The sequence below is a fragment of the Alosa pseudoharengus genome, unplaced genomic scaffold (assembly GCF_046254945.1).
Source record: "Alosa pseudoharengus isolate Yale_2024_CS ecotype anadromous, Long Island Sound unplaced genomic scaffold, YU_APseudo_1.1 YU_APseudo_1.1_scf_7, whole genome shotgun sequence".
In the NCBI taxonomy this organism is placed as follows: Eukaryota; Metazoa; Chordata; class Actinopteri; order Clupeiformes; family Clupeidae; genus Alosa; species Alosa pseudoharengus.
In genome coordinates, this window is record NW_027468859.1 from 39,053,800 (window position 1) to 39,125,888 (window position 72,089).

Consider the following 72,089-nt stretch of genomic DNA (forward strand, 5'->3'; position numbering starts at 1 on the left):
ATAAACTTAGCCTTGCCAGACTTATAAACGCTTTAACTTCAAGTAGTAGCATGAACTATACAGGATGAAACCATTTGGCTTAGCTAGCTGCTAATGTGGCATCCAAAAGCCCATGTCTGGTTGCCCAGTTGGCAAGTAGCTGCTACTTCAGAAAGTTAATGTTGAGCCCTGAACACAACATTTTGCTGGCGCAGAAATTAGGTGGAAGCGTGTTACACATATATGCAAATTGTGCCACATAGCTGGCGATGCCAAAAGTACACGTCCAAATCAATGTAAATAAACCAACAGCAGAGTTCCGAATTAGCTAATCTATCTAGCTAGCAGAGGCTCTGGCTAAATACGTTGCATTTTATTTGATGCAACAAAGAATTGTATTATGTCAGTCTCTTTCAAATACAGCTCTTACAGTGGAGTTCGAAATAAACAAATAGGAGGACATAATTGTTTTGGCCAAAACTCAATTTTAGACATGTTAAATGCCTATGCATTTCTCTTGCTTATTAGACCCTTGTACTTACCGCTCGGAATCTCGCCCAGGCAATGGTTTCTGGGATCGTCGCACACAGTGACGCGATGCACAAAATTGCGGCAAAATATCAATAGCAATGAAAAAGTACAGTCTTAATATTTTATATCCTTGCTCAAATTTGTAAAATAATGAGCATAAATCTCCGAATGAAAGAAACTTGGGTATATGTAGCCATTACATTTAAACACATCACTTCCCAGAATGCATCTCTTTGCCAAAGAACTTTATTTCCACCTTAAGCAATATAAACATTTCTGCAGTAGTGTATTACATTTATAACAACTTCATAATCAGTATTGAGACGAAAGAACTAGTACTATCAGTAAGCTATTCTTTTTAAGTTGACATTCTCTGGGGATACGCTTCTGACATGGGCTTTGTTTACCTAGCAACGGTTACTATGCCTCGCTGAAATGAGAAGTGAGAACGTTTTTATTAAATATCCCACTTAAATGAGGGCATAATTTAAGCCAACGGCAAATATGCAGTCCTGAAACGACTGTAATTATTCAATATCCATGTATCCCAAAGTTATAAAAGTCAGTTGACCGAAATCTGTACTCAGTTGTTGAAACGGGGGATCCGTGTGTGGGCCACGGAATATATTGTCATTAACTTGCATTGGAACGAAATCCGTGTGTGTTTCACGGAAATGTCAACTTCCGTTGAGCGAAATCTGCACTCAGTTGTTGAAACAGGGATGGAATGCAACGCCTGACAGGCTAACATTACATAAAAATCGAACCGAATGTATCAAAAGTGTGTTTCCCAATAAGATAACAACATCCTTTGAGCGAAATCTGCACTCAGTTGTTAAACGGGGATCCGTGAAATAGCCACGGAATATATTGTCATTAACTTGCATTGGAACGAAATCCGTGTGTGTTTCACGGAAATGTAACTTCCGTTGAGCGAAATCTGCACTCAGTTGTTGAAACAGGGATGGAATGCAACGCCTGACAGGCTAACATTACACAGACACTAAAAAAGGCAATACAAATCGAACTGAATGTATCAAAAGTGTGTTTCCCAATAAGATAACAACGTCCGTTGAGCGAAATCTGCACTCAGTTGTTTAAACGGGGATCCGTGAAATAGCCACGGGATATGAGTGTCATTAACTTGCATTGAATCGAAATCCGTGTGAGTTTCACGGAAATTTCAGTGATTCCGTGGGCCCACCACGGATTTTGAGTTAAGTGTCCGTGGCTATTTCACGGATTCCCGTGAGACCAGGTTGTTGAGGAAATGCAGAAATGATTTAGAAACGTACAACAGTAGCTACATACACCAAATATATTATTATTTTTATTATTATTATTTTTACCATCGCTTTGGTGCCCACATGGTTCTGCGCCCCTATGCGCCGCATATAGCGCATACCCACTTTTTGCGCCACTGACTGCATATCAATGTAAATATACAGCACACACAAGCACAAGTTTAAACTTCATGTAAATGTTATCAATGTTATTTATCACTCTGCCACAATGCTGCTGCTACTACTACTCTGTCAGAAGGTTACGCTAGGACTATGTAAATATACAACACAACTACCTCTTTTTTTAGATATATGTTCTATATTTCTATATTTTGATATATGTTCTATATTTCAGTCTCGCACTTTAATGTATGTATGTGGTATGTCTGTATATTTTTATTTTTTATTGTCTATGGCTATGTCTATGTCTAAAGTATGTAAAGTATGTCTATGTCTGCATGGGAAAGTAAGAAACGAAATTTAAATTCTTTGTGACCAGTGCATGTAAAGAAATTGACAATAAAGCCGACTTGACTTGACTTGACTTGACTCCTGTCCCTCCTGTTCCTTTTTCTCCTGGTCTCTCCTTAAAGTGCTTTCCAAGGGCCCTGAATAGCGGTGGAGCCAGATGTGGAGGTTTGGGGGGCTATAGGAAAAAATGTTAGATTGGGCAATGCACTTGGTGGTGGTTGGTGTGACATCTAAACTAAGGTTTTGTAGTGGTGTCTTGGGTTTAATGTCATGGTGGAGTAATGATTGATGTTATGCCTAGAAATAGTTTATTGTTTTATAGTTTAAATTCTTGGTGTTATTGACCAGTGCAGAGTCCCACTTAGGTGGGCCCCTGTTTCGAGGGGGGGGGGGGGGGGGGACTGTTACGACCCTGTTGACTGTTCTTGGGGTTTCCGCCCCTTTATTCGATGTGTTGCCTGTCTGTCTCCTGCAGGGTGCTGAGTGCAGGGGTGGCGCCCAGTAGTTAATGTGGCTGGACTATAAGAAGGCCGGGTTTACCATGGACGCTCTCTTGGCCTAGCGCTCATTTGTGGCTTGCTCTGATGGGGAGAGCCTGGAGAGAGCCCTCGCCGTCCTGTAGCCCTTTGCTGGGAGCTCCCTACGTCTTCGTTTTGTTTTGTTTATTCATTTCCCCTAGACACACTTTGCATGACACTTTGCTTTTATACATTAGACTGACTTTTATATTTATGTAAATAAATTATGTATTTATATTGAACGCTACGGTGTGGTCTCCCCTATTTTATGTCAGGTCTGCTTTGAGCCAAGCAGCCTTGACATTCATCTTTCCAAAAACAGCGGCACCCATCAAAGAGGCAGCCAGGAAGGAAATCCCCTCATAGAAGCCCATGAAAAGTTCATGCTGCTGTCATGTAGTGTTTACGTAAGCCTCGTGTATAATTCACACTATTTGTGCCTCTGCTTCTGTTGGCTCAAAGTGCAACCCTTTTCCATTTATTACAGCAGTTGAACAGGAATAAAATACACTAGTGGGGTAGGTAAGGAAAAGCAATTTACCCATCAAAAACAAGATTATGCACCCCACTTTAGCTAGGATTATTTTACATTCCAAATGTTGATTCAGCTTATCTACTGATTTATGTTGAAAAATGACATAATTTCTCCATTCATAGCCAAAACAACCAATTATGGAGGCCTGAGATCTCCACCTCAGAGAGATGGGCGCAGCGTGCCCTGCCATGCGTAGGAGGGGGAGCAGGAGCGGCGGCGGCAGCAGCAGCAGCAGCAGAAGAGGGCGAGTGATCCAGTGATCCAGTGATCCAGTGAGTGCTTAGTGCTTTTATTGCTTTTCCCTCGCAGGGCTCCTTGGCCCACAGATGGAGCGCCCTGTTGCACCTGCTGCTCTGCGTTTGTTCACTGCGACCACCGACAGCCTCACACCCAGCATGCACTGCGACACACCTTCCTCACATGAGGGGTGGGGTTTGTGTGTGTGTGTGTGTGTGTGTGTGTGTGCCGTCACGTCAGTCCGAAGAAGAAAAGAGTGTAAATTTCAGGAAAGGCAGAGACCATTCAGTCACAGGTCAATGCCTTGCAGACGGAAGGAAAAAAAACTGTCTGCTTGAATAACTGCCAGTTAATCCCCCGTTGGAGACATGCAATAAATCACTACATTTTATTCAAACTTGTTAGTATTGCCTCACTATTATGTGACTGAAATAATTAATACACAATGGTACATTGTCAAGTCATGAGTAAAGTCCATCGAACACAAATGAACACAAAGAAACACACACACTGATAGATCACCAGAGAGGATATAGATAGATAGATAGATAGATATATACTTTATTGATCCGCAAGGGGAAATTCACTAAACTTTAATGTAGAAATCTGAGGAGGATGGAGAGGATGATACCATACCAAAGGCCTTTGAGGTGTTATGCTTTGATATATTCATACAGATATATGTTATGCTTTGTTTGCATGCCTCACTTCATAGAGATATATGTTATGCTTTCTCTGCCTCAGTCCCTCTGTGTTCACTGGTAGGGGGGTGGGAATTACACTAAATATTTGATACACAATATGTATTATAAAGCTAAACCCATCCTTTATATGGCCACTGGCTGCTTTATGAGGATAAATGAAACAGATATCCTGTGTAGAAGGGTTTGGTGCATTTGCATTCTGGGGACAATTTCACAGTGTATGTGTGTGTGTATGCATCAGTCTCCATCTCTGTCTCCCGCTCACTCCTCTCCCTCATATGTATGTATGTGTGTGTGTGTGGGTGGGTGTTTTGTGTGTGTGTGTGGGTGGGTGTTTTGTGTGTGTGTGTGGGTGGGTGTTTTGTGTGTGTGTGTGGGTGTTTTGTGTGTGTGTGTGGGTTTTGGGGGGAGGGGGGAAGGGGGGGGGGGCGGGAGGGCTGGGGGTCCATACGTGTACACTTGTCTGTACGTGCTTCAGATCAGCTTTTCTTATGCTATAATCAAGCTTTCAGCAACCTGGGGAATGGAGGAGAGAGTGCTGGAACTATTTGAACTGTTGAGGGACGAAGAGGAGTGAGCTTCATTAAAAGCCTGAGTTGTTCTTGCGGTGGATTACAGGGTAAGTGCTGAGCGGTGGCTGGCCTGTGGGGGCTTACAGAGGGAGGAGGCAGGCCAGCAGATTGGGATAGTGTCAACGGCATTAATTACTTCTGGGTCCCAGTCCAGAAACTCGGCTCTCCTGTGTCCTCTCCTCTCCCTTCTAAAGGCTAATTTGTGGTCAAAAATCAATGCTTGCTATTGTTATACTCTGAAGGCAAACTGTAGTGCAACAACAGAGTTTGACAAAGTTTATCCCTTTTCAAACCATAAAGCTCCCAATTAAAAAAAGGTACAACAAAATTCTTGTGAAAGATTTCTGTGTAATTGATTCCCACTGAATGATTTAGAACTCTTGCCCAAGTTTTGTTCAGAACAACCATAAAACATTTGGGTGAGACCATTTTGAAACAGCTCGGCTGTCCCTTGGAATGGCTGCCTTGGCCTCCAGCTCGCGGCCTGATCGTCAGCACTCACCCCTGGAGATTAACGTATCATTGGCCACTCCTGCTAAGTAATGCAGGCCAAAGCAAAACAGATGTGCGTGTCACCGCGTTATCTCCCTGCCACAAGCACATGACGAGGGCTCTTGTCTGGGGAGGAAACAGCCGCAATTTTGAGAAAAGTCAAATGATTCATCTCGGCCCGCTGTGCCATTCGTCTGTGTCACCGCTTATGCGATGCACCCAAACACTTTGCCTAGCCCCCCAACTTCCCTGTCGCCTGGCTTAGAAAGCCAAATCAATCAAGCTTCCCCATGCAGGAAAGTGCAGAAATAAAGAGACAATGAAGTGGAATGGAGGAAAGCAGGATGGATGGCATAAGAGGGATTTGGGACAGGCCATGAGGAATCTCATGTGTGTGGACAAACACGCGTGCTGAGGCACTGCTGAATACTGAACACACAGAGGTGCTGGCTGAGGAGCCCACGTTTGAGAGCTGACTGCTTCAAAATATATTAATATATGATCTAATTACCATCCATGGGTCGTGAAGAATATGCCTAATAAGGTGAGCAGAATTATTTGTTTGTTGTGAATTTAAATGAAGAGAGAGAGACAATGCATTCAGCAGTATTTTATGGGCAAGGTTTCAGAGTGTATTTTGGACCATTAGCTTTTCATTTCCCGCCCCGAGCATGTCATATACACACGGATGTCAGCTCCGTTAGGTGGCCTAGCGTATCTCTGGAAGCGAAGCACCTAATCCTGTTTTATGTCCACGTGTATTTTTCATCGAGGTACTTTTCTGTTTTGTTTTTCTGAATGTAAGCACTCTGTATAATACTGTATACAGCATCCATGACAGAGTGAATGCAACTTTAACACAAAACACAAAATTGCATGAATACCTTGAGCTTCCACAACATATGTACTAACTTTCTTTCAATCACACTGAAACCCTTTGAGAAATGCTTTCATTTTGATAAACACTTGAGCAAATAGTATGTCAGACAAACTGAGTGAAAACGTTCTTTTAAACCATTTTTCTGTGCCAGGTTATTAATTTTGGAAACGGATGGTACTGTAGGTAATCTAACGAAGTGACAGGACCTTCCAGCAGCATCTGTTCCGGGCTCTTTTACTGTGCTGCATTGAGCCCATTCTCACAAATGAAAAATGAAAGGACATCCAACTTGAAGGGCATTATCCTTTTTTAGAGGCAGAACAGCGTCTCACTGATCAGAATATGCAAGTGCTTTCTTGGCCAGCTTTGTCAACGATCACGACAGTCCTTGAACATCATTTGATAGACTTGGACATCTGTGACAATGTCACAGAGTGCCTGGCAAGGAGCATTCTTTATTGTCTGAGGGTGAAAGGGGACGCTTTTGGCTTAAGTACAGATTTCTCATTTGTAAAGGAAACACTTACTGTTGATCAACATCTGTTAAGTTCATTTTGTAAATGGCTTGAATCTGATCACAAGTTTATGGACTCATGCACTTCACTGGCATCTCCTGGAAGTGTGAGAGGACTTGAAGAAAAAGGATCCTTTTCGCCACCAGATGCTCTACACTGATGTTCAAGATCAAAGTCGCTCACTCCAGTTTACCAGTTTCACTCTGAAATGAAAATACATAAATTACTTTAAGTTTCTTTCATGATCTTGTGGATATTCATTCAATCATACTAACAACCATAAAGACCATAAGAATAAGGTATTTTCTTTATGTTGCGTAGGTTATATACTTTCACTTGTATGTATACGTGTTTAGGTGTGTATCCTACATTCATGTTTAATATTCATACTGTTGGACTTAATAATGCAATGCACATACAGGCATGTGTTGAATCTATTAGAAGATTCTGCTGTTTGATGTTGATGTATACAGTATGTTCAAGTTTCATTCAGTGAGATGATTTCAATTCTGTTGCACAGGTGTGCAATGATGACAATAAAGACACGCTATGCTATTCCATTGAAATTATTTGAACGTGTACAGTGTACTTTACGTCTTAGCAGCAGATTTAAAGAAGCAGAGAACCAACTGCTGAATGCCTTTAAATAAATTGACCCTGACTGATCCCTGTTCAACCCAGACAGGGGCTGACTTCATTAGCCAGTGCTAACGAAACTTTGCCAGCAGCAGCAGGCCTCCTCCTCAATCTCTCACTTTATCAATTCAGCATTGGTCAGAGGGTTTGGACCTCACAGAGTCCACACAGTCTACCCTTTAAAAGCAGGCTACTGTCTAAATCAGTCTCCATATCTCCACTGGAAGCTGTGCTGAAGGACCTAGGCCAGCAGTAGGCAGTGGTATCAATGATACAAACAGTTATTTGACACTGTACGAGTGTATGTTTTTATTATTAGCATTATTATTATTTGACTGTCTACTATTGTCTCATATTCAACATGAGATTTTAAAGATATGTTATATTAGTTTGAATGTAAGATCATGTTTGTTGTGTTGAGTGTTCTTGTGTGAAGAGGCTTGGAGTTTCCCCGTGGGTCAATAAAGTATAGCTCACCTTCTTATCTTATCTGACCTCGCCTTATCTTACATGACTTGGCCATGACATGATGCTCACTTACCCGTCTTCATAGTGTGGGAACAAACACTAAATGAACATAGTCAATTTTCCATCTCATAATTATATGAAGCGTTTCCTGATAAGCTCTTTAATGGAAAAAAAACGGCAATCTTTATCTGGACAGGAAAACATATATTGCAGCCTTTTATTCCAGGAAAGTGGATAAGCTCATTATGAATACCAAATGTGATTAGTGTTGTAATATCACACCATAATACTCTCAAACAAACAGACTGAAAACCAGTTAATAATAATAATTATAATAATAATAATAATAAAAAAAACTTCAAATGAGCTAAACCGCATCCCTTGTTGGTTGTCTTGGGTCTATTCTTTTGCATCCTCCTATATCTTATCCTGCAAATGTGTTTTTTGTACTCTTTGCTTTTATTATGACCATTCTAGCACAGTGATTTTTGGTTGACACCAGGGCACATGAAACTTGGTGGGCATGTAATCCCACTGTCAGTCCATAAGGAATTGAAGATTTTGGCCCCTGGGTTTTGCAAAGAGAACATGCAGAAAGATGCGATCATATTATGTACCACTACTGTATGTGATACATCTAGTTTGAGAAGGCTTTCAATGAAGATTAAATTGAACCTCTCGCTCTCTTTAAAAGATAAAACTGGGCCAAGGAATGTCCTTAAACTGAATTTGGTAAATGGCACAACACACGTTCAAACTTTGGAGGCTAATTGTATCGATGAAATTCCAGAGACATTAAATATTAAGATGGTAGGAAATAAGCCTTTTTAGTATTCATACAGAATAGATCTTTAATTGATGATGTGGCGGGTGTCTGGATGACGAGGGGAGAGAGGGAGGAGGAGAACTGCAGTGGTGGAAAGAAGAGAGAAAGAAAAGAAAAGCAGAGATCACACAAGTGCAGACAGCACTGCAATAAACCCACTTTATTAACAGACGGCCTCTTTTGTTCAATTATTCATATTTTATATAATCAACTGATGTGTAAGCTTTAAACAGCACCAACATATAAAAATGGTATGCGCACTGCTCAAGAGCAGCAGGCAGCAACAACATTGAGCTGTTAACTTGGGTTTCATCAGCGTCTCTCTTCTCAGTCAGTCTGAGTACAAAGTCGACTACTAAAACCATAATATTGGAGCGAGCCGAGTCAAGTCTGCTCATCTTAAAATAGGTCAGCGCGACTCCTGGCTTTTAGACAGAGAGACGCGTCTCCCACGCCTACCTGCACTATGAGGCAGGATTGAGAACAGAGGCTCCATCTCCACCCGCTCTTTGATCATACTGGAGCGTCTCTCGGGGGGTGGTGTGTGTATGATGCGGATCCAGATGCTCAAATCATGGCCATGCTGGCGGATGGCGGATGGCTGAGCCGGTGGGAGAGGAGGAGACGGCCCTATCTCAACTTTGTCTCTCACAAGAACCACACGAATAGTCACAGCTCACACTCTGGAGGGGGAAATGCCGTAGTGTGAGCGGCTGAGATGGGGTTTGGGGGGGGTGGTACGGAGTTTGGAGTGGGGGGTGTAGAAGTTTGGCTCAGGTCTCATCTTGGCGTTGCTATGCAGGTCTGGTGACACCCAAACATCATCACCCTCCAACCCGTCCACTCCCACCTCCTCACCTGACTCCTCCCCAGCCAAACACGCTCATTACCTGCTTGATGAAGACGTGGTGCTGAGTCCAGCTGGGTGGTGTGGGATGCTGGGAAGGGGCCATCCGTCTCCGGGAGGACTCTGGCGGCCCCCTCCGAGGACCATTAGGGCTAGGGGGGATCGATGCGACTGGCTGGGGAGGAGTCCATCCGTCATGTCAGGCCCACGGCCCTGTCTCTCTCTCCACTGGAGGCCGGCCCCTAACCCCGCGCTGACCCCTCCCTGCTCATATCATTACACTGACCCTCTGGTCCAGCAAAAGGCTCCCGCGCTCATTAAGTCGGACCAGGTGTGCCGTCCGCAACTGTAACTAACTACAAGTGCATGACCAGCTGCCAGCTGACTGCACTTCTGTCTTCTCAGTGTGGCTGTATATGGGAAGAGAAAAGGACTCATGAGATGCCAGAGAATTATCTGAGTATCAGATTAGATATCGATCCACAAGTCTCCCACCAGAGAGAATTAACCGACAATGTCTGTGGCATTTCTGATTGTGATCGGGGTCATGAAACAATATAAGTGTGATTGGGAAAGGAAATACTTAAAGTGCACCAACAGTCCATTTAGCTTCCCTACTTTAGCCAGTGATGATTGGGGTGGGCTGGGTTTGCTCACGTCCAAATGGAGGAGGCTGTTGAACTGCACGAGTAGAGGGTGCAGCTCTTTGTTGTCTAGTCCTTTCAGTGTAAAAAGACATGCCTATTTTCTCAACTCTGGTTAAAGGCCACTGTGAGTTTTCAGGAAGAAAGTCAGATTGTTTCTTTTCTCTCTGGGTACTTGCATCCGGCGCACGGTGACATTTGCAGATAAGCCTCTTAGTGATTGACTGACAGCAGGAAAATGGCCAGAATGGGATTTCTGAAAGAATCAATCAGCAAATTAACCAACCAGAACAGACAGACAAATCATCTCCAGACTTCCACTTGGCACCACACAAGTTTGTCATTGACCTTCATTGCAGCGTGTATGTTTTCACATGTTACGGAATTATAAAGAGTGTTACTTTCAGGAGAGAATTCGCAGAGGCTGTGCTGGAATGCATATAGCCACACAGTGAGGTTTACACACCCTTTCACTCCAGCTCATATTATCTCTCCTTGCCAGCGTGCCTTTTCAAATGCAAATCACAAACAGCCAAAGATTTACGATAACAATTACAATTTCCATTTTTACACCATGAAAGGGGATTTTCACTTCAATACCATTTTATTGTCTTTAAAATAGATTTCTGAGATGTGGAGGCGTCACGATGCTGCTGACGCTGGAATTGTAACTCCTGTAGCCGAATTAAACTCAGTATTGAACGCTGCGCCAAATGCACCGTCTCAGTCACTGCGTTGTGTAATTCTGTCACAGTCAATCACAGACACCAACACACAGAGACGCACATGCCAGGCAGCTCCGAGCTTGTCCCTGAGAATAACAGTATTAACTGTGCAGACATAAATATGGTTGAGATGGGGTGCGGGGCTGAGGGGGGGATAAATTGCAACAAATCACTAACAGCTCATCCGGGCTGAAACCTCCCTCTCTACACAGAAACGAATCATTTGAATATTTCTCTCCAAACATGTCTCACACTCGCGTTTCCCCTCTTTGAAGTGTAATCACGCCTTGTCTGGGCATCGTTTATAATCACTGTTGAGTCCGCCAGGCCACTGTCGGCCTATGAGGACATACACACACTGCCATAATACCCTTTTTTAGCAAACATGGAAAAATATATAGTTGTGGATGGATGTACGGATGGATGGAATGAAAACAGCGATATTCTCAAGATGCAGAACAGAGTGAAATGTTCTGTTATCAGCAGTAACACTCTCTCCATCATAAACATGGAAATATTGAAGTCTCTTAAAGCAAATGTAATGTGAACACCAATCAAATTATGTTGATCTTTGCAGATTCTTCTAGCAGACACTGATGCAATGTCGTCACAGACTTGCAATCTCTGTGTGGCTGTTCTGCAAATTTCATCCAGGACAACTTACATTCAAACAAACTAAACCAATACAGTATATACATAAGCATGCATGATTTGAGTCTGATATAAAGTGATAATTAACATACATGTACATCATTCATGCTTGTGGAAAATGTTAATTTCGCTCATACCTGACAGTGCAACACCACCAAGTGCTGCCCTGATAAGAGATATTGTGACATTTCGGCTAATATAAGTGGAAGAAAAGTTCCTTCAAATATTCATTTGAGGCGCTGAATAATCCATGCATCAGCTAAACTGGCTCCTCCAGCTGGGGCTCTGAATAGGGGGGTGTGAGAGGCCGAGGTGGCGCGCTGAGAGTGCCAGGGACAGGGCCCGGGCAAACTCCCATGGGAGACAGGGGACAGGGCCCGGGCAAACTCCCATGGGAGACAGGGGACAGGGCCCGGGCAAACTCCCATGGGAGGCGACGAGGTGTCTCCTGAGGAGCGCACAGCCCACAGGTTCACAGAGGCACAGACTGCATTTGAAGCCCATTCCATCACTCAACAACCATGTCCTGGCCAACGAGGCTACTCAGACACGTTGTAGGCTACAGTGCCCAGGGGCGTCTCCAGAGCTGAGAAGCAGGAACGGCAGAGAGCTTTCGTGGTTAGCCACCACTGAGCATCCAGTGAAGAGCAAGATGAGGTACGGGGCAAATGGCAAAGCATGAATTATTCCTCTGTGCATCTGCACATTTTCCTCTCCAGATTGCTGACTTGTCTTAAGTTTAATAGAATGTAATAGCTAAATTACATTTGCAGTGATACTTAAATTAAAAGTATTGTGTTAACATGCGAGTTAAAATGGACACACAAAAACTCAGCAATACTGACATACAGTGCAATGTATTTTAGCAGCCTGACTGACATAACCATGTCTAATGGAGGAAATAGGGGTGGCCCATTTTCTTCTGTCCTTTGAGGGTTACTCCAAGTACATGGTTTAGTGACTAACCAGGTTAAGGTAACCTCCTACTAGAAATCTTCAATCTCAAATCCCAACAGCAGTGCTCTTCTCTTAGGCAGGCTTCACTGATTACTCAGAGTTCTTTTATCACTAAAACACATACTCAGAATACCTCTGTACGCTTGGTTCACCAGCTCCCCCCTGTGGCATCTATAGAGTATTACATTCTCAGAGTTAAACCGAAACAGAATATTTACAGAAATATTTTCATTTTAATATATTTTATTTTTGACAGAGAAATATTTTGTATTATTAAAAATGTATACTTCAAAAGGACAATCAAAGGCAACTGAAACACAGGTCACAAAAATTCTACCATGGTTAAGTCAATTGTGTACCTCCAAACAAATAAATTACATGTGACACATTAAATCTCTTATTTATTTCATGCTGTGCAACTGTAACTGCCTGTTCATTACACACATTAAGGGAAACCCATTCCAAATCTTTCAGTCATTAAAAAGTAGATCAAGGAAAACAAATAAAATCACTGAACTGTCTACCCTTAGCAAGGATAAAAACAGCAAAAAAACACAATACCTTCATGTTAACTGCTTATTTGGTCAGATCACTGTGATTTGTCCTTCATAAGAGCACTCTCAGGTGTGTAATGTACATGATCATGGCAAAGATATGTTATGTCAAACCATACTGTTATGATTGTTGTTATTATTTAGTAAACTTTAGTTTCTCTACAGTTCAACTACAGTTTCTCTTTGTGTAATAGCTTTTAAATTGAGGTGAGGTGAGGTGAGGATGATTCTTCAACGGAGAGTATGTGACTGAACTGGCCATACGAATGAACATAATGACCCTACGTTATGGAACAAGGATTTAATGAAGCAAAGCTGTTCCTCTTTTTCAAAGAGGTGTCAGACTCTGACAAAGGCATTTACAGAACAGCATTCTGATCACGACCCATAAACAGGTGGACCATGCCTGTCCCCGCATAGACAAACAAGTTGAGCAGGTTTATCAGGTCAGGCAGCAATCCTTCCATCCAAACACTTACATGACGTTAAAAGACTGCATTATAGTCACTAACCAAGCCTAAACAGGGCTACCCTCATGTTCACAGTGCTGCCGATACGACTGCCAGACACTAGGGTACACTGGCAGGTCTATAAAAAGTGCTTTCAGTTGACAAAACAACAATTGTTGTGAGAGAGTCTCAAACTCTGTTGTGAGAGTTTCTCCTCTCAACACATCCTGACACAATACTACAACAGATACTTCCACGCCATGGTCCAAATGACATCAGTGAAATGTCATGATAGGGTTTTTATCTGAAGTCATTCTTTCTAATAATAGATGACTTATTGGAGTGTATTGGAGACGTGATCGCATTTGGCTTTTTGCAAGTGTTACAGGACTAGTACAAAAGGTTGCAGGATTAGTAGCAACCCTTACTAGTAGTGGTTGGCATCGTCATAAGATGTCAAGTCCATGTCAAAGAAATCTTCCAGCTTCCACTGAAGGGTCTCAAAGGTGGGCCTGGTAGCAGGCTGTTCTGTCCAGCACTCCTGCATGATCTCGTACATGACTTTGGGGCAGTGGGGAGGGCAGGACATGCGGTAGCCGTTGGGTAGTTGCTGCACCACCTGGTAGTTGGTCATGGCTGAGTGACAGAAGAGGTAGATTATTAACATGCCTTTACAGGAATTCTCGGAGACTTCCCGTTGAGGTGTACGAGAAACACCAGCGGGAAATCACTAAAGAGAATGCACTGCATACTTTGACATTGTGTTGCTAACCATAATGACTTGGAGGCAAGTTTGGTTATGATTCAAACAACAGTATGTTTAGGAGAAACCATTGAGGGGCTGACTGATACATATATAAGCTGTGGATAAAAAAAGATTCAGATTTATGGGTGGACTCTTTCTGAAAAAAATAAATAAGAAAAAGGCCGTCTGCTGGACAATTGTGTTCGCTTAGGGCTTGTGAAAATTACAAAAAGAGGCAACTGTTAAAACACATACAAAGATAGACAAGACCTAGACAAAGTAAGCCCAGCCTTACTTGGATATGGCATTTGACCGAAGGTCATAATTTCATAAAGTAGGATGCCAAAGGACCACACGTCAGACTTGATGGTGAACTTGTTGTCATGGATGGCCTCAGGTGCTGTCCATTTCACGGGGAACTTGGTACCCTCTTTGGCTTGATATACATTCTCATCCTGAAAGAAATATATTTCTAGATCAGTCTCATCATGTAATCAGATGAACAACATATCACGACTGAAGATGTCCATGGTCAAATGTGAGAAGTATTAACAGAACTATATCTAAACCAAAAAGTTTAAAAGGTTTGATTCCAAGAGGTTTTACAAAAACATTCTGTGAGGTCTAAAAGGAAGAACCTGTAGATCTAGCTTTGTTGACATTCATTCATGATGTACTACGTTTCTCGTAGTCTCGTAGGATGTTGAAAACAGACAATCCAGATGGTATGTACAAAAAGGGCATTAATATTATCTCTACAATGTCATCAAACAGGCTCAGAAACAAAAGCTATTACTTGAAAGAAAACCAACATTGGTAAGTCAAGGAAAACCTCAGAGACAACTCTTGAAACTTGTGAAGAGAGTCTAAGAGTGACAACAGAATATCAGTAAGATCATACCATGAAGACCCGTGCCAAGCCAAAGTCAGCAACTTTGCAAATATTATTCTCCCCAACGAGAACGTTTCGGGCAGCTAGATCTCTGTGGATGTAATTCTGGAGCTCAAGGTAGGCCATTCCAGCAGCCACTTGAGCTGCCATCTCAATCTGATCAGAGATCCGCAGTTTTGTACCACCATCCTCTGTGAGAAAAGTGGTGGAAAAAGGGTTTTAAAAAGTCAGAAAGTATGTAGACAGGCTTTAAAGGCTGTTAAAGCAATAAATGCTTAAAACACTGTGCCAAAGATGGTGGATATTAATGGGAATGCTATCAGGGCCATACAAACAGATGAAGTGTAGTGGCCAACAATGACATACACCTTTAAAACGAATGCGTTGTCCCTATCTGGACACAGAGATGTGTTAAACAAACAACACACGTTGAGTTGTTTTCAATGCAAGTTGTGTTATTTTCAACACATTTTGTGTAACAAATGAAAAAAGGAAACAACACAAACTTGTGTTGTCCCTATCTGGACACAGAGATGTGTTAAAACAATGCAAGTTGTGTTGTTTTCAACACAGTGTACGATCTATCTTACACTATTAACAGACTACATTTACAGACAAAGAGATGGGTGGAAACTTTGGTTGCAGTCTGTTATTCAAAAGGCACACCTTACTCTATGTAGTTCTAATAATAACCCGGATCATTCCTGTCACTCTAATACATGACAACAAACTTTGAATATAAACTTGCACCCACAGAATCAACATTAACATTATAAGGTTACACTATAGCATAGTATGATTTAATCTCCAGGAAGGCAATCAAGTCTTTCCCTTCAGTGCGCACTCATGTCATAAAACTGAGATAGCGCTAGCTAGTATCTACATGCCTGTCTTAAGACAAACGCCCTCATTCAGTTGATTTCATTTAGACTTTAATCCCTTTCCTGTTTTCTTGCCACAGTAATGAGCAAAAGGTAAACTTCAAACAGGACGCCATGACAAAGCCTGAATGACCGGAGGAATTCACTTCTGAGATAATTTAGAGAAAATTAGCCATCCATCTATCCATTCTTTTGTACATCTCCTCATTTTTAATATTATTGTAAAGGATAAGTGAATAGAGACATAAATATGTGATAAAGTTCTGTGTTACAGCCTTCTTGCTCATGACTGACATGTTATGCAAAGCTATTTTTAGATCTGATTAGATTTGTCTGCATGCCCCAATACACACAGCAGATTTTTGGAGATGGCCTCTTTAAAGAAGAATTCCGGTGTGATATTGACCTAAAGTGTGTTGAAACATGATACCGAGTGTGAACGTATGTCTCATAGCCCATCTCGGCTTGTCCCCTGCACTCCAAAATCTGGCGCTAGTTAGCCGATGCTACCAACAGCTTTTTCAATGGTGGTGCTTCGGCATCGGGCTAGCCATACAAATAAATCACTGTTTTACCCCATTTACGAGGCTCAATGTATCTCCACACTTCATTGGTAGACTTCCGAGGGCCCTGACATTTAAAACGAGACATTGAGAACTTTGAAAAAGCACTGGTAGTTTACTTACAAGACGATTTATACAGACAGTATCTTCACGAAGTTTAGCGTTTGCAGCCATCTTGAATTTAGTCACGATAAGTCGAGCGACGAGTAAGAATGAACAGGTATGATAAGGGATCAGATTCCAAAAATAATTCAGTGGAAATGCATGGATTCCAGTTTCTTCCAGTAGCAGCAACTGGAATCCATGCATTTCCACGGAATTATTTTTGGAATCTGATCCCTTATCATACCTCAATATCACACCGGAATTCTCCTTTAAATATATCCCCTATACGTTTCTTTATTTTACAACTACATTGGGAACATTTCTTTCTGGTAAGAATTCCACAGAACATTTGCTGAATGTACTATATGTGCATTCAATAAAAAAAGTTCCACTGGTTTGAGTGAGCACCAAATCACCTGGTATAATGAAAGTTTGAACTACTGAGGCAGAGTGAAATGGTGTCTTAATAAGTACAGTATACTATACTAAAGGGCATCATGTTTTCAAGGCCAAAGACCAGCATAGGTGCCCATCTTGGCATCAGAAACTCTCAGAGAATCTCGCTATTTGCCCATCTACAATGTTATTATGTACATCTTGCGAAGGAAAAAGCGACCTTGATCACTCAAACTTCTTTGAAGTCTTTAATGAGTTGGTCAACTCCTCAAGGCAAGGTGTGTGTTCATTCCTTGATGTCGAATTCAATGTTCAAAACTGTTAGAAATCTTAAATTCTATGTAATATGTCTTAGCAAAATCTATAGCATTGCTTTTACAAAGGTAATTCTAAAAATACAGTGAGTGATATCAATCCCTACATATCTCCAGCACAAATCACTCAAGTAATCAGTGGCAGCATATAATTGGGGGAGGCGGGGCAGGTGAGTGTGGGACTGTGGGGTGCGCTCTTACTCTGCAGGTATTCCAGCAGACTCCCATTCTTCATCAGCTCCGTGATGATGTAGATGGGCTCCTCCACCGTGCACACGGCATACAGCTGGATCAGCTTGGGGTGCCGCAGCCTCTTCATGATCTGAGCCTCGCCTAGGAAATCCTGAGTGTCCATGGTCCCTGATGGAATGACAATGAGTTGGATACCGGTTAGTCTCGCACTAGTACCTGAGGGGCACTTCACTGAGCTCACAGAGTCTCGATGTTCACCTGGTTTCAGAGTCTTTACAGCAACTGGTGTGGTGTCATTCCAGATTCCCTCGTGCACTTCCCCGAACTGTCCAGCCCCCAGCTTGCGTAAAAGGTGCACTGAGCTGCGGTCAATCTCCCATTGGTCCGCAGTGTTGTAGGACAGTCCATGTGTCTGAGGAGCCTCCATCTGAATAGGGGCAAACACCAGAACATTAGAAGACAAACCTCAACTTAAAGTCATGTTCATCCTCCAGAGTAAGAACATGCAGGCCTAGTGTTGAATAGCCTAGTACATAATCATTAAGGTGTTTGTGTACAACTTGCAGGCCTAGTGTTGAATAGCCTAGTACATCATCATTAAGGTGTTTGTGTACAACTTGCACTTTGGCTTAAAATTCATAGCGGGCATCAACGTGGATAAAGTTCCAAAGAACCTTCCAAGCCAGAAAGGAAACAAGACATCATTGACATCTCACCTTTTTGCATGGTTGCAAGAGACGCAGACACAGGCCATCTTCTTGCTTTGAGTAGTGCTCCACAAGCAGTTTCAGAGTCGGAAAGGCCCGGTTTCTAGAAACATAGTACTCTCCCGTCTCTGTTTTTCTAATTTTGTAGTGTTTCACTTTACCCTTGTCCAGAACTGTGGGAACAGAGAGGGAACCCATGACAAGGTGTATGACAGATTATGTAGATGACGCACATTCATTAAATGACACATGTGAAAGGCGTATAAAACACAGGCATTTGGGTTGTTGAGGAACACATATCTATAGGCAAAAGTATGGTACTATTTGAATAAAAAGCATAACTGCAAACGTGTCCATCAGATTGACTCATGTTCAGTTACATTTCTATGGAATAAGTATGAGCTCAAATGTCACAACTTTACCCAAAGACCATTTTCTAGACCAAATGCTATCAGCTGTTTTATCAGAGGACAATAACTCTGCTTTATCACTTTTCACCTTCATTAACTACAGAGCCTATTGCAAAAGTACAGTACAAGATATACAGCAGGGCTGTTCTGGAATGAGGAAACAGGGATATTGCGTCCAGGTGAACCGTTCCTAGCCAGACTACCAGACTCCTTCTCAAATCTCAATTCAGTTTGAGAATGGGCCTGGGGACTTTTCATTCACTTCTGATTTCCAAGGGGCATAATCATCAGTGAAATTAAACTGAAATTGATGCACTGAACTTTTACCAAAGCTTTCCACAAGAACAGCAAACACATTTGTCTTGTAAACAAAGGTTTTGAATACAGAGTTTGGTTCCAAAACACTATAAAACCATTTTTGAAATCATTAATAAGTCATGTTATTTAATTGTGTATTTCAGGTAATATCAATAATATGAATAATGAAGATAAATCAAATAACAATCAATTACAGTACCACTGACATTACCTGGAAAACAAAATTAAAATAAATGATTTATGAAAATTCATTTAAATTGAGGATATAGCGTTTTGGAGCCAAACTCTTTGAATGCAGTTGTTTACTAATTTCATTGGTTGTGTTGAACAGCACTGTAAACTGTACTCCTCTGTCAATCATCATATAAAGCCCGCCCTGTGCTGGATAAGCGATTATGATCAGGTCTTAGGTTTTTGTTGATTCAGAAATCGGCTTCAACAACAATGTCAATGTCGGACAATGTCTAACAATGTCAAATTTGCTGACAAGTTCACCTGGGTTGACCCAAGCTAAATAGTTAATTTTGGGTTGACCCAGGCTAAATAGTTAATCTGGGTTGACCCAAGATAAATAGTTAATCTGGGTTGACCCAGGCTAAATAGTTAATCTGGGGTTGACCCAAGCTAAATAGTTCATCTGGGGTTGACCCAGGCTAAATAGTTCCCAGTAGGAATAAGGAAGTCAGAACTGTAATTGCAATCACATAAATTCTGTCAGCACAGGAGTAATCAGCACAAATTGTTTTGGGAAACAACAATAAGCCATATTCTGTCAAACATAAATGCGAACTTTGTGCTTCTTGATGACCAAAAGAAAATGGAGAAGCTGTTAGGGTTTCCTCACCTGACAGGGAATACTCTCCTTTCTGGCTCTCACAGTGTCTGATCAGGAAGGCCCCATGCGCATTGCCCTCGCCCTGCAGCAGTTTCTCTGCATCTAGCCTTTTTGTGTCCGCAAAGAACCATCTGCAAATTCACAATGGACATTACTTTGAGAATCTCCTATAAACTATAGTTCATACAAACACATTCCACTTTGTCTTACAGGTGTTACTTTCCATTCATGTTATTTGCCATTGAACAATTATCCAGAGACTGAGACCATTCTTAACAGATCCAGCAGCACCATGAAATGAGAGTGTTCGATGCATCAAAAGTTGTTTTGACATTTTGTTTTATTTGTTTGTTTTGTCTACCTGTAACATGAGCAAGTGGTTTGGTTTAATTTCAGTTGATGAAGTCTGACTGACCTGAGGATTCATTAAGTGTAAGTGCTGACTACACAAATGCCAGATGAAGTAAAATGAGATTGTGATGAGTGGAATTATTTAGTGTGAAACTAACCCTATATTGACTGTAAAATGATGAATAACACCGACTAGCTTATCAAGCATCCAGGCTTTAAAACCTGAGTGTGTGTCTGAGCTGAGTGTCATTGACAAACAATCCTCAGTTGTCAGGCAGATCCTGTCTTGTTTCACTATACTACAAATTCTATGTTTCTTATGCAACGTTGTGTATGTTCACAAAGCTCTATACATGTAATAAAGATGATCTAGTTGCACTGTAAACGTGAACTCTCAGAGATGTGGGTTCCACAAAGTACCCTTTCTATATTGATTGCACTGAGTAATTCAAGTTAATGATTAACCAAACCACAGCATTTCCGTCTTGGTGGGAATGATTAACTGTGGTTTGACCCTGTGTTAAAACGTCAGTAAAACACTTGTTCTTTTGCAGTATAGTAGATTCACAGCACTTAATACACACAAAACACTTTGTGATAAAGAGGAACCATGACACTGAAAGAACCTCAAAACCACCACTCACATATTAACAGCAAATTCCACAAAGTGCAACATGTAGGCCTTGTGTGTTTCAACATTGGGTTTGAACATGAACAATTCCACCTTAGGTTGGTTTTCCTTTGCTACACACAAAAACACATTGTGTTGTGTTGTTGTCTTCATTATTTACTGTAACATAGGAGGAGGTCAGAAAAGGTTCATTTTAGAAGATAATTTTAGAAAACCCTACCCTAGTTCACCATAGCTCCTACCACCAAACCCTACCCTAGTTCACCATAGCTCAAGATTAGGATAACAGGTAGGCCTAACTAACTAACTAGGTGGGCTGTGAGACGAATTATGGCTATAGCACATTGAAGGTGCAGTGATTTTGTCCCCAAATAGGCGTAGGTAGATAGAAAACAGAGAGTCTAAAACTATCACAGCCTTTTTTAAGCTGGGCTGCATGCCCAATATCCTAACGATAGCCACAAATGTGTGCATCCTTAAACTAATTAATGCAAAGTGAACAGAAGAGCCATTCAATAGGTAATTCAGTTTAGTTTTCAAAACTGAACACATGCAGGAAAGGAAGGAAACTGGGTGAAAATACAATTACAGTCAATTGTACTAAGTTATCATAGAGCCAATAATGCTACTTACGGTTCTGCGTCAAGAGTTTCAACTGCAGCCACATAGTTTGCTGGAATGTAACCCTTCTTGTTCGCCGAGACACCGGTGAGAGCCTTTGCATACCACCATTCGCCATGGCTTTTATCCAATGCCTCGAGTTTATCTCCAGCATTAAACGTAAGATCGTCTTCGGTTCGGGCCGTGTAGTCATAGAGAGCTACATAGGCATATCCCGGTCTTTCCTTAGGTAAGGGTGGCAGTTCACGCGCCACAACCTGCGGATTTGTAATAACCACCGATTTGTCAACACCGTTCTTTCCAGGTCCACTGTTCTTGTTAAATCGGTTTTTTAGACATGGTCTAAAGACAGCCTCAAGACAATGCATACAACCTTCTTTAACGCTCATGACGACAAATCCCGCTGTTTAGTTTGAAGAACAGAATAAATCTGACTGAGATTCAATTGATTGCCGCTGCGTTCACCAGCTTGAGCCCCTCACATAATCCAAGTGAAATAGCCTATCAAAGGCACGGGAACTGTTAGTCCATCCAGAAAACACTCTACACACCCGGTGGGATATCCTACAGACTGGCATACCTAGAACTTCATGACACTCGTAAGACTGTGTCTATCGTTATCCGAAGTTCATGTTACTGAGTTTCCTGGTACTTTCCCCTCGAAACTCCTCTCGAAACTTTCAACCCACGGAAATAGTCCAAACCCCAGCTTCACCTGTTCTAATGTTGTAGCGCCACTGCCAGACCAGATTGTCTAGTTGCGGAGCATATGGACCTTTAACCCATAAATTGCCTTGGAACAAATTCAGCTTTTTCATTGAGTGGAGTTGTATGAAATGCGCATTTCATACAACTCCACTCAATTAGCTTTACAGTTCCAAGAACATAAAAATAAGTTAACATAGGTAAATCAGAATATAACTAGATGTATGTGTGTGTGTGTGTGTGTGTGTGTGTGTGTGCGTGCGTGCGTGCGTGCGTTGTGTGTGTGTTGTTACGCCCCTAGCGGTTGCTGTGTTCCTGCTGTGCTGGGCTGGGCCAGCCCTATTAAACATGCTGTTTAACGTTACTCCTGAGCGACGTGCAGGACTAAAGTTGCTCGGGCAAGTGCCCGTCTGCCCTCTTTGACTGCGATGCCTCTTCCAAAAAATAAAAGATATAGGCCTATATATAATTTTCAGTGATTAAAGTTATCCGTTGCTACATCCGCCAACTATTTCCCTAGAGGCCATGGTATCGTAGGCTAGTTCCTGTAATATTCTGTTGTTGCTTATTGACATATAAGTGTCTAAATAAACAAAGAATAACGGAGCGATCACTGATCTGAATCTAACTGATTTATTCACTGGTATAATACACCGGGCCGTTAGGGGCGCACTCCACATAAACATGAATATGTTACATCCCCCTTCTTTTGAAGCAAGAACTGTTACATCAACATGGCAGTTCAATTCTGATATTCAAAATGCATCAGTAAAATAAGTAACTGTAAGAAAAACATTGTTTTTTTTCTTCTTTTGATTTTCTGTTCTTTCTTTTGTTTTGTGATTCATCTTTTCTTTTTTTTCAAAGTGTTATCTTTTTTTTTTTTTTTTTGTCTTTCTTTTCACAGGTCCAGACTAGCTCTTGGTCTCACGACGCGGCATGATCTCGTTGTGCTGGAAAGTGGTGTGCGTGTAGCATCAGTCTCTGGTTGTGAAAGTTCAGGTTGAGTGTCTGTTGGTACAAACCAGGGGGTCAGGATTTGAAGGGTTAGCTTCAGCCACTTAGCATGGCATTTGGCCGCCGACATTTTTGAAAACATGGCGTTACATGGTTGCAACTTCCGGCACCAGTTTTTACATGCTGATTGGTAGATGACAGCTCATGCACGAGTTTAGTGTTGGGCACGAGCGTCCTCGCGCGTCCATGTTGGTTTGCATTTCTGGAAGACGACAAATAAAACAACTAAATACTTGGATTAAGCTACTGATACTTGACTTGATGCCTACATGGTTTAGGCTGTATTACCGGACTTTGTGGTAAATAAAAGAAAAATGTTAATGTTGTCATATTAGGCTATTATTTGCCCTATATGCGGGGTGCCAATTACAAGTAACTGACTATGACCATACACTTTGGCAGATGCATAGCAATGACCTATATCCAATTATTAGCCTACTCATTGCGTTGTGTATGAAGACTATTTTAAAACGCACAGGCTGTAGTTCTGTAGAAGGCAACGTCTGGATCATGTAACCTATGTCTCCCCAAGTGATTTAAAACGAAACAAATGTCAATGACTTATTTCGTTTGCTTTCTTGCAACATTGACATGATTAGGCTATGCATTTGATTTAAATGTTCAGGCTGCCAGTCGAGGCAAAAGCCAAATGTCCAACAACAGTTGCAGACCCTATGCCTGCTCGAACCACAATACCCGAGGGATGTGCGCTTCTATCGGAAGTTTAACTTGCATTGGCTTCATTTCGTCTGCCTGCAAATGTAGCCTAGGCTTAACAAGCTGCAAATTCACACTGGGTGCAGCAAAAATCCCAGCTATCCACACGTTTCCTACATACCACGTCTACTTAATTGTCATTTTCGTTGGATAGCCTATTGCGTAATAGGCCTACAACCTGTCCAAATATAGTATTTAGGGATCATTATTTGTGAAGCCTAAAGTGACACAACATTGATTCGCATAGTTTATTATCACATAATTATGAACATCACATTAAATAACCTAGGACTTCAGAGAGAGGGCCAACTTTACCACCATTCCCAAAATGTTATCACAACCAATTACATTTATTTGCGCTTATAACGAGGTGAAGCGCGTTCCCGAACAACTTCTTTTCCTCTGAGGGAATGTCCAATCTTCATCAACGACATACCGTTGTACCTTACGTTGTCTCCGTCTGTAACGTGGAATCTAATAGGCTAATTCTAGCTGGTGCCGGAAACGAACACCCATGAAACGCCATTTTCGTAAAGATGGCTGCGGTCAATTTCATGCTTTTTTGGCTGAAGTAGCTAGCCTAGCATGGGCCATTGAAATGAATGGGGGCGGGACTTAGTCACTCTCTCCAGTTATATATAATACCTCCATGGTACAAACCTGTGTTGTGGTTGAATCTCCACGCTGGTGCTGTCTTCAGCCGTAGGAAGAAGGTGACGCCTGTTGCGTCGGAGATGCTGTCCTTCACCTGTGATGATGTTGTACGACTGTGGTGTGCCGGCTGGTTGGATGACAGCAGCAGGTTTCCACTTGCCGTCTGGAAGTTGATGACGGATGGTGGCACCGGCAGGAAGCGTAGGCAGTGCTTTGGCGTTCCTGTCGTAGTAGTGCTTTTGTCGCTTTTGACACAGCTCTCTCCTGGTGCGGACTACGTCTCGCCGGGCGAGCTCTGGCTGCAGTTGCTTCGCGGTGGAGGGCAGGACTGAGCGCAGACGCCGGCTCATCAGCAGCTGCGCTGGTGACTTCAGTCCATCCACTGGGGTATTGCGATACTCCAGTAAGCCGAGGTAAGGGTCGGATTTTTGTGCGTGCGCTTTGTCCATGATGGCTTTGACTGTTTGCACAGTCTTCTCGGCCAGCCCATTGCTCTGTGGGTACAGGGGGCTGCTGGTGACGTGCTCAAAGTCCCATGCGTGACTGAAGGCTGAGCACTGTAGCACGGTCCATTGTCACTGACAACGGTCTGGGGTATGCCAAACCTGGCGAATGTGGCTTTCAGCTTCTTGATGACTGCTGAGGCTGTGAGGCTGGTGATTTTTTCTACCTCAAAGAATCGGCTGTAGTAGTCCACTGTTAAGATGTACTTGTCACGCGGGTCTATTGGCTTGGTTTACCCGTGACCAGGCAAACAATTTAATCAACAGCAGGGAATGTGGTGGGCAGGCGAAGGATACCAAGACAAGGATTTAATATTATTTTGTTCAATTTATTAATCAGTTATGTTCTAGGCAGAAGATATTAAAACATCACAAGTGGATTATAATCCCATTCATGTCAGGATGGCAGTCACAAATTCCTAAAACAGTCTTCAAGTAAAACAATCAAGAGTCAAAACCGCGTCTAGCCACTAGGAGCGCTGTACTCCTTCCGGCCACCGCACCAGCACAGTGAAGCGCAGAGCAAACGATCCCGTTTCCCAAACAGCTGACGGTCAGGTTGACCACGGCTAGCAGTTACAAGCTAGCGGCCAAAGTTCAAACACCCACAACTAGCATAGCGTGGCAGCAACAGACACAGCGGCAGGAGTAGTAGTAAGAGGCAAGCAGAGCAAGCAGGAGTTCCGTCCCCCAACGGAGTAGGCAAGCAGGCGGCCAGTAGAGCAAGCAGGAGTTCCGTCCCCCAACGGAGTAGGCAAGCAAGCGGCCAGCAGAGCAGGCGGCAAGCGGAACAGCAGGGTAGCCTACCGTCCTTCCGTATGGTTCGTCCTCCGTCGGTAGAGGTCCCAGCCGCCTAAACCGGGCACAGACATAGTCTGAGGCCCGGAGATGTGACGAACGCTCGACTCTCTAGTACAGCAGCCGGATATTCCGATCGCGGCCTCTCATCCAGGATCAACGTGAAGGGAACGATGCTATCACCCTGGAGTTTCTCTGCCGCTGTTGGTGCTGGGTGACTCTCCAACTATGGTACTTTTCGGACCACAGCTGGAGAATCACCCTGCTACACCCATCAACTCGATGCTGTCGCGTTCCTTGAGCATCCCTGGTCAGGGGATAAAGTAGGAAAGCCCCCTCCCCCAACACACCTGTCCCAAATCTCATTTAACCAGCCACCCGCCAGGATTGGTGGAAAGTTATGGGTCCATTATCCCTCATTATCAGTCAACATTGGGAGCACCAGGGAAGGGTAATACACAGCACACAAGAACACACATGTGAATTGACACAGCACACAACTAAAAGCACAGCAAAATAGTTCCTAAACAACCAAAATATTCACACACGTGACACCCCCCCAGGCTTTTCCGTTGTCAGTCCCTGACAATGCGGTGGTCCCTATTGAAAAAAAAACTCACGGCGAGAGGCGCATTGGTGGCTGTCCCAAGTTCACCCGAGTGGACCGCCGAGGTGGTTCCAGCTCGTCGCCCTCATCAGGTTGTGGCCCTGACTCCCCTTCCCCCGGGTGGTCGAGATCAGGGTTCAGTTGTCCAATGCACGGCGATGGTGGTGCTGGTGCTGGCGCTACCGGAGGTGGCAATGGCCGAGCCCAGAGTCCAAAGAATGGGGCAACAGGTTCCGGGTTGTCTGGTGGAACAAGTATCTACGCACTCAGACACATCAAATTTTTGGACCCAAGGTGTCCCAGCAAAAATTGGCATCATGGTGAACAGTTTATGCAAAGAGAGCTAAGCAACACTAACACACCTTTGTATAGTGGTAAGGTTTTTTTTTTTTTTAGTTTTTTAAAGGCCAATATCTCGGATCGATTCGCCTGCTGTCCACAAACCCTGCTCGCAGCGCCAAAAATGTCACGCGGGTCTATTGGCTTGGTTTACCCGTGACCAGGCAAACAATTTAATCAACAGCAGGGAATGTGGTGGGCAGGCGAAGGATACCAAGACAAGGATTTAATATTATTTTGTTCAATTTATTAATCAGTTATGTTCTAGGCAGAAGATATTAAAACATCACAAGTGGATTATAATCCCATTCATGTCAGGATGGCAGTCACAAATTCCTAAAACAGTCTTCAAGTAAAACAATCAAGAGTCAAAACCGCGTCTAGCCACTAGGAGCGCTGTACTCCTTCCGGCCACCGCACCAGCACAGTGAAGCGCAGAGCAAACGATCCCGTTTCCCAAACAGCTGACGGTCAGGTTGACCACGGCTAGCAGTTACAAGCTAGCGGCCAAAGTTCAAACACCCACAACTAGCATAGCGTGGCAGCAACAGACACAGCGGCAGGAGTAGTAGTAAGAGGCAAGCAGAGCAAGCAGGAGTTCCGTCCCCCAACGGAGTAGGCAAGCAGGCGGCCAGTAGAGCAAGCAGGAGTTCCGTCCCCCAACGGAGTAGGCAAGCAAGCGGCCAGCAGAGCAGGCGGCAAGCGGAACAGCAGGGTAGCCTACCGTCCTTCCGTATGGTTCGTCCTCCGTCGGTAGAGGTCCCAGCCGCCTAAACCGGGCACAGACATAGTCTGAGGCCCGGAGATGTGACGAACGCTCGACTCTCTAGTACAGCAGCCGGATATTCCGATCGCGGCCTCTCATCCAGGATCAACGTGAAGGGAACGATGCTATCACCCTGGAGTTTCTCTGCCGCTGTTGGTGCTGGGTGACTCTCCAACTATGGTACTTTTCGGACCACAGCTGGAGAATCACCCTGCTACACCCATCAACTCGATGCTGTCGCGTTCCTTGAGCATCCCTGGTCAGGGGATAAAGTAGGAAAGCCCCCTCCCCCAACACACCTGTCCCAAATCTCATTTAACCAGCCACCCGCCAGGATTGGTGGAAAGTTATGGGTCCATTATCCCTCATTATCAGTCAACATTGGGAGCACCAGGGAAGGGTAATACACAGCACACAAGAACACACATGTGAATTGACACAGCACACAACTAAAAGCACAGCAAAATAGTTCCTAAACAACCAAAATATTCACACACGTGACATACTCACTGTAATTCCAGGTGAATAGGTCCGTGGCTACCACCTGCCAGGGCCGCTCTGGGATGGGATGCAGGATCATGGGCTCTTTGGTGGCTGAGTTCCGGCGCTCGAGACAGATGCTGCAGGATCCGACCATCGACTCGATGTCTTTCCCCATGCCTGGCCAGAACAGTACATCTCGTGCCCGCTGTTTACATTTCTCCATTCCCAAGTGTCCTGAGTGTATCAGTGTTAACATTTCAGCTCTGAGTGAGTGTGGCACGATGATTTTCTCACCTTTCAGCAGGATGCCGTCAGTCTCTGAGACTTCGTCGTGGTGGTTCCAGTACTCCATGATCTCAGGTAAGCACTTTTTTCTTGTCTCGGGCCACCCTGACTGAATGACCTGTCTCAGTAGCGAGAGCTGTTTGTTGAGGCCATCCTAATTTGTGCCATTTTCCGGTCGCTCACGGGGGCGTTCCGGATGACTGTATGTATCTGAAAGTCCATTCCCTCACTCAGTGACTGGTCATGCCATTCAATTGGCTTCCTGGAAAGTTTGTCGACAACTGGGATTTGTTTTCCAGGCTCGTGTGTGATGTTTATGTCGTACCTTTGTAGTTGTAGAATCATGCGCTGAAGTTGTGGTGGTGCGGCTGTCAGTGGCTTGCGCATAATTGACTCGAGTGGCTTGTGGTCTGACTCGACTGTCACCTGACGTCCGTACAGGTACTGGTGGAATTTCCTGAATCCTAAGAGTACTGCATACAGCTCCTTCTCGATCTGCGCGTAGTTTTGCTCGGTCTCGTTGAGCGCCTTCGATGCATACGCCACTGGCTTCTCGTCTTGCAGCAGCACGGCACCTAATCCACATTTCGATGCGTCCACTTGTAGCTTCACGTCTTTCGTGTGATCGTAGTAGGTGAGGTCTGGTCCAGGCTCTCTCATCAGCGTGTCTTTAACATGTTGGAGTGCTGCGTCGAGGAGTCCCACACAAACTCGTTGCCTTCCTTCAGCAGCTGTCGGAGCGGTTCTGTGGTTTCAGACAGTTTGGGAGCGAAGCGGGAAAGGTAGGTGACCATGCCCAATATGGTCTCGAGCTCTGCTTTGCTGCGCGGTGGCGGCATCTCGTTGATGGCTTTGGTCTTGCTGGGGTCGGGTCTGATCCCATCTCGTGTCAGCTTGTGTCCGAAGTAGCTCACCTCTGGCACGCAGATGATGCTCTTCTCCCTGTTCAGTTTTACGCCCTTATCTCTCGTCCTCTCGAGCAGTGCGCGCAGGTTGGCGTCGTGTTCCTCTCTGGTGCGTCCGTAGACCAAGATGTCATCGACGCCTCGTCCACTCTCCGCTGGAACTCGTCTTGCGCTGAGATGATGCCGAAGGGAAGCCTGTTGAATCGGTATCTCCCGAAGATGGTGTTGAAGGTGGTTAACATGGATGACTCGTGGCTGAGCTTGATTGCCCAGTATCCAGATCTGGCGTCCAGTACGCTGAAGAATTTGGCACCAGCCAGTCGTGGTGTGATGCCGTCCAGTGTGGCAAGTTTTCCTGTTTTGGGCTTCTCTACAACAACTAATGCGTTTACCCACTCGGTCGGTTCAGTCACTTTTTGTATCACTCCCATCCTCTCCAGCTCATGTACCTCGTCTTTCAGACGGGCTCGCAGTGCATGCGGGATGCGGCGGGGTGGACACACCACTGGCATGACGGAGGCGGAGGGTGCACTCACCGGGGAACAGTCCGATGCCGTCGAACACATCTGCGAACTCCTCCGTGATGCTCGTGTGTGGCTTCGCAGTGGCCATGTGTACCAACTTGACCATGTTGAGATCTAGGCAAGCCCGCATTCCGAGAACAGGTGGTGAGCTCTTTGCGTGCACGATGTCGAAGCCTAGCGCGACTGTTTTGTCCTTGTACCTGCAGGTGAGTTTGCACGAATCCTCGATGCTCAGTCTCTGTCCGCCGTACCCAGAGATGGTGCTGTCTGGTGGGCTCAGTCGTGTCTTGCCAAACACTTTGTGAAACGTCTCGGCTGGGATGATGTTGGCCTGTGCACCGGTGTCTATTTTGAATTTTAACTTGTGTCTCTGTCTTCCCAGCTCTACCTCTGCAAGCGCTTGTTCTCTGGTTGTGTCGGGGTGAATTTTGGTGATGGTGTGACGGTGACTCCTCGTCGGTCTCGTTGACGCAGTGGACTTTCTTGGGGTGGTACCTGGGCTTCTTCCGCTGTGGTTGTGATGACCTGCAGACCTTTGCGAAGTGGTTCGGCTTCTTGCATTTGTTTCATACTCGTCCTTTCGCCGGACATTCCCCCGTACGTCCATGGTCTCATCCACACGCATAGCATACTTTTGCTGCACCTGCTGTCCTCTCGCCGTCCGTCCCTGCCGTAGTCGATCTGGCTTGTAGGGCTTCCTGCTAACTGCATGGGCGGAGTGGCTAGCTGCGCTAGTGCTAGCGGTGTGGCTATCCATTGACCGTAGCTGCTGTTGGGATAGCTCGTGCATACGTGCTATGTCGATAGCCTGCTCTAGCTTTAGCCCTGAACAATGGCATAGCAGTTTCTCACGCACTTTTTGGGAGTTTGTGCCAAACACAATCCTGTCCCTGATCATGTCGTCCTCATCGCGAAAGTTACAGTCTTTAATCATGAGTTTCAAATCCGTAATAAATTGATCTATGCCTTCCCCCTCCCCTTGTACTCTCTGATGGAACTTGTAGCGTGCAAAGATGGGGTTAGCTTTTGGCTTTACGTATGTGTCAAATCTGTCATAGAAAGTCTTTAGTTTCTTCCTCTGATCCGCTGTGAGTGTCCAGGTGCTGTAGACATCCCTGCCTTTCTCTCCGATCCACAGGAGCAGATAACTGCACTGTTCCTCCTCCGTTTTCTCACGCAACGGTCCGCTGAACATTAGCTCCACGTGCTGGCGAAACTTTTTCCATGCCTGAGGTAAATTCGTTGATTCCCAATCCATCCGAGGCACAGGTACGCTGAAGTGTTCCATGTTCGTCGACAGAGTATAAAACACTAGCTATTGTCGTGGAAAAATGAACCCACGCTAAACCAATCAACCTCCAATTAGCACTCTGTATCACTATCACTAGCACTCTGATGAACGCGATCCAAGAAGACACTGGAGACTGAAGAGAGCTGCCGTTGACCAAGTTTAATTCACAAGTACTGACAATGGACAAAGTCTGACAAAGTCTGACCAAGTACCACCAAGCAGTAAAGTGAATCAAGGTATCTGCAGATAACCTGTTCCCATGAGAAGGTGCGCACGATCTGAAGTTCGAACGATCGCATCTCGCCTTTTATGCTAGGTGCGCGATCCCAGGCCCTCCCAGTTTCCGCCCGTCACTCACCCAATCAGAAATCAAGGTTCCTCCCCGCGTCTAATGATTGACATAATTTTTGACATTCTTCAATAAAAAATAAGGTGTTCTCATGCTTCAAGCTAATGTGTGTCTTTTACGCTTGGGGTTCTCATATGTCATTTTAATGTGTGGTTGTTGCTGACATAACTATTTTGGACACCTTGGACGGTCATGCTTCGGTGCAATTGTGTCAGGGGACTCGGTTTTGATTAATGACCTGTAGTCTCTTATCACCGCGGAGTCGTCCCCGGCCCCTCATTTAGATGGGCTTCTCATGGTGTCTATGTCCTGGGTTCTTTCACTTTATTGCACTTAGTGTCATTTTCCCTATTGCCTGGCGTCAGTGCTTGTTAATGGGGCGTGAGTGATACCTGGGTTGCGCGCTTATCGGGGCTTCGAAGAGCGTGGGATCAGAGAAGAAACTTGCTGAAATGGGGAATAAGATCCGTATTACGTGCGATCACTGTTTTAGGGTGCGTGCGAACAAAGAGACACCTGGCGAGCGAAACCCGCGTGGGTGGGTGCATGAACTCTCAAGGGAACAGGACATCATGTTCTTTTTCACTGCAGAGTGGTACTCTAGTCTTGTGCACTTTATGTTGGAAAATTACCACACTATTCTGACACCATGTAATATTCTGTTGTTGCTTATTGACATATAAGTGTCTAAATAAACAAAGAATAACGGAGCGATCACTGATCTGAATTAGGGATGTCCGATATTGGCTTTTTTGCCGATATCCGATATTGTCCAACTCTCAAATTTCGATTCCGATATCAGCCGATACCGATGTCGATATGTGGGTTATTTTTCCTCAAAACTAATTTAGGTAACATCACATATCTCCTGTTATGGAATTAACACAACATGCTTAATGTTATTGTGATGCCCCACTGGATGCATTCTTGAATGCAACAAGGCTTTCCAAATGTTAACATTGTCTGTGCAAAATAAGAAAAATACTTCAACTTAATTTAGGGAAAAAGTGCCATGTTTATTTATTTTTTTTTTTTAATTGTCTCAAACAACAGTTTGGATTACACTCTCCCTGAGATAATCTTGACAATGCCCACAACAAATAGGGCAAATTTGACTTCTTCACAAATGATAAAACATTGTACCTGAACAACTATGTGCAACATAGCAGAATGTAAAGCCAACTAAAATAACAGGCATAGTGTATGACAGGCTACCCTTTTTCTGTGTTAAATGAGCCTGCATTTGTAGGATGCTTCATGAACTGTTTCTTTAACTAAAACCAGAGCCCTTCTAAGGAGAGCCTCCCCACTCTCTATAGACCTCTCCAGAATATATCCCGCCTCCTAACTTCCGTATCCATCCAACTTCCGGGCGTGGATTGTCTATGGGAAATAACATGGCGTTTTGAAAGATCGTACCTGTCAAACTCTGTAGGTGACAAAGTAGAAAAAGCTGCTGGGCAGATTGGCCTACACACTTCTGCCATCTAGTTTCCACTGGATTTTTTTATTTTCGGTGCCGTTTAAGTAGTATAGTCTATAGTATACTACTTAAACGGCACCGACAATCAAAAAATCCAGTGGAAACTATATGGCAGAAGTGTGTAGGCCAATCTGCCCAGCAGCTTTTTCAACTTCGCTACCTACAGATGTTTTACCGGTATAATATTTCGAAACGCCATGTTATTTCTCATAGACAATCCACGCCCGGAAGTTGGATGGATACGGAAGTTACGGAGGCGGGACTTATTCTGGAGAGGTCAATTAATCCCATACAAACCGAATTTGGCTGCAGTTCACCAGAGTTCACCTAGATGGCGATCGCGGGCGAGTCCAAAATACATGGGGTCCTATGGAGCTACATGGCTACATTTGTTGTTTTTACCTATTTAACAACTGAAACCCTCAGATTTTATTTTATTTTTCGCAAAATGGATATGGATTTTCAATCAAAAGTGAAATAATCCGGGAGTCATGTCCTTTCGTTTTCTTACAGGTTGGGTCGCTGTTGCCCATAACACGCTAGCATTGATGCTATGCTATGCTATGATCATGCTAATGAATGACGTCATTGGCACGTTTGAAAGGCTTTTTAGAACAATTAAGTGACTTTAAAAAATATAATACTCAACCAAGTGTATTGTCTTTGCCTCCCCTTTCGAATACAATATTCAAATTACTTTTAAAATTTATATCCCGAGAAAAGTGGATTTTGAGGGGTACAGCTCCATAGACCTCCATTCATTCTGGACTCGCCCGTGAGCGCCCCTAGATGCAGTACCACACCGGAAGAGTTCCGAGAGTGAAGGTTCTCCCCTTATTAGACATTCTCTGCTAAAACTCAATCACCTTAATTGAATTAATGCACAAATATGAGTCACGGGTGTCTGTTTTTACAGACAAGACAGACCCTCACTCTAAACCCGTCCTTCCTCATATACAGATATCTAGGCTATATTTAACATTTATTTTATATTTGGCCTGTTATGAAATCATGTATTCATACTTTGCACGTGACGTCACAACCACTAGCTGGCGGGCAAGAACGTCGTTCTCCAGCATCGAAATCCAGTAAATTAGTCTAGTATCTGACCAGGACGTCGCCAGTTTTACTATACAAAAGTTGGTGTTTTGAGGTGTAAATAACATGCCAGATAGTTGTTGTGCGATTGGATGCACTAACCGCCGAGGAGATAAGCCGGGGTTATGTTTTTACCGGATCTAATAAGGAGAATTCAGAGAGAAGACAATATGGATACAGACGTGAAATCGTTTCAGGAATGGGACCTGGCAACCTTCACAGTATAGGCCCTACACTTCTGTGCAGTGATCATTTCATCAAAGGTAATTTCAACATTTGTTTGAATACAATGGGTGTATGATCATGTAATTAATCGTGTCTTAAGTTACCCTGTAGTTTCGTTAATCAACACCACCAGCTGGTTCCGCGAGTCAGCTGTTTGTGTTATGAGTCTAAGCTAGGCTAACAGCTGTCGTCTTTTGCTAACAACAACAAAAGTTGTGTGATACTAGGTTGTTTTGAGGTTTGTGATATCTATGGTTTTCAATGAGAACCAGAGATGACCCAACAACAGTAGAGCTAGATTATTACTGCTCGATTATATATATATATAAAAAAACTTGTCTGCTTCACAATTTAGCTAGTTAATCCTAGTCCCTTATGCAGCTAGCTTGCTAACAGACTTGATAGTTACTAGAAAGACCTGGAACTAACGTTACAGGACTCAATGTTGAAAATACCCAAAACTTTGTGTGGCAATAACGTGTTTTATCTATTATATTATCTTATTTTATTATTTCAGGTGCCAAATCTGATGACCCGCTGTCCCCTGATTGGGTTCCATCTGTCTTCTCTCACACCGCTGCCACCAAAAGGTGGAAGAGGGAGAAAGACATGGAAAGCTTGTCCCATCATTTTTATTTTGGCCACAGAGAGAAGAGCTTCGGCTGTCAATGCCCATGATATTTAGACAAACTTACCCTAGATGTGCCTGCATAATTGATTGTTTCAAAATTTGTATAGAAAAACCCAAAGACTTAGAAGCAAGAGCACAAACATATTCAACCTATAAACATCATCACACCATAAAATACCTAATAGGCATATCCCCACAAGGAACAGTCATATTCATATCTAAGGGATGGGGAGGCCGAACAACAGTTTTAGACAAAGTAGTCCATGTGTGTTGTGCCCTTACAAATGTGGCACCCTCAATCATTCCTTCTGGTTAAATACTACAATAATACAATGTAAATATGCAATGATTTATTTATACAAACACACACTGTAAATAATAATAATAATGAATATATGACATTTTATATATTACAATAATACATGTATTACATTTTCACTTTAAATACCTTTGTGCATTGTACTTATTTGTATTCATCTGTTTTATTTATCTATGTATGTGCATTTTATTTATTTATTGAATAAATCTGTAATTGTCTGTCTAACAGTGCAATTCAAAATTTAGCACTTTTCATTTGTTTTCTTTGTGCAGGCTTTCGTTTTGCTAATTCCTGTTTGCAGACACTGCACCTCCAATTCAAAACACTAAGATCAGTAGTCTGCAAACAACTTCTGTGCATGTACAGTCTCTTACAGATTCCTGATGTACACTACATGTGAGCACACTTCACCTAACCCGGCCATACAGGTGCAGTGGCCAAATCGAATCAGTCCCTCCTTTTCCACAGCAACCCAAGTTGTCAGAGGCGATTCATTCAAGCTGTAGGAATGATGTACCTAACATAGAAAAAGGTTTTAGTTAGATAAAGTATATCATTCACAAGCACAGTAGCCTACAACAGATATTTTTTAAAGCTACACATTTCTTTCCTTTTTTTACATATGTTTACATGTGGCATCAGACGAACTGCAAGCTGTGCGTCCTGCTGGGTTTCACTTCTAAGTGACAGTCATGAAGGATCTGTCGTGGAAATTATCCACTTCCCGAAACCTCCAATCCAACTAGCACTCTGATGTCAAAGACCCGAAGGAGAACACCAAGACGAGAAATGCTGAAGACTGTTGATCCTTTATTCACCGTATTGCAGTGATGATACAATCCAAACAATGTCAGGACTGAACCGTCAGGCAAGAGAGTGATGAGTTGCAGCTGCTACCCCGATGAGATCTGATCTGAATGTGCCTGAGCTCTCTCTTTTATGCTCTCAGGGGCCTGAGAGGCGTTCCTATCATCAGGAGCGTCACCAGGCCCCTTCTAGCCAATCAGAACGTTTTGGGACTTGAGATATTGGTGGAAACTCCTTCTCATATAAACATTAAAAAATGTGTGTTGCTAGGCAGAATACATGTGATCAAGTTCTATGTGTAATCTGTTGCCAGGCAGGGTATGTTTTGATTTGGTTCTATGTGTCATCCCAACTTTGGTTTCACTTCCCCTCCCTGGAAGGTCCCTGCATCTCCTCTTCTGCTAGCCCCTTCTATTTATGCCCTTCTGGTAAGCACCTTTCTCTCCCAGGCCCTGTTTTTACTTTCACTCTTAGCCTTTGACAGCTAAAAAGAATTTTCATGCAACGGCCATCTTCATGGCAACGGCCATTTTCATGCTCCGTGCCAAATCGGAGTTACATAACAACTTCATGATCCCACTCGTCACACCCATCCTTCTTCCAGGTATATGGCTCCTTAAGTAAATTCTTATATAGAGTATGTAAATGGTGTATATATGGCCCTTGTCTGGCCTTTACGCACCACCCCCCTTTGTTACTCGCAACGTCATCCCCTTACTCCTCCGGATTCCTCCGGGCATTCACACTAGCGTGAGAGCGGGTGAGCGCGCCGGCCGCAGGCGCGCCACACCGAGGGGACGGGCCGCCATGCTCTGCCTTAGGTTGCCCCTGCTGGCCATTGGGGTCGTACCCGTCCTCGAGCACTGACCGCGCCACACACCTGCCACACCACTAGGCGGGCCAGGCTCAACGTACGGTAAGTTGGGGTGAGGTGAGCGCTCCTAGTAGCAAGCTTTGGTTATACCTGGCCGGGTTTGGATGGCCTTGCAGTTGAGGGCTAAACCTCATATAGAATTGACTCAAGATTACTTAATGCGACTTATTCGTGTCAGGTCACAGCCCATAACCCTACTTTTTACTCTGTCACCTGGGCGTGCAGGCATGTGTCTTGTGAATTACCTGTCAGTGCTGTGTATGTGAGTGTGAGTCAGTGTGTGTGTGTAGAGATGGGTGACTCGCAGGACCCCACCTCTACTCGTACATGACCGGGAGAGGAAACTCCGGGGGAGGAAACTCCTGTTCCTGCTCCCGCTCCTGCTCCAGCATTCGAGCGAGGAAGTCGCTCTCCATTACATGACCCTCGTTGAACTCGTCTTCCATTATTCGTCCCACACTAGTTTGCACTAAAAGAATTCTCTCACTTTCATCCTCCTCATCCCACGGTATCATTACATTCTGGACCATGAGCTGTCTAGCAACCACCTTTGAGCAAACCTTTCCACAACATTGAGTAATACAGCAGAACATTCCTACCACTAAGGCTGCTCCTAGCAATAACTTCCCCAGAAATGCTACAATCTTACCCCCCCATGACCCAAAGGTGTCCGTCAGCCACCGGGTTACAGGGGCAAAGATTCCTGAGATATCCGGGATTCCATCAAACGTCAGTCCTTTTCCAGAGTTCTCGTGGGCTTCCTTGTTTACAGCCTTGAGTCTTTTCATTGCGTTTGTGAAGTCGTCCATGTTCTCGCCTTCACCTGGGACGTACGTACAACACGAGTCTGTTCCAACGATCGCGCACACTCCACCTTCCTTTGCTAGTATCCAGTCCACTGCTATTCTGGTTTCCATTGCCATTTTTGTGGTGGCGTTCAACCTCCTGTCAAACGCGTTGAACGCGTCTATAGTGGCATTCATGAACCGCAGGGCGTTGTAGTGGATGTAGTTGATCCATTGAACATTCTTGGCGATGCCTACGGATGCTCCGTAGAAGGGAAGGGCGGCTTCAAATCCGGCGAGTACCTCGTCCCGTGCCTTGAACTGTCTCGGGACGTTGTGGGGTTGTCCGAATACGTCCATATACACTCCATCGTCAGCGTCTCTTCGGCTTCTCCTCAGGTTCTCTTTTATCGGCGTTTGCTGGTTGGCCCCTGGGCTGGTTGAGTTCAATGTTGAGTTGCGTTCTGACCAGGGGACTACGTAGGTCTGCTGTGCCAGGATAACCCTGGCACACTTTCCTCTCCAGTATTTTGGAAGGGTGTTTCGCAGTCCCCATCGTCTTCCACAGGCCCACCATAAGTCTGCCAGCGGAATATCCTGTTCGTACATCCAATTCACGCTCAGCATCGTGGTGTTTACCTCGACTCCAATCCTCCTCCCGTTGTCGCTATTCTCCACCAGGCGGAAGTAGAAGTTGTTGAGTTCGTGGACCCACTTGGCTGCACAGCGTCCTTCGAATGCTCCTACATCCTTCACACCTTCCTTGACCGTGTTTGCCGTGGGGTGTACTTCAAAACACTCGAACTCTACATCCCCTGGAATCTCGTAGAGATGATGGGTTTTCTTTACCACCCTGGTCCCCATGCCTGGGTAGTTCTTTCTGCACCTTGCCTCGTTCTGCTGGAGCGGGTGCGCTTCCCCTGTCTGTTTTCCGGATGACGGGCCTATCTTAGTCCATATTTTCCGTAGCTCCTCGCTTCCCAGTCGCACAAGACATCCAAACGGGGAGAACTTGTCTTCTGTGTACTGCTTCCCTGACTCTTGGTGCACTATATCTTCTTCTCCAGTTCCTGGTGCTGGCAGCACTGTCAGCTTTGGTTTCACCGCCGAACACACGTAACACCCTCCTTCTGGTTTTACTGTCTTTGCTGTGTATTTGGCCCATTGCATCCATGAATTATTCTCCCAGGCGCCCAGAGCGCCCGTGGATCTTTTCCTTCTGTTCTTGGTTTGAGTCCCATTAACCTGTTCCTTTTTCAAGACCTTGGGAAGCATGCTTGTACTATTTACGTTCTTGCTCTCATTTTTGCTTTGAGTCACTGCATTGTCCAGCACCGGGATGTATTCGTTACTTCCCGATGCTTCTGGTTCTGGTGTGTGTGTCTCATCTCCTGATCCTTCTATGTACAACATATTGTCCGTGTCTAGGGCACTGTCTTTGAGCAGCTCCTCTCCATCTCCTCGCAGAGAGTCATTGGGGGTGGCAGTCTGCACCCCCTTCGTCGCTCTCGTCGTCTTCTGGGGAGCCCGGGAGGGGCCAGTCAAGGGCCTCGTCGAAGCCTCCAATCCAATGGGTACCGGGGGAACTGCCCCAGTTGGTCCTTTGGAGAATTCGTCTTGTTTCTTGGCTGGTCCCTGGGTGGTCATCCCCGAAGTGGGGGCCGCCCGTGTCGTGCTCTGAGTCCGTCGGCCTCTCCACAGGCTCCGCAGGAAGTCGCGAGCCTTGCTGAGGAGGTGTCCGGGGGGGAGGCGTAAGGACAGCGGGTAGTCTGAGTGCGTCGAGGGCCTCGGCCATTTCTGCGGCAGATGGCTGTGCTCCACTCTGGTCGTTGGCAGGGGCGTCGGCTGGGTATGGGTAATCCCAGTCGCTGTAGAAGTCCCCAAAGTCGATGGTGTCGTTCCCTTGCTGGTGTGATGGTGGCGATGGCGGTGCTTCTTCTTCCGGCCTCGGTGCTTCTTCGGCGTCGCCTCCTGTGAGGTCGGGTGTGTCCGTGGCATGAGAGTGGGCTGTAGGGTCGGCTGGTGGATCACCGCCGGTTGAAGCTGTGGCAGGTCTGGATACTTGGGATTCGGGAGTGGCTCCCACCTCAGGTGGATATCGCCTTCTCCTCCTCGAGCCTGGCTCGGCCCCAGCATCGCCAGCACCTGTAGGCACAGATAGGGGAGGGAGAACAGCAGGCACCCCAGGTACATTGCGCCCAGGGCCATCAGCAGGAGCCGGCAGTATCCTCCGCCTCGTACTCCTACGCGTACTCGGTCCTCCCCTTTGTTCCCCACCACCATCATCCTCCCCGGGGGAGTCTGGTGGGGGTCCTGGCGGGCTCTGGTCCCCGTCATCGTCCTCCGACTCTTCTGGACCTCTTGCTCCTTCTGGTGGCACCGCCCTGTAACAAGAGTTAAGGTGATACCACAAATCTGATCCTTGCACTCTTACCGCCCGGGGGGTAGCCTGAGTCACTCTGTAGGGCCCTTCTGCCCTGGGGTCGAGACACGACCTCTTAAACACCCTCAGGTACACCCAGTCTCCCACTTGGATTGGTCCTGGCTCAGTCCTCCGCTCCCGCGCTCTCTCTCTTCTCTTCTGCTCGTTGAAAACTGCCCTGTGAACTTGAGAAAGCTGTTTAATATAACTGCTCACCTCTTGTTCTAGAATTTCCAGCGGGGGCCTCTGATCCCCTCTGAACCGTGGCGTGGGCATCGCCCGCCCCGTCACCATTTCGTGCGGGGTCAGATGCGTGGTTCGATTTTTTTCACAACGCATTTTCATCAGCGCGATTGGTAGTGCGTCAACCCAATTTAGGTTTGGCAGGTTTGGATCGTCGTGCGCGCTTCGGACGATCTTCGCTATTTTATTCTTCAGCGTTCCGTTCGCTCTTTCGACCATCCCCTGAGACTGCGGGTGGTAAACACAACCAAACCGAGTCTTGATGCACAGCGCCTGTGCAATCTTTTTCCACGTGTTGGCCGTAAACGCTCGGCCATTGTCGCTGCTGATTATTTCTGGGATCCCAAACCTGGGTATCACCTCCCTTGCTAGGAATCGAATCACCGTTTTCTCGTCCTGCCCTCGGCTTGGACAGGCTTCTACCCATCGTGAGTAGCGGCATATTATTACCAGTACGTGTTTGTACGTGTTCACCGTTCGACCCATGTCGATGTAGTCCATTACCAGGTGTTTGAACGGTCCCTCTGGGAGTGGCACGTGTCCCAGGGGCCGTGGTCCTATGCCTATTGTTACGTTGTTTCTGTAATTGTGTGTGGCACAAGTGTGGCAATTTCTTAACACGTAATTGATGCGATCTTGAAGGTATGGGGCCCAGAACCCTTTGTCAAGTATCTGCCGCTTGACCTCCCCCCTTGCGCAATGATCCACATCATGCGCATCATGAATGAGGAGATCAAGGAGTCCACTTGGGGCCACCACCCTTCCGTCATGACTTCGCCACACCCCATTCCTGCCTTTCGACGCACCCCTCTCTTCCCATAACAATGTCTCGGCCTGCGGAGCTGCATTCTGATGCACTTTAATAGCGCTAAGCGTGAGTAAAGGATCCACAATCCTAAAGGTTCGTCCGTCAGGCAAGGTTCGGACCACTGGGGCTTGTATCACTGTGTCGGTTGCTGTGAAATAGCGATCAATTACGCTTGGTGAGTATCTAGCTTCACAAGGCTTGTCGCAGCACTCAGGGCAACTGGCCCTCTGGCATAGCGCGCAACAGGCGGGATCTACCTGGTGCTCATGGTCGTCATCACACCATTGGGAGCACCACATACACGTATTGTAGGGGTAGGGGCATTTTGTAGGGCAAGGCATACTGTGCATCGCCCTGTTAAGCAGTATTTTGTGCGGCTCATTATCCTGTGGGGATTTAGGGGCTGTATTCAACTTCCTAGCCTCTAACGCCGCTTCCTTTGCTGCCTCATCTGCCTGTGCATTCCCTAGGGTAATGTAATCCTGTCCCTTACAGTGCGCTTTGCATTTGCATATTGCGAGTGTTTTTGGACGCATCATGGCTGCTAACAACAACTGAATTTGCTCTAGATGCTGAATTGGGCTCCCATCCGATTTCTTGAACCCTCTCTGTTTCCACTGGGCGCCATGCACATGGCAAACATTGTGGGCATAGGCGCTATCTGTGTGTACGGTTGCATCCTGCCCTTCTGCTAAAGAACATGCTGCTGTCAGCGCCTTTAATTCAGCTAGTTGCGCTGAACATGGTTGTGTGCACGGTTCGCTCATAACTGTCACAAAGGTTTCTGGACCTTTCATCTGTACTACGCTAAACCCTGCATGCGTCTTGTTGTCATAGTTATGGCTAGAACCATCCACAAAGTAGGTGATTCCTTGTCCTAACGGCTCACTCTGCAGGTCTTCCCTCAGCTTGGAGAAGGCGATTGAGTCCGCCACACAGTCATGTGGCTCGCCCTCATAATCAAGCGGGATGAGATCCGCCGGGTTTCCTGCCGTGTCGCATGCCTTTATAGTGACATCTGGGCAGAGTGACAGATTGTAGTACCTCAACTGCCTCTGAGGCGTCACGCAGAACTTTCCCTGTTCCACTAACTGCGCTATTGCGTGGCTGGTGTGTATCACCACTGGCCATCCCATGGTAATGTTGGAAGCTTTGACGTATGCCGAATATACTGCTTCAAGACCCTGGAAGCATGGTGGGTAGCCTTGGGCCACCGCGTCCAGCTTTGAGCTGTAGTAGGCGATTGCCTGTTTGCCGCATCCATGACACTGTGTCTGTGCCACGATCGCGGTCATGTACGCGTCTTTTCCTGCTTCCTTCCTGACCGACACGTACAGATAGAAGGGTCTTCCGTAATCCGGCAGTGCAAGTGCAGGTGCTTGCTGTAATTCCCCTTTGATGCGGTCAAACGCTTCATTTCCATCTATTGTCCATGTGAGACGGTTCCTCAGGTGGCTGGTTCCAGCTTGCACGATCATGGCTCGTAGTGGGGCTATCTTTTGTTCATAGCATTCCACCCAGTCGCTGCTGAAACCTATGAGTCCAATGAACGACATCATTTGTTTCACTGTGTTTGGCTTCGGTGCCTTGGTAATTGCTTCAATGTGTTCTGGGGCGATGCCCTTGTGTCCATGCGAAATTCGGCGACCTAAGTAGATCACCTGGGGCTGTGCAAATTGTAGCTTCTTCCTTGATGCTTTGTACCCCCCTTCGGCCAGAACGGTCAGCACATGGACTGTATCCTTCTCACACGTTTCCTGGTCCGGTGAGCATACCAAGACATCGTCAACATACTGCAGAATCGTGCTCCGGCACACGATGTGTTTTAAGTCCTCCTTGAGCGCCTGGTTGAAAATGTGTGGTGAGTGCTTGAACCCTTGTGGGAGCCTTGTGTACTGGAACGTCTTGCCTTGATATTTGAATGCAAAGAACTCCCTACTTGCGGGGGCCACTCGTATCGTTAAAAATGCTTGAACCAGATCAATGGCGGAGAACGTTGTCGCACTCGCCGGGATGTTGGTCATCAGTACGTTAGCATGTGGGACGTCCGCTGGATAGTCCTCAATGCGTTCATTAACAGGTCTGAGGTCCTGGACCATTCTCCATCGCACTCCGTCTGCCTTTAGCACAGGAAATATGGGTGTGTTGCACCTCGCACTTGGGACTTCCTCTAAGACTCCTGCTCCCAGGAGATCTTCAATTGTTCCTCTTATTCCTTCAGCTGCTTCTGCTGAAATGGGGTACTGTGGTTGGAAAGGCAGCGTCGCTCCTGGTTTCAGTCTGAACTCCACAGGGCTCGCTGACTTGACCAATCCTATGTCACCATCTCCCTGCGACCATACCACAGGCGGCACTTTTCTCAATACTCTCTCTGTTCGTTCGGTGCCTGTCTCTGTTGCTTCTTGTAGCATCATCATTTTCCAGGGGGTCGGTCCCGGCCTCCCTGTCTTCTTATCCGTCTCATTGTCTATGTAGTACTTCTTGTATTCCTCCCATTCTGGGTCAGATTTGTTGATGGGTACATGGTTCTCCTTATCCCAGCATCGATATCCTGCTCCTCTCAGCAGGCCATACATGCAGTATGGGTTGCCATAGGGGCATCCCTTAACGTAGGGTATGTCATGAACCTCCTCCGAGGCCACCTGTCCGCCCTGATGGCCTTCCGGGGGACGTACTGCTGGTTGTGATACCCTCTTCTTAGGGCACCATGACAGCTGTCGCATGTATGTGCTCCATTCCGCATCCTCTTTGCTGAATGGCACATGTCTCATTTTGTCCCAGCAGCGGCGCCCCGCTCCTGGGAATAGGCGGTAGAGACAGAATTGATTCCCATATGGGCACCCTTTAGCATAGGGTATCTCCTCTTTCTCCTGTGGTTCTGTGTCCATGATCTCGATCACTTGTGGGACTCCCCACACGGTGACTGGTCTGTCCAACTTTATCCTGAACATTGGTTCTCCTTCACAGCTCATGGCCGTTTGTAGTCGGTCATTCCCTGTATCTTTCCATTTGATGCACTTGGCCTCGAGCATTACTAGGCCCATTTCTCTTGCTCTGTGACTTCTGGCCACTCTCAGGGTGATGTGTGGCATTGTTCCGGGCATGTTGAAGATTACGCCTAGATCCCATCCTTCCACAAATTTCACCTCAGCGGCTACTCCTTCTTTGGCCACCACTAGTGCGCGTATGTCAAGTGGGATGCGTCCCCACTTGCCCACTTCCCTGTTCCATTTTTCTTCTCTCTCTTTGTTTGGCGTTTGGTCGAATTTTATCGTGCAGTGAAAAGGGCATCTTGGCGTCCTCAACTGAGCATGAAGGCTGTTTATTTGAAAGGCATGCTCGTTGTAGACCACTCGCTCTATGTTTGGTTCCAATCGTCCAATCCAGTAGACCTGGTGAGTTTCAGTTTGAGACGGGGCACTTATTCTTAGGGCCATTTGGGTTGCCAGTCCTGTTATCTGTACTCCTGTTGGGGAACACTCAATTTGGAGTCTTAGGTTGCACAGCGCATCTCGTCCCAATAGGTTGACGGGCGTGTGTTCTGCTATTAAGACTGGTATCCTGATTTCCTTGTCTTCTATTTGGATTGATACTGGGGCTGTCATTGGAATTAGCTGCGTTTTCCCCGAAAAACCCACTGTCTTCATAAACTTTCCTGAAGACCTGGGGAGGTGTTGGGCATCTTTTGGGTGAAGACAAGTATACGTTGCCCCTGTATCCACTAAACATTCTACCTCCATGCCCTCGATTAGAACCTGCAGCATTGGTTCTGCGTCAGCTCCCCTTGTCAGGGCGGGGAACTGACCCTCCCCTGGGTTTTCTGGGCCTCGTCAATTCCAGCTTCCCCCGTAAGGGGAGACTGGACCAGAGGGTGCCTGCATCTGCTGTGGAGCTCTCCCTTGTTGGGGAGCATAATTTCCCCCTTGCATTTGTCCTTGGTTTGCCTGTCCTCCTTGGTTGTTCTGGCCTCTGGCTTTTGTTGGGCAATTCCTGGAGATGTGGCCTATTCCTCCGCATATCCAACATTCAATGTTGTTCCCTTGGTTTTGTTGGCCTTGGTATTGTCCTCTTCCATAGCCTCCTCTGCCTTGTCCTCCTCTTCCCTGGCGGGATCCTCCTCTGCCTCTTGGCTGGTACCATTGTTGTCCCTGTTGCTGTTGTTGTGGGGGTCCATATGGCGCTTGCTGCCATGCCTGCATCATGGGCTGCACAGGCTGTGGTTGCATCATTACTGGCTGCTGCATCATGGGTTGTTGTACCACTGGTTGTTGTGCCACTGGTTGTTGTGGCTGTGGGGCAGGGGCTGTAGTGGGCATCACTGGAGCTTGGGTGGCTGCCTTCTTTGCCCCCTTTGCCTCCTGGAGCTGTACATGGGTCAGCTTCCTTATGGTCTCCTTTTCTTGTTGTTCCTCCCTGTCTTTCCCTTGCCTGTACAGAGTTACATGGTGCACTACTGCCAGCCTGAATTCCTCTTTGGGCATGGCTGCCACGCGCCAGTCATTTTCCAACTGTGTTCTCACTTCCTTGGGCAGAGCGTCCATGACTGCTCTCCTGAACTGCATGGTGAGGGGTCCTGAATCTTCCGGCCTTTGTTCCATCCTTATCGTCCATTCCTGCGCTGCCTTTTCCACGAAGGCTGCGGGATTGTCACTATCTTTGAGCTTCTCTATCCAGACGGCTGAGGGGCTGTACTGGTTGGGGTATGCCGCCCTCAAGGCTTTCCATACATCATTTCGGACACTGTCGAAACACAGGGCATCCCTGTTGGCATTCATCAACCGCCCTAGGTTCTCTCTCTCCAGTACAGCCTCTGTGTCCGCCTTTCCCAATATCAGGCCGAGTAGATACTTTATGTCTCCCACGGCCAGATTTCGGCCTTGAGTTTCCGATTCTAGCCGACTTATCCATCGGCCCGCACCCTCATGCAGGACAGGGAGTCGTGAAATGAGGCCATTCACATCTGAGTGGGTCCACGGCTGGTAGTGGGCCGTTTGATTCTTTGTTATCAATGGTGCCATTACCACTGTCTCTTCTTCATCCGATTCTTCTGGGATGGCTTCCTTCCTTTCCTTTTCTCTTCTGGTTCTCTCTCTCTCCTTTTTTCCCTCCTTTTCCAATTTTTCCAGCTCCTTTTTGTTTTCTTTCAGGCCTTTTTTCACTCCCCCTTCAATTTCGTTGAGTCCCTTCCGTACCCCTTTTCTGATCTCGTCCAGGCCTTTCTCCACTCCTTTTTTCATCCTGCTGATTCCGAACAGTCCTGTGGCGAGTACACTTGGCGGGATCATCATTGGGAGCATTCCGGCCTTTCCTCTGCATGCCTCTACTTGTCGCTGGTGGGTCTTCACACCCTTTTCTCCTCTAAATGTTCTTCCGCAGCCGAGGCATACTGCGGGGTCCGCTTCTTGCGGGACCTGTGGCAGTTCTCTCTGAACTTGCTCTACAAGGAACTGTTCCAAGATACCCAGTCCTTCCCCTTCATCTTCCGCTGACTCATAGTCTTCTCCTGAGCCAACCTGGCTGTCTGCTCCGTCCATGTCTTCCTCTTCGTCTTCCACTATCGTGCTTGGACCGCAGGTCAATTTGAAGGTTAGTCGGCGGGCCCCCTTTTGGTCGGAGGACTCTCGTCTGGGTTCTTGATAGCTTTCCCTTTTCTTACTCTCCTGTTTTCTTTTCAGTTCCTCGTCCTTCTTCATTTCTTCCTCTCTGAGCTTTCCTTCCCTTTCTTCTTGCGCTACCATGGTCTTCATTCTTTTCAGGACTTCTGTCATTTCTCTATTTAGGCTCTCGCAGCATTCCCTGCAGGCCTTTTTATACTTGGCATGCTCTGGCGTGCTCCCTGGGCCTGCCCCTCCGTCTCCCCACCTTTCCACCTCTATTATTTCCTCCATAATCTCCTCGGCCAGCTTTCCTTCTTTTGATCCAATTCTTTTAGCGGCTTTCAACTCCTTCAGACCTTCTTCCATTCTCATCATTTTTCTCTCATACCGTTCTTCACTCCCTTGTTCCTCTCTTCTTTTTCTTCGGTGTCTGTCTTCTGCTTGCCTAACGGCCTCTTCCACTTCCTTCCAGCATGCCTGGATGTATTCCTTGAGCCTCCGCCATAGCTCCTTGCACCCCTCCATCACAGGTTCCTTGTCCACCTGCGACCTCACCCAGGCTAGGGTTTCCAGGGCCTCTCCATCTTGGGCCTCTTTCTCCTCCTCCCCTGTGGCCTTCATCCATTTTTTCATGACTGCCTCCAGGTGGTCCCACAGCTCTTCAAACCACTGTTTCTGTCTTTCTTCTCTCCCCCCAGGGGCCTGCTCCCTCCTTTGGTCTGGGAGGCGTGGGGGCTCGCTCCTTTCAGCTTCCGGGTCACCCGCACCCGCCTTCTGGTTCTCCCAGTAGGGCTTTTGGGGGCTGGTTACCGGAGATCCATTTGTCTCCCAATGTCCTTTTGTGCTTGCGTGGAAATCACTCACCACCTGCTCTTCCGTAGCTTCTTCTCCTCCTGTCCATTCCCTCCTTCCATCCGGCACTGTGCCCTCCAGGAGGTATTCTGGGATGGCCGTCCCGGTGGGGGATGATGGTGGAGATGGTCGTGCAGACGCCGGCTGGGGTGTTGATGGCCTTGACTGGGGGTGAGCCTGCTCTCTTCTTATCCTCTTTATTTCCTTCAGCACCTCCGCGCAGGATCCCTCCAGTGTGATTCCTTTCACTACTAGCGGGGCCTGCACTGCCAGGTGCACCGTTGGGGCCTGTGGTCCATACACTGGTGCTTGTATCGCCAAGGCCCGCGGGTTTCTTTCCTCCAAGCGTCGGAATATCTCCCGCGCGTTATCTTCCTCTCGTGGCACATCCGGGTATAGTTTGTCCTTTTCCCTGTATGGGGGAGGACGTAGCTCCTCCACGGGTGGAGCTCCTGGCTCTGATGTTTGGATCAGAGTGTCCAGCTCTCTTCTTGCGTGCTGTAATTGGGGGCACTTTTCTGTGATGGGCGTTGTGGGCGGAGTGTCGGGCGGTGTGTCACTCTGGTCAGCCCTCTGCCTCTTCTTCCTTTCCGATATTTTTGCGAAGGCCTCCAGAGTGTTCAACTCCTTCTCTCTCTTTTCCTGCCTCCGTGTGCTCTTGTCATAGCCTTTGTAGTTCATAATTTTCTCCCTCATCTGCGCAATTATTGTCGGGTTGAGTGACCCTTCCTTTGGCCATGCTGTGTGGTCCCCTTTATATCTTAGGAACCATTTATGGTTGATGCTCTTTACATCCTTTTCAGCAATGGCATTTTCCTTTACTACTTCCTCCAGGGGTGTCATTACTCTAGTCGCCATCCTTCTTAGAGGTCCAAACCGTAGTCTCTCCTTTCCTGTTCTGCTATGTCCTCACGGTCAGTGCAGAACATAAGATAGTCCTTCTTGTATCGCCTTTCCCTCTCCCTCTTGTACCTGTTTTGGTCTTTTTCTTCCCAGTCCAGCCGTAGGTCGCTCACTAAGTATAGTATAGAATTCCGCACGTCGTCCCACTCCTTGAAGACAGTATTTAGTTTGCCTCTTCTTTCTTCAAATGCCTTCCCTTTATCGTTCACTGCGCTTACGCTCCACCCGTTACTCCCGTGCTCGGAGATTCTTATTATCCACTTTTCTTTTATTTTCAGGTCACCCGATGTAGCTCCTCCTTCACTTCCGGCTGCTTGGGGCTGTGGCTCCTCCTGCTTCCTCACTGGCAGGCTATTAGGGGTTAATTCCCCCAACAAAGAAAGTGTTGCTTTTAGGTCTATGTCGTCTCGATACTTGCACCTATACGGGAATTTGCACTCAAAGGGGACTTTACCCACGTATCCTACGTATTCTTGGCCTTTTCCGTCTCTGACGCTTATCTCCCAGTCGTGTTCGTCGTATTCAACGATATCTATGGCCCAGAGCACGTTCTGCTGTCCCTGTTCCATACACCTCTTAGAATCCTTTCTGTCCTTGTCCACGGAGCTCTTGAGTCTCTGTTAGTCTGATGTGTCACTTTCCTTTTAGATGTCAGCGTCTTCGGAGAAATGGTAGACCTTATTGCCCCATATAAACTTGAAGTAGTCTCCTTCAAACTCCCTGTCTTCTTCTTCCCTTCGGCTGAACTTGAGGGTGTCCTCTCTGTCTTGCCTCTCTCTCTCCCTCTGACACCTGTTCTGGTCCTTTTCCTCCCAGTCCAGTCGAAGGTCGCTTACCGTATATAGTATAGTGTCCCTTACTTCTCCCCAATCTTCAAGGACCGTATTTAGTTCAGCTCTTCCTCCCTCGAGTACCTCCCCTCTATTGTTTATGGCGCTCACGCTCCACCCCCTGTTCCCGCTTTCGGCGACCCTTATTGTCCACGTCTCTTTTATTTCCGAGCCGCCAGATGTGGCCCCTTCCTCACTCCCGGCTGCTTGGGGCTGTGCTCCCTCCGGTTCTTCCTGCGGCAGGGTAAAAGGGGTCAGCTCATACACCAGGGGAAGTGTTGCCTTCTCGTCTATTTCGTCCCGGTATCTGCACCTGAAAGGGAATCTGCACCCAAAGGGGAACCGCCCTACGTACCCCACTTGTTCTTGATCCTCTCGGTCTCGGATGCTTATTTTCCAATCGTGTTCGCCGTACTCAGTGATATCTATGGTCCAGATTACGTTTTGTTGCTGATGTTCCATATACTCTCAAAGTCTTTCCTGGACCTAGCTACTGAGTTTCTGAGCTTTGCTAATCTGATGTATCGCTATCGTCACTCCTTGTGTCCATAGGCGTTCCTAATTCTAATGGGTAAGCTTTCCCTATCAGATGTTCTACTTTCTCTAGTAGCTCTGTGTAACTATGGCACCGATATGCACCGCTCACAAGGCCCTCTCGGTTTCTTGTGAATATGCACCACTTATTGTCCCGCTGTCGAATGAAAGTGATATGCCACTTACTTTCTAAGTTCATTCGCTATTTGTGGGCGTCACTCTGCCTATTCTCTCTAAATTCTTACTTTTATCTATTATTATAACTATCCTTTTTATTTTACCACCGCTATTTCATCAGTGGGGACTTTAAGCCCTTACCTTTTCTTTCAATAATATTTCTTCACTCAAAATTATCCTTTAACCTTTTATTTTATTTTTCACAAAGTACATTTATTGGCTTTATTTCCTCTTTTATTTATTGAAGCAAGTACAAAACTTTTCACTTTAAGCAAAATCAGCAGATTACAAGTTTTTATTAAGCAGCTATTATGGAATTTTATTCAGCTAAGCAGTCGTTATAGAGGTCTTGCAGCAGTACCTCCCCCTTTTTTCTTTCCCCTAGTTATTTGTCCTTCTCCTCCTTGTAGCTGGAGAATCTCTCTCAAACTTGCGCTTTCTGCCCTCAGGTGGGGCAAAGAGCTGGTCAACCACTGGCCTTGTGTTTACCCCCACAAACTTTCCTACCTGCTCTATCACTGTCTGCAGGGCCAATGGCGCTACGCGGGTGCCTAGCCTGGAGTGGGTTCCTCCGTATTTGTCAAACTGATCAATGTGAACTGAATACTTGTCCCTGCTGTTTCCTTCCTTGTTCCAGAATATTGACACTGACAAAGACCCTCTCATAAAACTGGCCAGCCTACCTCTGTCTCGGCCAACTATCTCCCTCACCTCCCGCTCTATATCCTGCACTGACTGGGGCTCAGCCGGGCCGTGAACCTCTCCCTGCTCTCTCTCTTGCTCTGGCTCCTGCTCAGGCTGAGACACAGTGGGGCTTTGGCTTGGGCTATACTGGGGATTAGTTGGGCTGTAGCTTACAGAGGGTGGTGGGTTATATCGGGGAGTGGCTGGGCTATTGACTATACGGAATGGGCTGTGGATCAACTGGTGGGATACGGTGTTACCTGGATAGGGAGTTGGAGCTCTCACTGGACCCCCCTGATCTGACTCCTGGCGCCCCTCTTCTTCTGACCCTAAGCTGCTATAGCCTGTCTCTGGTGGGGCACTGGCTTCCCCCTGTCCAATGTCTGCCTCTATCTCTCCCACACTACTGTTTGGAGTGAACTCCTCTGAGGAGTCTGTGTCGGGCTCTCCCTCACCTGAATCGTCAGAAACTTCAAGGCGGTAAAGGATTTCTCCTAGGGTCTCTGGCCTATGGTCTCTCACAATCCTGAGCTTGGGCACCGCTGCTCTAGCACGGGGCTCGGGGGGGGCATCTGCAAAAACCTCCAATAGCTGCAACAATCTTCTTATGTTCAGACTATGGTTGTTGTGCAACCTTCTTATGAAAATGCCCGCGGCGGCTTCGATTATGTGAGTCTGACGTCCGTCTGTCAGTGTGACGATCCTCCTTCCCTCGCCGAGCTCCTCTACCTCAAATGTGTATGTGTACTTGTCTTGCATCTATTGTGGGCCCATGCCCAGGCCACAAAACAAAACACAACGGCGCACACTCAGCTTTTACAGAAACAACAACAAATTATGATAAAATATGTTTTGTTCATCACCTTTTTTTGTTCAGGACGGTTTTTTACACATTTTAACCCACAGCTAATATTGTAGTTTACCTATTAACCCGTTCTTTTCTCTGAGACACACATATATTTTAGGGCAGCCCGTGCTCCCTTTACACAAGATACTATTTTAGTTTTCTCCTTGAAAACTAGATTTCCTCCTTGGAAATTAAAACACTATTTCAGTTTTCTCCTTGAAAACTAGATTTCCTCCTTGGAAATCATTACATGGCCATTTAACTCAGTTTTCTCCTTGAAAACTATTTTTAACCGGTTTTCACAATCACAAAACGCTTTTAAGATCAACAGTACAACCCAATCTCTGTCTTGTGTCTCCACTATTCTTTTGAGGATTCTGGTAAAACACCCCTTCCCGGCCTACCCACCGACTCCCACAGTACAGCTCTCCTAATAATAAGCAAAACGCTTACCTTGTTTTGGGCCCTGAGAGCTGCACTGGAGAAGTCTGCTTCACCCGGGACGGAACTGCTTCCCCTGTTGAATCCTTTCAAATCTCGGTAGAACCTCCAGATCTGTCGTGGAAATTATCCACTTCCCGAAACCTCCAATCCAACTAGCACTCTGATGTCAAAGACCCGAAGGAGAACACCAAGACGAGAAATGCTGAAGACTGTTGATCCTTTATTCACCGTATTGCAGTGATGATACAATCCAAACAATGTCAGGACTGAGATCTGATCTGAATGTGCCTGAGCTCTCTCTTTTATGCTCTCAGGGGCCTGAGAGGCGTTCCTATCATCAGGAGCGTCACCAGGCCCCTTCTAGCCAATCAGAACGTTTTGGGACTTGAGATATTGGTGGAAACTCCTTCTCATATAAACATTAAAAAATGTGTGTTGCTAGGCAGAATACATGTGATCAAGTTCTATGTGTAATCTGTTGCCAGGCAGGGTATGTTTTGATTTGGTTCTATGTGTCATCCCAACTTTGGTTTCACTTCCCCTCCCTGGAAGGTCCCTGCATCTCCTCTTCTGCTAGCCCCTTCTATTTATGCCCTTCTGGTAAGCACCTTTCTCTCCCAGGCCCTGTTTTTACTTTCACTCTTAGCCTTTGACAGCTCAGTCTCATGACTTCCAGTAAATGTTGCATAACCGTTGCACAAACAACACCTTTATAGTAAATGGAATGTTTCCAATAAACCAGCACACACACACAAGTATTATTATTATGTCTAGATAAAATCACCACATCTCCTATCGTAGAGACAGTTGACATAATTAAATGGATAATTTCAGATTTATGATTCGCTGATGTTATGTTTCATGTCAATCGTGTAATCTTAACTAAACGTGCTTACACATTCGCCAGTAGGTGGCGAGAACGCGTTATCATCTGTACGTGATTTGATATGATATGAGAAGAAGAGTACATGGTGAATGAATGACACGTTACTGTTGTACTGCGTCTACTTATTACTTAGTTACTTTGCATGCACTATCGTACACTTATTACTACTACATTACAACCTAACAGATTGCTAACAGGATTATACGCATTTCGCTGCCCCAACTGCTCTTGTCTGTTATCTGATGCTATGTGGAGTGGATAAGCAAGCAACAATGTTGACATCCTGCTAGTCATATATGATACAGTTGGCATACGTTTTTTTTTTTAAAACTACTTATCAAGCTGTCATTCGCCGGCAGGCAGGGTGTGCATATTCAGATGAAGACTTCATCACACGATGGAACAGATGTCACTTTGTGTAACTTATAGCTACAAACATGCAAACATTAGCAAACGGGTAACGTTAGCTAGCTAACTAGTAACACTCACCTTTTATGAAGATATTCCTGTTTTTCACCTCCCATACGACAGCGTTGTTAACCTATCCACTCTTGATAAAAAGATAGCTATCTGTACTTTTGTAGGCTTTCATTTTTTGTGCGGTGTAAGGTGGCGGATTCTCTATAAGATATGTAAATAGCTCCAAACTCCAAGTCTGGTAGAGACTTTGCCAGCTTCAAAGCAATGAAAACATCAGCGGGTGCTGTGTAACGTTATGGATCACACGTTCCGAGTATGTTAATCTTTTCTTGATATCTATTTGAACCTTTGGTGACATATGGTCTAAATAGTTAATTGATTGTAGTATTGGAAATCTGCAATTCCCCTGGCTGGCCACTGTTCGTCGCCATTTTGTTAGCGTTTCTTGCCCGCCAGGTATCCATGGTAATCACGTGACTGCAAAGTATGAATTGAACAATTTAAGCACAGCTCAGCTTTAAGAAACTCAAATAGCCTAGATGCATGCTTAGCATTTTGTGATCATGAAGGCTACTTTCACAAACTCTTATAGTCAGCTGTCCTCTGATTTACCGATATCTAGGCGACATTTGTAATATTTGTTTTGTATTTGGCCCGTTATGAAATAATGTGGAACAATTTAAACACAGTGTAAAACTTAAATCCCAAATTTGGAGACATCCATGTTGAAATTTACTGAAAATTCAAAACGGGATTAGTCTGGAACGGCTAACTGTACAGGGGACTGCTTTACACCTTTCTGTTCGGTAAGGTCTGCTGTTTATTCTGATATATGGTTTGTCATGTGTTAAACGAAGGGTTCTGAAGTATTCCACCGAGATGAATGGGTAGGGAGATGGACGCAAAACCTTCGGTAGAATTTATGATTAAATTGAATGATATTATTTACTTTTCTCGCGAAAACCACCACAGCAATTAGCGGCTAACATCGATTAAAAGCTGAGAAAAAGCTCTTTCATGTGATACTTGTGATGTCTGTGTGATCAGTAGGATGGGTTAATTTGGACGCACTTTCTTTCTTGCGCTGTCACTTTCTCCACTGCGTAATTTGGCCATAGGCCATAGGCTAAATATATATCGCTATTCACCATATTCACACGGCGGCCATCTTGTTTTGACGTCATGCTCAGGGTGGGAAGTTCGAGTTCTGTACGGTTGTTTGTATCAGTTACGAATATGTCTGCTGTGTGCCTGGGTGTAATTCCTACTACAAAAGACGGGAAAAAGACAAAACACGTTCGTTCCACCGGTTCCTGACAGACACCAGATTGAAGAGAGAGTGGATTTCAAAAATTAGAAGAGACATCGGTACATTTTCCCAGGTAAGTGCATAATTATCTAGCTAGCCAACCGGTTAGCTTAACCTCAGGCTAATGTTAGTTATAAAGATAGCCACTGTGTAACGTTATCATGCTACTTGTTAGATCAAACGCAAACATGATGTCGTTTTGTTTATGTATGGTAACGTTACGATGATGCCTTGATAGAAATGACACGTCTCAAGCAGTAAGCTTGTCTTTTGCTGACTTCAGGGAAAGCCCTGGTCACTGTATGTAGGCTAACTGCAGCTAACGGGCAGGCTGTTTGTTCGTGGAGATTAACGTTACGTCCAACACAAACGTTTGTGCCAAACATTTCACTGAGCAGTGTTTTGTGCACCATGATGAGGCTGGAAAAACGTGCCTCCTGCCAGGAAGTGTCCTGTTCGCTTGGACAAAAACGACTCATAAAAGACCAATGCGAATTAGAGGGAGAGAGGTCAGTTAGTGAAAATTGTTTCACACGTCTCCTAATGTCATGTTTAGCCTAGGTCTGTCACAAAGAGTTGATTTATTCAGTTGTGCAAGAACTAATGTTTTATTATTACATACACAGCAATGAACCTGCTGGAGAGACAGAAGATGCCAGTGTAAGCTTAGACCTGGCTGGAGTTGACACTGGGTAAGACACTTATAAAGTATATTTCCTAGGCATAAAAAAAAAAAAGGTTTGGTTCCTGTTGGTTGTCAGTTGAGGCCATGGGTCGGTAGGGAATTTTTTTTTTTTTTTTTTTTTTTTTTTTTTTTTTTTCCCCAGTGGCAGTAAGGGATAGGTAGAAAATCAATCCCTCCAGGATTTCGCGAGGTTTTTTGAGACTGTTGCGACCTAAAATGCCTGGATGGAAGTTGCGGTGATTTTAGCTGTTTCTTGTGGAGAAATTGCGGGAGGAAGTGAAAATTGCAAAAATAGTTTAAATTTAGGGCAATTAAGGTTAGTAAGACCAAAATCACACTGATAATCTTGATGCTTATTAAATAGGATAATCAAAGGTAAACAGTAAGGATTACAGAAAATCAAAGTAGGCCTACTTTATTTGTGAAAATGCTTTTGACTTTGAATTCACAAAGCAGTATAGTAGAACTGTCCAAAAAAGACAGTCACCTAAAGAGATGGTATCATGTCATATGTTTCAATACATTCATATATTTTGTAATTCATATTAAGTTCATATCTTTTTAATAATTCATAGTCTGTGGCCTGCATAATTACTAATATCCAAGTAAGTATCTAGTAATTTCATATTGATTTAAACTATTTGACTACACTTCTGTTTAATGTCATTACATTGGTGGTGTACGTCTAATTGACTGCCTGCCCCTTTAAGGACGTGCGAGTAGCCTAATTACATTTCTGAGTGGATTGGAAGGCTTGCATCTCACTGTGTTCGGCTACGAGTGTAAATCACTTTTGCATAGTGCATTTGTGGATGCAATTGGGAATGTCTTCCATGTCATTAGTTAAAATAAATGTTAAAAAAAACAACTCGAATGAAATTATTCTTGGATCATAGAAGAGGTAAATGTCTTGCAATTTTATTAATTTCTATGATTTTGGTAGCACTACTCAAACTAAGCCCACAAGCTAGCAAACATAAGCTTGACATAAACATGACATAAGCTAAAAGGACATATCCAGGTAAACGTTTGCCAATGGGTTGCATAGCCTACTCAAATGTCAGTAAACCAAGTAGGCCTTAATTAACTTACTTTCATAGCCTAGGTAGGTTAGCAACACCAGGTTGAGAGATGCAAGTAAGCAGATCGTTAACGTTAGCCTTCTATTTATTGTCATCAAAACTGCAGAGGAACGAACACTTAGGGCAGTCTTTGGCGTCATATGCAGAAGGTGCAGAAGTAAGTGTGCCATCTGGCTCAATATTCTGCGCGAGGGACTGTTGCGGTAGGTGACATTTCACAGTGAAACTACGATGATTGGTCAAATTTGCGAAAAAGTTGCGGTGTTTGGACAAAATTGCGAGTGCCTTGGTAAGTGACGAAAACAATCGTCTTCGTGAACAGCTGTGCATAGGCTACTTTGTAACAGAGAGAATACGCCCATCCCTATACATAACGCAAGGGGTAATTAATGTAATTATAGTTCGCCTTTTATTTGTGGATTTATTTAATGTAGCCTAGACTATTTAGTGTTATTTCTTCCCCAAGCTCATAAAATAAATTTGGGTCGCACATAAATTGACAGGGTCGGTCGGAAACCGGAACCCAAGAAAATTTTTTTTTATGCCCTATGTCCATCTTGCAAAATATCACACAGCTACTGCATAAGACATAGGCTATGTGTAGCAGCAGGATATAACATGTAATCTCCATTAATGAAACAAATTCACTGTAGTAGGTTACATGGTATACTATATAACGTACGTGATACACATGCAGTTGGAACTGAAAGTTTTTGATTTGTCATTATCTCCTATAGTGCAGACCAAGTTGTTAAGCCAGCACCCCACTCTGACCATGACTATGCTGAACTCTCGGTCACTGGAAGAGCAGCTAGAAGCAGCACGGAAGGAGATAGCCTGCCTTACGCAGGAGAATACCATCCTCAAGGCATCCTGTTTCAGCTTGAAGCAAAAATGATTCAAAGTTCTTGACATTCTACACTGGATTTCGGGTGAATAATTATCAAACATGAAGTCTTTTTCTACAGTGTTGTTACTATAGTACTTTCTACAGTATTAGCAATACTTTGGACACACTCATACAGTAATTTATTTTCCTTGTGCATTAACATTGTGCTGATCTCTATTGTACAGTAAAAATAAAAGGCGTCGATTTTTTATTTTCTGTTTTCTTCTATTCTATACTTATATATTTTTTATAGGACTATGAGACACAGATCATTGTTCTTGTCCCTTCAGCCAACGGCAGAGGGCATGTTTTTTAGGCATGGAGTTATGTCAGTCATGACATTTCACATTCTTAACTGGAAATTAAATAAACTGAATAGATTCTAAAGCAACACAATGTAGTTATTTTACTTGTAATGCATTTAAACTTTGGCTTTAAAAATGTTGATGCTACATTAGCTTACAACATGGACATCAATAAGGTGAACACTACAGACTTAATAAGACAGCATCAAAGTGCACTCTCTCCAGATAGTAGGCTAATCCTCCTGGCACATTACAAAAAAAAATTAAACCATTTTGCTCCTGTAAGAGCCATCTGTCCAATGACTTGTGAGTGATATTCATGGCCATGCTTGAAGGAGAAGGTTCTATCCACTGTTCTTCTCAGGTATGAGCAGTTTGACTCTCTTGGTTTGGGCATTTGATTTCAAGTAGGCCATGGCCATAATCTTTTTTACTCAACTGTGACAACTGTAGGTCTTGTTGGATTTGACCTTGTTAATTTTTAAGAGTGACAGGTTTGGGCCCTAGGCCTAATTCTCAAGAAGGGATGTGCCAAGTTTGGGGTAAGGAGGTCTTACATTTGGTTAGGGGGACTGATTTGTATCCTAATTTAGAGTAATGAGCAAGAGTATACAGGAGGCCAACAAGGTGTGAGCAGTGCCCGAGACGTGCTTCACAGGCACAGCTGGTTTGTTGAATCCGCTGATCAATTAAACCTGGAAAAAAAAGAAAATATATTTAAAACTAGTTCATGGCTAAGTATTTATGCAAAGCCTGTTGCTCAGACCACACACAAAGTGTTAAGTTCATCTAGGGAAAAAATATATAGTATGCTAATTTGACAACATTAGCCTGTACCCTGTAAGCTGGCTCATTTTGGGGTATGCCTTCGCCCTGACCCTGACAATATTGGCATTAGTCCCACCCTCCTCAACCCTGACTGAAAGCAGCACATAACTTGCATTAGTAGACAACTTCGCCTTTGTTAAATCTCCGCGAAAATAAGCCAATAAAATGAAAGGATAAACAGGGAGATACGCTACGACGTGGGTTGCACAAAAAAAAAAACATAAACTATAGCCTAGTTTAGTTAGGAAGACAGCCTGACCGGCTAACAGAGTATTCTACTGTGATACAAGAAGAACATCTCGAATCTGTCGGCAGTTTAAGGCTAACGATAACACTTAGAAGCTACGTTACCTAGAGCTCAAAATCCAATAGTATGTGAAACGGTCTCATGGCTACTAAAATCAGGCTGGTTTAAATGCAAGCCTGAGTTGTTCTGAACAGAAGTGATAGACAAGGCCGTGCCTTAATACAGGTTTATCGGTGCAACCCAGTTAATAAAGTGGTATTAAGTTAGCAGTTAGCCATATCGTCTTACCTTCAACATCGTGGATATAACGTTCAATCCAGTTGCTGTATCCTTTTTTCTTAATTCATTTAGAGGTGCTGACCTGTTCATCTGTCCATGTTTCGATTTCTTGGCATGTCAAGACTGGTAGATAGGTTACGTTTTTGGACCATCTTGCCATAATTAGCTAATCACAAACACCTGACAGCTGACAGTTGAGCTATTTGTTTGGACTTCCCCAGAGGATTCCCACCCTGAGCATGACGTCATAGAAAGATGGCCGCCGTGTGAATATGGTGAATTAGTAGGACGCAAAGCAGAATATTTAAAGAAGGGGGCACCAAGGCCACCATGGCCTGTAAACCTCTGATTTTCAAAGGGGCGTCACGGCCAACGCAAGGGGCTACTACGGCCACGAGCAAGTTTGTTACTGCAGCCATCCACGCTTGTTTGTATGCTTCAAGACGCAGATTGATGAGGTCATCATCTGTGCGCCGGTAAACGCTTCAGGAGCGCATAGGCACTATTTGTGTGTAACGCAAGCATCATGTTATCGGTTTTAAGGCAAAAAAAATCCGATAACGATATTAACAGATATTAAATTTTTATGCTAATATCGGGCCGATAATATCGGTTGGCCGATATTATCGGACATCTCTAATCTGAATCTAATAATACACCGGGCCGCTAGGGGCGCACTCCACATAAACATGAATATGTTACAGTTCCCAAAGGGGGAAATTCGTCTTCTAATTACAAAAAAAAACTATTGCTTTAATTTTGAAACTTGTCTTCAAGGTTTTCCTGCCTCTGCCATTTACAAAGCAAAAGTAGCACTAAGACGTCGCTGTGCGAAACACATGAATTGTGCCAGTAGCATCGCCAATTCAAATCCGGCATGATGCAGTGGCCGCAGCTGTCACCCGTTAATTTTACGCTATGCTGTCCGGTGTGTGACGGTCAGCGCAATCACGAGTGCGTGCGCGCGTGCGTGTCAGGGGCACCCGTGATCTCTTATGAAGCCTAGTGCGTGACTGTTTGTAACTGTTGGCTTTCTGTTTGGTGTGCTGTTTACTGAGGGCATTCATATTAATCATTGATATCAATTGCAACAGCCAGAGAAATAAAAATCAATTTTAAGAAAAGGAGGACCTTTGACCTAGGCTACACGCAATAGCTGGCGTCACGAGACTCTAATAATATAGGCTATATAACACCGAGCACTATAAGCAGCGCTTCCGTAGCACTGTGGAGAAGACGTCGCTGTGCGAAACACATGAATTGTGCCAGTAGCATCGCCGGTTCGAATCCGGCATGATGCCGTGAGAAGCCAGAGAAATAAAAATCAATTTAAACCTACACGCAATAGCCAGCGTCACTCACAAGACTCTAATAATGTTTATAACATCGAGCACTAGGTTAAGCAGCGCTTCCGTAGCACTATGGATAGGACGTCGCTGTGTCACAGGTACAGTAGTTGTGGTTATGTGAACTTAGATTTACAACAATTAATTTCTACTTAAATTTTGGCTGTAATGAAGCACTCCCCTAGCCTGGCGGGCCATCCTATATCATTGAAATGTATAGTCTGGAATCGATCCATTCACCTCGCCTAATCCAAGGGGCGGGCAGAGAATTGTCTTTCAAACTGCCTAGGCATGCAATAGGCCAGCGCTACGACCATATCCGTATCCGGTCGGCAAAACGGCAAATACATCCTTCTTCGAAAGGAATGACTTAAGTGCATTGTGTTGCTCAACTTTCAAAGAAAAGCACAAGTCCAACTCCTCCAAAGTTGACGCCAACGCCAATTCAAACAACCGCTCTTCGTTCGCCATAGCCACCTTCCTTGTTGTTCACTGTCGCAGGACTGTCGTTATCCTGTTAAGCCCGCCTTAAGACTCTAACAAAATAGAGCGCTGTGATTGGATGACGTCCACGGCGTCAGCCAATAGAAATCCCTATGGTTTGATACTAGACGTACAGGCTGAGCAAATTAATTTGCCGCCGCTAGGGTGCGTCTAGATTTCTAGGCTAGCACTCCCCTGCACCCACACACAGAAAATACAAAAGTCTTTATTTTACAATTCTTTAATACTCATAGATGATATAATTAAAAAGTCCAATGTCAATTCTTTGGCCCTCCACTCTCCTAATCCACTGTCGACCGTGAAGAAAGTCCAGACCTTTCCTGTCTACCGGAGGCCTAAGCTGGAACACATGACAAACACACATACACTCTTCTGTCATACAGCACTTGGGGAAGTTTAACCCTACACACGAACACCGGGTGGCACTACAGGAATTTGAGAGGCTCACAACCCTAATACAATAGATCCCCATACCCAAATAAATATATTTCTACCGCACACTGTTTTGACATTTACTTGATTTTATTCAGAGCGAACAACGCGTTTCGCATACAGCGTCCTCAGGTTCGCTCAGGTATGGTCTGAGCTCTCAGGTGTGTCTTTAATTACCTTCTAGTCACATGACCAGTTGTTTGTAACGTCCATTTTAAATGCCAATATCCAATATTCCCATAAACAGTTAAATACAATCAACAATTAACAGACAAAGATACAGAACACGTCCGCAAAGATATACAATATACAATATATACACAATTCTTATCAAATATACATATACATAATTATCATCATCAAAAATAGCGTCATCAAAAGTCCAATAAGAGCAAAGAGTTTTGCAGAAAAGTACATATAGGTCACAGGTATCATCAATGTATCACCAATGCCACGAATACAGCTAAACCAGTGGACAATACCCCATTGTCTATACACTTATATTTACAGAAAACAGCTTAAAGGGGTGGTTCAGGATTTTGGACATAAGACCTTATTTCCAAGTAAGCAAGTGTGATATTTATCAGTGGAGACCGTTTTCAACACGTTTCATCCAGTCCTTCTAATTGCAGAGTTCGCAGGTGCTAGGCTAGCGCAAGTCAACGGTATGTGCTAGCTTGCCACTAAAGACAGTCTTACCCACTCCAAAGTACACCCGAGGCAAATTCCAGACAATCGATAAATGTCTGTGTTGATAAAATAGTGTGAGAAATACAACTACCCTCGCATCGCGTTGCAATAGTTATACTTTGGTCCCTGAAGTTGGTAGTAGTCATTTTACATCTCAGCGGAGGACTGATATTACCAAGGCTACTACTAGGTATCCCCATTGGAGTGCGCTTTACTGTTTACTTTTCGGCGCAGTACTACTAACCGGAGCAAGTATAATTCCGCCGCTGCTAAGAAACTAGTCCCTCAAAATGTAATGCGATCGTTGAAATGCAAGGATAGAATAACGTTAGAAATAACACTATCAAAACAGACATTTACATCGATAGTCTGGCGTTATAATTTATTTGCCTCGGGTCTACTTTGGAGTGGGTAAGACTGTTTTTAGTGGCAGGCTAGCACATACCGTTGACTTGCGCTAGCCTAGCACCTGCGAACTCTGCAATTAGAAGGACTGGATGAAACGTGTTGAAAACGGTCTCCACTGATAAATATCACACTTGCTTACTTGGAAATGAGGTCCTATGTCCAAAATCCTGAACCACCCCTTTAAGTCCTGTGATTCATTCATACCAGCGGGTTCAAGAGTGGACAGTTAATTTATCCAAAAGGCCTCTCTTCTTAAGAGCTGTTTGACTATGTTACCACCTCTAGGGTTTGGTAGTACCCTCTCAATGCCAATAAACCTGAGGGAGGCAAAAGAACCATGCTTTTTTTCTATGTAATGTCTAGCAATGGCATAGTCAAGATTATTGTTTCTAATGGCTGCCTTATGTTCTGCTATTCTCAGCTTGAGGTTGCGTTTGGTCTGTCCAACATACATAAGGCCACAAGGGCATATCAGTACATAAATGACATGGGTAGATAGACTTGATAAATTCTTTGATCTTGTACTTTCGTCCAGAGTGGCTGAATGTTTTAGTGTCAAAAGTGTTGGCGCAATGGTCACATCTACCGCATCTATAATTCCCATAGACTTGCTGAGAAAGCCAGTTTGTCTGTGTGGGTTCCTGGTACACGGAACTAACCACCATGTCTCTAACATTCCTGCCTCTTTTGAAACAGAAACGAGGTTTGGAAGAAGACAAATGGTTGAGATTTGGGTCACATTGTAGGATTCTCCAGTGTGTACTTATGATCTTTTTGACTTGTCTCGAAGCAGTAGAATATTCTGACACAAACACAATTCTATTTTCTTGATTATGTTGTCTAGGGCGAGGATGTAATAGCTCTCCTCTATCCTTCTGATTGGCCCTTTCTCGAGCTATATCAATAAGAGCCTGACTGTACCCCCTCTGTTTGAATCTTTCTCCCATCTCATTAGCCTTAATGTTGTAGTCCTCTTCCCTGTTGCAGATTCTTCTCAACCTGATGAATTGTCCATAAGAGATGTTATCAATGAGATGGTCAGGATGGAAGCTGGTGGCATGCAATAAGGTGTTTCTATCCGTTTTCTTATGGTAGATGGAGGTGTCTAATTTTCTTTCACCATTCACCGTAATTAATAAGTCTAAAAAGTGGATCGTCTGTTGACTGAATTCCAGAGTAAATCTCAGATTCGGGTAAGTAGCATTAATATAGTCATTGAAAGCCATGAGTTGATCTTCACTGCCAGAGAAACCCAAGAGGATGTCATCAATAAATCTGTGATAAAATTTTCACAATAAGTATGTTCCTGCAATCTACCTGCACCTAACCAGGCTGTGCGTGGATCTTGGTATCATTCAAAAAAAATATATATTAAGGAGCCCCCGCTAATTATACTCCACCCGCTACCCACGTAAGCTCCAATGCTCTGTTCACTACGTTACACTACCCCCCAATCACGCACAACCAAACCCACACTCAAACTATGATTAATAACTCTAAACGGAAGGGAAAGGCCACTTAGCTCAACATGGTTGGAAAGCTCCACACTTCTCTCCCCCCAAGGCAGTTGCGTAAGGGAGGTGTAATTCCACACTGATCACTGGTCCGGCAGCCTGCAGTCTGTGGCCTGTCGTCATTGAGCGTTATTCCGATGTTCTCCCCAGCGTCATCGTGGCCAGTGGCGTTCCGGATCACGCAGTCTGCTCCCCTTCTCCGGGCTCAACCAGATGCCGTCCTGCGTGAAAACTGCTTGTCTAGCTGGCGGCATAAGCCGTCCGTCGGTCCTTTAGCGATCCACCACTCCAACGCTGCAACACACAAAGACAAGCCAGAGACAAGGCACAAACTCTCCACAGGCACATTCACACTGGCTTATCAACATACCTCTCGCCCCTTCCTACCAATCAAGTGTGATCCAATAACCCAGTGCAATTAGTAATCAGTTGATAAGCTACAGCTAGTTTGTTTACATGAGTGCCGGCTAGTCCGTCACTCAACTATTTCCCCACTTATGGTTCATAGACTCTACCACATGACATTACCCCTCCCAGCTAAATCATGGTCACGTCCTCGTGACCACAACTGCCACCCCATGGCAACAGTCTAACTATACCGTACTGGAGGCTTCGCTCGGTTTGCTCTCTGTGACCTACGCACTCCCTCACTCCATGCGCCTTGCCCCCCAGAGCCCACTTCCTGATCACCTTCACACTGTACCTTGTGCCCCTCTAGATTAGGAGGCTGACCCACTCCAGATGGCTGTGTTGTTCCAATGGCCTACAGTGGCCATTGCTCCTCTGGACTGGGTACCAGCACTGGGGAGGTTGCAGCTACAGGGAATGGCTTTGGTTGAAACAGACATGGTCTCAGGCGGTTCTGATGGATTGTTCGGATGGACCCTTCCCTCTAGCCTGGCCTCGGCCTGCCTACGTACTTCCGGTCGATTTCTTCTCCCTACAGTACTCCGTCTGGAATAGGTTGATTCACGCTCGTTTACTTCGGCAGTTGGGCAGCCGACCAACCAGCGAACAGAGGGCGTCCCTGAGAGCGATTACGTACCCAGGCATGGTGTTTCAATTACTACGTCCCCGCCCATGAAGCAGATCGCTTGGAATACATCAATCATTTCATATCCTTATGAAATCTTTGAGCAAATGTAAATAATAGTTTAGCCTATTAACAGGAGTGTCATGAACAAAGTCACAGTGGAGTAGGATGTTATATCGTCAGCTAAACTTTAGTCATAGATTTTGTCACTTGAAATAGGCTACGAATGTACCCGAGTCAAACTGTAGTTTAGTAGGCTACATGGTCGGGTCAAAATCGCTATTTTTTAAACACTAAGAAGGCTCGACATAACTTGAAACTTTGATCGAAGCATCATCAGTGTCTCTACATATGAACTCGAGCATTAAGAACATTGTTCGTGTACACATAGTTTACTAAAAAGAAAGATTTTGGACAACTCACTCCTTGCAAGATGCCAAGATGGCAGCGAGCAGAAAAAACAAGTGAGTTGTTCAAAACCTCTCTTTTAGTAAACTCTGTGTACACCAACAATGTTCTCAATGCTCGAGTTCATGTGTAGAGACTGATGATACTTCGATCAAAGTTTCATGTTGTGTCGAGCCTTCATAGTATTTGAAAAGTAGCGATTTTGACGCGATTGTATCTAAAAAGTAGTAGCCCTATAGGAATCCCATTCAAAAGGTCATTTCACCCAAAAACGACAACGCATAGGCCTACAAGCTTAAAAGTGGCGCTTTGGACGTACTTAAGCATTTATATGAAAGTTTGATTTGGGTACATTCACAAAACACTATATGATGCATTTTGGCAAGAGTTACGCAGATGAAACGTGTGATTGTTTGCTGATAAGATGCACCCGTGCTTGTTATGGGCGTGCTGCAGAGAAACTTATCTGTATGAAACGCCGGTTGTTAGTGATTGGTTCAAAACGGTTCAAAGGAACTCCAATGATTTTAAACCTCAAACTGTGCCCTCCCACCCGAAAATAAACGAACGCCTATGGATCTAGGCCAGACACTGCGAAGTCAGAGAGTCTGGTTTCCAGGCTACCTTCCCTCCCTTCTGGCATTACTTTGTAAACCGGGATTACTGAGGGCAACTGCTGTACTATTACATGTGGTACTGATTCTCACTGGTCTGCTAATTTGCCCCAATCCCCTCACCTCACCAAGTCCTTACCAAGACCCGTTCCCCAGGGACCAACGAGCAATTCCACACCCCTTTATGATGTTTCCTTCGCCGTACGGTAGCTTGAGCAGCATGCTCAGACACTTTTTGATATGCCCCTAGTACTAACCTCTGATGGTGCCGTTGAACCTTTCACTCTGTGCAAGCCTTTCTCAGCGAGCAGTGCTTGCATGCTGCCACCCACTCTCGACTGCATCTTGCCATTCGGGGACAATAGAACCTCTTCCAAAGAGCAGACAAAGTTCTCTCAGTCCCAAGGTGGCCAAGGCTACTGTGCAGAGTCTCCCACACGGCCTGTCTTTCAGAAGGAGGAAGCACAATCTGTTGATAAGTCTCTTGGGTATTAGAATCCTGTACTCTGCGGATAAGGACCCCCTCCTGCAAACCCAACCGTGGCCACTGCCACAACAACTCACGGACTTCCACAGACTCTTGCTTACTGGCTTGTACAGACAGTCGGTTATCAGCAATTAGGAGCAGTCTCAGACGAACTTGTTTGGGGTCTTTACCCTGGACGTTAGTCCTTCTCTGTGGGTCCCAGCCCCACTGTTGGTCCTGCAATTCCTGCTCTCGAGCATCAGGGGGCACCCTGTTGTTGAATGGGCAATCAGTCACCACACGCACTGCTGGAACTCTTGCAATCACCCGACTCTGAGATAGTGAGGGCACCACGATTGGAGGCCGAGAACCCAAGGGGGCAAATCCAGTCCCCTCCTTCTGGGTCGCGACCACGTGATCACACACCTGGAGGGCACCTCTCACAGGATGGCCTAGAATTCTGCTGCACTTGTGTGGACAGAAAAGACAGTTTAGCATCTGGATCTTTAAACGGTTCTTTCCAGCAACATTCAATAATATTCATACCCAATATCGGTTCCCACGGATGGTTACCCTGCCCGTCCTTAACCACCACTATCCCCCGCTGAGGCAACTCTACTTTCCCTACTTTTATGTCCATGATTGCATAACCCAGAGTCCATTAACTGTCTGAAGAGACAGCCAAGAAGCATCCTTGAATTGCCTGCTCTTCCTACTGGGAACCCTGATATAAATGCTCTTTTGCACTCGTGGGCATGGACCATGGAGGTATTATATATAACTGGACAGAGTGACTAAGTCCCGCCCCCATTCATTTAAATGGCCCATGCTAGGCTAGCTACTTCAGCCAAAAAAGTTTGAAATAGACTGCAGCCATCTTTACGAAAATGGCGTTTCATGGGTGTTCATTTCCGGCACCAGCTAGAATTAGCCTATTAGATTCCACGTTACAGAAGGAGACAACATAAGGTACAAAGGTATGTCGTTGATGAAGATTGGCCATTCCCTCAGAGGAAAAGTTGTTCGGGAACGCGCTTCACTTCACCTCATTATAAGGGCAACTTTATTTCATTGGTTGGGATAACATTTTGGGAATGGTGGTAGAAGTTTGTCCTGTCTCTGAAGTCCTAGGTTATTTAATGTGATGTTCATATGTGATAATAAACAATATACAATATACAATGTGAATCAATATTGAGTCACTTTAGGCTACACAAATAATGATTCCTAAATATATTGGACAGGTTGCAGGTTACGCAATAGGCTATCCAACGAAAATGACTATAATTAAGTAGACATGGGATTTAAGAAACTTTTGGATAGCTGGGATTTTTGCTGCACGCACCCAGTGTGAATTTGCAGTTTGTTAAACCTAGGCTACATTTGCAGGCAGACGAAATGAAGCCAACACAAAAAACTTACCGATAGAAGCGCACATCGCTCGGGTATTGTGGTTCGAGCAGGCATTTCAAGAGTTATTAGATATTGATATAAGAGTTAAGAGATATTTGGCTTTTGCCTCAACTGGCAGCCTGGCCATTTAAATCAAATGCATGTCAATGTTGCAAGAAAGCAAACTAAATAAGTCATTGACATTTGTTTCGTTTTAAATCACTTGGGGAGACATAGGTTACATCATCCCAACGTTGCGTTGTCATGGACAAGGAACTACAGTCTGTGGGTTTTAAAATAGCCTAGTTTTCATACACAACGCAATGAGTATAGGCTAATTGGATATAGGTCATGCATCTGCTAAAATGTATGGTCATACTATAGTCAGTTACCTTGTCAACCCACACATAAGGCAAATAGCCTAATATCCTGATATGACAACATTTACTTTTTCTTTTATTTACCACAAAGTCCCATAATACAGCCTAACCATGTAGGCATTAAGTCAAGTATCAGTAGCTTAATCCAAGTTAGTTGGTTTATTAGTCGTCTTCCAGAAATGCAAACCAACACGGACGCGCGAGGACGCTCGTGCCCAACACTAAACTTGTGCATGAGCTGTCATCTACCAATCAGCATGTGCAAACTGGAGCCGGAAGTTGCAACCATGTAACGCCATGTTTTCAAAAATGTCGGCGGCCAAATGCCATGCTAAGTGGCTGAAGCTAACCCTTCAAATCCTGACCCCCTGGCATGGGCCAACAACTTGACTTAGTTGGGGGCTTACTGGGCCTATACCAGATACTCCGGACACCTGCCCCCTAGTGGCCGGAGAATCTAGTTTAAATTTTCCTCTTCTCTGTGGCAAAAACAGGCAATGTGCCCACTCTGATGACATTTCGTACAAATGGGTCTCCCTTGTTCATCCCACTGAAATCTAAGATGCGAGTACCTTGCCCCTCCCTGCTGCCCCTGTGAGAGTGGCCTACTGCGGATTACCTGAGACTCTTTGGGCTGTGCTGTGAAGTTGTGCGGGTGTCAATTCGATGTTGCTACCTGTTTATCAGAGTGGCTACGGACCGGTTGCAATTCTTTCAACAGGGCCTTTTGCATTTCCTGCTCTGCTTTCCAATCACTCTGGGGCTCCAGCCTTGAGTGAGGTTTTCCACTCCGCACTGCTGCACATGTTGGTGGTTGCCAGATGTTAGTCTGTTTATCACCCTCCACCTTGAGGGCTTCCTCGCGGGCCTGTTCGAATGTCGTTACCTCCCTCCTACGAATCATCCGGTTCAATTCTCGTCTGAGTTCGGCATCTTGCAGGCCCATGATGAACTGATCTCTTAGAACTACCCCCGTCTCCTGGAAAACATCTGGGTCTCTGTCTTTCAAAAGCGCTAAGGGTGTATTATCCCCATATAACCAATTAAGATACTTAATGTACTTAAAAATGTCTCTTGGAGTGGACCGCTCATCTTCAATGAGAATCACTACTTCCCTCCTAGCCTCACCATCCAAAGCTCCAATCACAAAATCACTCTGTTGTAAACTTGACCATGCCGACATTGATGCCAACATAAACTTAATTTGAGCTTTCCATTCTCCATAGGACAACTCAGAATCTACACCTCTAAATCTCGGTACCCATGGGGAGCCAATGAAGTAGGGGGACATACCAATCATATTACCTTGCTGAGCTGCATCTGCTACGTATCCTGTGCTTCTACCCTGTCACCCTATACCTGTCGACGTTCCAGCCTCTTCGGAGTCTGACATGGCTGTTAAAGGGTGCTTCACACAGATCAAAAGTCCTGCCTGCTACGCCAATTTAATGTCACAGGTTCAGTAGTGGTTATGTGAACTTAGATTCCAACAATTAATTTCTACTTAAATTTTGGCTGTAATGAAGCACTCCCCTGCACCCACACACAGACTCAGAGAAATAGGTAAGAAAATACAAAAGTCTTTATTTTACAATTCTTTAATACTCATAGATGATATAATTAAAAAGTCCAATGTCAATTCTTTGGCCCTCCACTCTCCTAATCCACTGTCGACCGTGAAGAAAGTCCAGACCTTTCCTGTCTACCGGAGGCCTAAGCATGACATGACAAACACACACACACTTCTGTCATACAGCACTTGGGGAAGTTTAACCCTACACACCGGGTGTCACTACAGGAATTTGAGAGGCTCACAACCCTAATACAATAGATCCCCATACCAAAATAAATATAAATTAAGGAGCCCCCGCTAGTTATACTCCACCTGCTACCCACGTAAGCTCCAATGCTCTGCTCGCTACGTTACACTAACCCCCAATCACGCACAAGCAAACCCACACTCAAACTACGATTAATAACTCTAAACGGAAGGGAAGGGCCACTTAGCTCAACATGGGGGGAAAGCTCCACACTTCTCTCCCCCCAAGGCAGTTGCGTAAGGGAGTGTAATTCCACACTGATCACTGGTCCGGCAGCCTGCAGTCTGTGGCCTGTCGTCATTGAGCGTTATTCCGATGTACTCCCCAGCGTCGTCGTGGCCAGTGGCGTTCCGGATCACGCAGTCTGCTCCCCTTCTCCGGGCTCAACCAGATGCAGTCCTGCGTGAAAACTGCTTGTCTAGCTGGCGACATAAGCCGTCCGTCGGTCCCTTAGCGATCCACCACTCCAACGCTGCAACACACAAAGACAAGCCAGAGACAAGGCACAAACTCTCCACAGGCACATTCACACTGGCTTATCAACATACCTCTCGCCCCTTCCTACCAATCAAGTGATCCAATAACCCAGTGCAATTAGTAATCAGTTATCAGTTGATAAGCTACAGCTAGTTCGTTTACATGAGTGCCAGCTAGTCCGTCACTCAACTATTTTCCCACTTATGGTTCCTAGACTCTACCACATGACAGCTGTGCGAAGCACATGAACAATTGTGCCAGCATCGCCGGTTCGAATCCGGCATGATGCCGCTGTCGCCCGGTCTCACGTTAATTTTTACCACTGTCCGCAATCGCGAGTCCGTCCGTGCGTGCGTGCGTGAGGGCGGGCACGCGCGATCTCTTATGAAGCCAAGTGCGTGACTGTTTGTAACTGTTTGCTTTCTGTTTGGTGTGCTGAGGGCATTCATATTAATCAATATCAAATACATATCAATTGCAACAGCCAGAGAAATATAAAATAAAAATAAATTTTACGAACACGCAAGCCAGTCAGCCAATTTTACCTACACACAAGCCAGCGTCACTCATGAGACTCTAATAATGTTCATAACAACGAGCACTAGGTTAAGCAGCGGTTCCGTAGCACTATGGAGAGGACGTCGCTGTGCGAAGCACATGAAGAATGAGGCCAGCATCGCCGGTTCGAATCCGACATGATGCCGCTATCTATGCTATCCATGTGACTTAGCTAATTTAGCTAATCATTTGTAGCAGTTATGCTAACAATGTTAACTATGCTAACATGCTAACCATGTTACTTAGCTAACTTAGTTAATGTTTTCTATGAGTTTTGTCAAAAATGCTAACTATGTTAACAATGTTAACTATGCTAACCATGTGACTTTGCTAACTTAGCTAATCATTTTTAGCAGTTATGGTAACTATGCTAACAATGCTAACTATGCTAACCATGTTACTTAGCTAACTTAGCTAATCATTTTTAGCAGTTTTGCTAAAATGCTAACATGCTAACTATGCTAACCATGCTAACTAGCTACAGTGGGTATGAGTCATAGTTGATGACAAGTAACAGTTACAATGGCTGAACAGTTAAAAAGTTCAGTAGTTTAAAGGGTTAAATTGTTTAAAGGAGAATTCCGGTGTGATATTGACCTAAAGTGTGTTGAAACATGATACCGAGTGTGAACGTATGTCTCATAGCCCATCTCGGCTTGTCCCCTGCACTCCAAAATCTGGCGCTAGTTAGCCGATGCTACCAACAGCTTTTTCAATGGTGATGCTTCGGCATCGGGCTAGCCATGCAAATAAATCACTGTTTTACACCATTTACAAGGCTCAATGTATCTCCACACTTCATTGGTAGACTTCCGAGGGCCCTGACATTTAAAACGAGACATTGAGAACTTTGAAAAAGCACTGGTAGTTTACTTACAAGACGATTTATGCAGGCAGTATCTTCACGAAGTTTAGCGTTTGCAGCCATCTTGAATTTAGTCACGATAAGTCGAGCGACGAGTAAGAATGAACAGGTATGATAAGGGACCAGATTCAAAAAATAATTCAGTGGAAATGCATGGATTCCAGTTTCTTTCAGTAGCAGCAACTGGAATCCATGCATTTCCACGGAATTATTTTAAATTGTCTTGTAAGTAAACTACCAGTGCTTTTTCAAAGTTCTCAATGTCTCGTTTTAAATGTCAGGGCCCTCGGAAGTCTACCAATGAAGTGTGG

General features: G+C 45.1%; 1 protein-coding gene across 1 annotated transcript; it reads right to left on the bottom strand.

The window, feature by feature from the left end:
• Positions 1-12,696: 12,696 nt before the first annotated feature.
• frk (fyn-related Src family tyrosine kinase) lies at positions 12,697-22,181 on the bottom strand. The gene is made up of 8 exons (XM_076273157.1): positions 21,448-22,181; positions 19,842-19,963; positions 18,279-18,442; positions 17,821-17,989; positions 17,572-17,730; positions 15,121-15,302; positions 14,515-14,674; positions 12,697-14,110 (listed from the first exon to the last, which is right to left on the bottom strand). Exons 1-8 carry the CDS (start codon positions 21,822-21,824, stop codon positions 13,902-13,904), a joined length of 1,542 nt encoding a protein of 513 aa, XP_076129272.1. The 5' UTR covers positions 21,825-22,181; the 3' UTR covers positions 12,697-13,901.
• Positions 22,182-72,089: the final 49,908 nt, after the last annotated feature.

Excerpts from the sequence above, each read along its gene's own strand:
- frk (XM_076273157.1), bottom strand. The coding sequence starts at position 21,824 with ATGAGCGTTAAAGAAGGTTGTATGCATTGTCTTGAGGCTGTCTTTAGA. Across the intron at positions 19,964-21,447 it reads GAAACTCTTGACGCAGAACC|ATGGTTCTTTGCGGACACAA; the intron begins GTAAGTAGCATT and ends GTGAATTTGCAG. Across the intron at positions 15,303-17,571 it reads TCTGCTGGAATACCTGCAGA|AGGATGGTGGTACAAAACTG; the intron begins GTAAGAGCGCAC and ends CTTTTCTCACAG.